The 71510-nt window shown below is 47.0% G+C and overlaps 2 protein-coding genes across 10 annotated transcripts in view; one reads left to right on the top strand and one right to left on the bottom strand.

The window, feature by feature from the left end:
- Window positions 1-10280, top strand: part of LEF1 (lymphoid enhancer binding factor 1) — a 119145-nt gene extending 108865 nt beyond the window's left edge. For all 8 annotated transcript variants that reach the window (XM_073892093.1, XM_073892094.1, XM_025873690.2 and 5 more), the window contains one exon: window positions 9093-10280. In XM_073892093.1, coding sequence (XP_073748194.1) covers window positions 9093-9172 — 80 coding nt within the window. In that variant the 3' untranslated portion in view covers window positions 9173-10280. The remainder of the gene's footprint in view (window positions 1-9092) is intronic.
- Window positions 10281-20965: 10685 nt separating this feature from the next.
- HADH (hydroxyacyl-CoA dehydrogenase) lies at window positions 20966-65073 on the bottom strand. 2 transcript variants are annotated; one of them, XM_025873603.2, is made up of 8 exons: window positions 64841-65073; window positions 42464-42592; window positions 38950-39107; window positions 35226-35352; window positions 31735-31824; window positions 28088-28160; window positions 22736-22852; window positions 20966-21810 (listed from the first exon to the last, which is right to left on the bottom strand). In XM_025873603.2, the coding sequence occupies exons 1-8, from the start codon at window positions 64970-64972 to the stop codon at window positions 21692-21694; spliced, it is 945 nt and encodes a 314-aa protein (XP_025729388.1). In that variant the 5' UTR covers window positions 64973-65073; the 3' UTR covers window positions 20966-21691. The 2 variants fall into 2 exon arrangements, with proteins under 2 accessions (XP_025729388.1, XP_073748193.1); XM_073892092.1 differs by lacking the exon at window positions 64841-65073 and adding an exon at window positions 64062-64084.
- Between the last annotated feature and the right edge of the window lie 6437 nt (window positions 65074-71510).

Here is a 71510-nt window from a genome sequence, read left to right as displayed (position 1 = left end):
TGTTTGATTAGAGCTGATCCTGCCAACAACGGGGACTGGTTTCAGTTCTGGAGGGAAGTTGCTAAGTATTAGCTAAATCCCTCCCGATCTCCTCCTCCGTAAGGTAGAGTTAATGGAACCTCATGCCCAGGAGGGGAGGATACCGTGACTCCAACACGAAGAGACTTGTGAGAGGGTTTACTTCTCTGTGTACACCATGAAACGGAGCACCATCTCGGGGTCCTAAAAGTCAAGTCCTGTTACATTAGCTCTTTGAGCTCAGATGGCCACGCATGTAGCACAAAAGCTAGAGAATTCTCATTCCTCTGAACTAGTGTAGGACTAGTCACCATAAGGAAAATACCCCCACTTAATAAGGAAAGGCTGTCCTCAGTGAACAAAAAGCCCTCTAAAAACTTGTATTTCTGCTCCTTAAAAGATACATGTGTCATCTAATGCTCTCATTTTTTTGGTGGGAAATAACATTGCAGGTGCCTCATGCAGCCCAACGTAGAAACCAGCCTGTTCACAGTTCCTCATACACCCAGGAGTGTTCCCGCCTTTCCATGTTTCTATTTCCGTGCTTTATAAACATAACCCACTCTGGTGAAACCCGGTTGAAACAAATGAGCATTAACCTAGTCTCAGCACTCTGCAACAACTTTTGGATAATCAGAAATGGGCTCCATAAAAGACATTCTTTCAGGTTAGAGGTTAGAGATTCCGAAGCTGGGCAGTCTTTCAAGAAAGCCAAATTCAGGGCGCCTGGGTGGCTCAGTTGGTTAAGCGACTGCCTTCGGCTCAGGTCATGATCCTGGAGTCCCGGGATCGAGTCCCACATCGGGCTCCCTGCTCAGCAGGGAGTCTGCTTCTCCCTCTGACCCTCTTCCCTCTCGTGCTCTCTCTCTCTCTCATTCTCTCTCTCTCAAATAAATAAATAAAATCTTTAAAAAAAAAAAAAAAGAAAGAAAGCCAAATTCATCCTTAGCTTTTAGGACTAACTTGTCACATGTCGGAATGCTGGAAGCCCAGGGCCCTGGGGAATGATCTGCACACATTTTCTGTGTCCACCTGGAAGGCCACTGTTGTAAATGCTAATCATTTCTTTATCCGTTTTTCAAACATCCGTGAGGACCACTTGCAGGTCAGGAACTGAACTGCACTAGGTAGTGGGGGTACTTGCTAAACGGACTCTGTCCATGGACTCTTCCTGGAGGAGCTTTCAATTTAAGAAGATAAAGACATAAAAATAGGTAATTATAAAATAATACATTTTATGCTATAAACAGAAAGGGACGCATTATGTTAAAATAGAATAAGAAGTATCTAAATCAGAGTGAGATCAAGGAAGGCTTCCTGGAGTAAGTAACACTTGAGCTGTCTAGTCATGTGGGGAATTCTTGGGTTTGATAGAACAGTGATCGAGTTGCTGGGAGTTTCCAGTGTTTGAGTACAAGTTTATTTGGAATATGTAACCTCTCAAAAGTTTGTCAGAAGTCCAAGATCATCATCAAATACTGAACTTCCCTTTCTTCCTGACTTAATCAAGATTCGTAAGGTGTTAAAGAAGCAAAGAATTAGAATTTTTGAAAAGCTGAAGAGAATTTTCACTCCCAAGTTTACTAACTTAAAAACATAACTGGCTTATTAGTATTTACTTTAACAAAACAAATACAAAAATCCCATCTTAAAATTACATAGACTGAAAAGATATTTTTATGATATCTCAACATAGTTCTTTTGATTGTATAACATTGAGCTAGTTTAAAAGAAAGAATGAGCTATCTAAAATACAAACTTTGGTTATACACACAGGCACCCACATACAAACATACTTGCAAAAACAGGTTTTTGACTTTGGTGTAAACTCTACCTTGTCTACTTGATAAACTGAGAAAAATGTGTTTTTTTACTTCAGGCTTTATTTCCCTGGGGCCAAGAGGTGTGTGGGAGAGGTAATTTCTAGTGCAGTATAGAATGCAATAGTTAATTGTGCAGTGCTTGGACTTACATCTTCTAAAAAACTATGTCTAACTTTCCATTAGAGGGTGATGTTGGGGAGCCTGATGAGCTATTAACTAAGGGCTGGGGGCCTGGGGCCCCTGAGGATTATGCAGCCTCCCTACAGAGCTTCAGAGTGGGGCTGGAGCCACTTTCAGGACTGGCCATGGGACTGAGACCTGAGGAAGGTCTTCCAGAACCCGTGCCCTCTTGGAGTCAGGGAGCAGTCTGCGTTCAGTGGTCACATTGAGAAAAACGTTTCATACAGTTTTTGATGCTCACCCTGGTGAGTTTGCCACTTCTGCTTCATCTTTGCTCTGAATTCTGTGCCCCAAGAGCGGATGTAGTCATTAGGCGTCAATAAGCCTCAGGTATTTGCTTCTGGTTGACCCGTCAGTTAGAAAGCAAAGCCAGGCTCTTACAAAATAATAAGGTCAGAAACAAGAATCTTAGCCTTGTCCAAAATCTCAAAGTAAAAATTAAGGCTTTGAAAATGGGAAAGTGAAAAAAATGACATCCTGCTTTCCATTTTTCATCTTTTTTGCCAAGCAGCCACTGATGTTGACATTTGTCTTGTCAGGGTCGGCAGGTTGCTCTCCTAGGAGATGGGAGATCTTGGTGGCCTGGAGAGGCTCCCGCACGGCACCTTCTCTGTCTGAGGCAGTGGCCTTCTCGTGACTTCCTTCCTTGTATGTTTGTCCACAGATTCCTGCTAAACTTGTCACAGATCCGTAGAAACCTTGTAGAGGATTCACAGGGCAATGACACTTGATTACAATGTCTCTTACCAGGAACTCCATAGTAAGAACGTTCAGGAAGGAAAATCCAGACATCTGGCAGGAAGGGCAGGCTTGGGCACATTGTCCTGAAGAGAGAGATGGCTGCATAATGACACTGTGTGGCTAGACTAAGTGGTGTGTGGAATGCAGGTTTTAAAATTCTGACCATTATCCAGGACACTTTACGCTGACTCATATGACAGGAGCCTTTGATGGCAAGAAGAGACAGCCCATGTTGGAGTAAGGAGAATGGGGAAGTCCATTTTAAGGATGCAGGAGCATCTTACGGGAGCCAAAGACAACAGTGCACATGGCCCAAGGAGAGGACTGGAAGATGGCCTGTTCTTACATCTGTCCCCCAAGATTGCTTCCTCCTCCCTTCTGTAGATGAACTTTCTCAGTTCTTTGGTCCACATGTCCAGAACTCTCAAGCTTACACATTTTTAGTGTCAGTGTCCCAAAGACGTGATTCAAATTCCAGGGAAGGGACTCCGGTCAGCCCAGCATGAGTCACACTTCGGCCTTAGCCCATAATCAGCTGTGGCCACAGGGGATGGTCACACTGTACAGAATCGCCATTGGGGCACATCGCACTCACTGTGGGTGTTGGAGTTGGGACAGTCAAGAGCAGAGCTAGGAAGCAACCCAACAGGTGTCTGCTTCCGCTCACCAGGAAGCAGCTGGCTGGAGTCTGCTAGGTCAGACGGGTTAAGTGTCTCTAGCCAGCTGTGCCTTAGCGAAGACACAGGCAAAAGCTTTTAAAATCTCTCCTGTGCTGCAATGTCCCTTCTGTCAATTCCTTTCCCCTCTTTAATGATCAGAAGAACTAGAATTGTGTTTAAGTCAGCTTGGGAAACTGAAACAGGGAACCGGACCCTTGGCTACCAAGGTTGATCACGTGCCATTAACAAATAATAGGAGCCGGGGAGGCTCATTTACACCCTCTTGAGACATGTAATATTTAGTATTATTCATGAAAGAGCATAAAATTGAATTAAGATCAATGCACTTAAGAACAGTTTATAGAATAAAATTATTTTGGACAAATTTGGTTTAAAAAGAATGTTTTTCTCAATGAGCCATCTGGAACTGTTGAGGAAATGAGCCCTTCTGGATAATGGTTTCCCAGAGAACTCTAGGTTTACTTCTTTAAGTATGAAAACAAGTAATTTGTTTAACTCTTGAGTGCAACCTCTATCTCTTTCAACAGAGTACATGGAAATTAAGTATTTCTTAATACTTCATGCTGTTACTCTACAGAGCATATAGTATATGCTAACAAGGGATGGGGGCTGTTTGCCACTATTAAATGACCGCAAGTAATGTAGGATTTTAAGAAATCTGCTCTTTATAATTTTTGTGTCTTCCTTAGTTGTCAGGGACTCTGACCCTCCCCTAAAGTAATGTTTCTCTGGTTTGTTGTGTAGATTCAGGAAGCTTATTTGAACAATTTGTGAGTTAAAAGTAAATGGGCTCTGAGTTGGTATATGGAGGGTGCTCTTGTAAGGAAGGGTAAAATGTGCTGGTTTGGTGCATGAATTTCTTGATAGCACTGTGATAGCTTGAGACAGCTGTCTTCTTTAGAACTGAGGCTGCCAGCTAACTGAGATCCAGATGAGTGAGGTGATCCTGCTTAAAACCATCCGTAAGCTTTGTTCTTTTTGGCAGAATGAGTGGAAAATGAGAGCATTTCAGTGGGACAGTGCTGCACACCTTTGTGCTTACGTTTTAATTCATACTAACCTGAAACTTTCTAAAATTTTAGGTATGTTCTTCGAGAATATAACAAACTTTTGCTGCCCTTTTGGGATTACTTTTCTCAATTATTGGGTTGCTGGAGATACTGTTTCATAAGAGATATTTTATATTTCATAAGAGGGATTTTGCAGAATTCTCTACTGGTCTTAACTTTCTACCAGAAGTTCTATAAATAGCATGAATCTTACTGACTACCTCAAACACGTTGAGGTTGGAGCAGCAGAGATAGAATGGACATTTCTGGACCACATGCTGTGTCCGGCGTGCTCCAAGAGATGCCTCTGCTTGGGGTACCTCGTGCCGCTCTTGGGGCAGCCCTGGGCAGGGGAGACCTCTGGCCTGTAGGACAGATGAGAAAACATTGGGAACTTGTCCAGGGCTACGTGGCTGCTATGCAGCAGAGTCGGGTTCGAGCCTGGGTCAGTCTGTCTGTCTGTACCTCCCAGTCTCCATCTGCTGCAGTAACCTTCATTTCATGATGCCCTTCAAATGCCAGATACTTGCCCACTCACCACGCACATGATCTCCTTTTTTCCCCTCAACACACTTTATGAAAGGTGGGAACTTATTATTTCCGTTTTGCAGATAAGGAAACTGGGGTTTGGTAGATTCAAGTAATTTGCCCAAGAGGACCTGGTAGTATGCTGGAGCCCGTGTTCAGACCAGCCCAGGGCTGTCCTCGGAGCTCTGCTCTGAGTCCACAACACACTGTGCCTCCCCACGCCCCCTGTGCGGAGACACCTAGACACACGCACACAGGTGTTTAACGGGGGCTTCAGGTCTAGAAGGTGAAGTTAGCATCTTTGGTGTGGGAAAACGCACAGAGAAATGTGAATTAGATAAAGAATTTGGAGATGGATGGATAAGGTGGGTCTACATAGTTATTGTCTTCCTCAAGCACTTCAATTTATAGAACTAAGATGAAGTTTTGAGGCTCTCTTACTCCACCCTTTCTTCGAGAATATTTCTGTATTGTTTCCAGAAGTAGCAAGGCTCTGGTGGACCTGCCCTGGGAGGCGTAGCTCACTGATGTGATCTATGTGCCCACAGAGGAGGCACAAAGGGAAACCGGTCACAGCAGCTAGAGACCAGAAATCCCCCTAGAGCAAGTCAGTAACGGTTCCGGGCCTGCCTCAGAGTCACCTCAAAATTGCAAAGTCTGCTTTCACGGAGAACTCCCTTTGAAGAACCCAGGGGAGGCAACCGCATGGATTCATGCCTCCGTCTGTAGAACCCGGATCCAAGCACGGGGCCAAAGACCCATCCCTTGCACCGATCCCTTCCTCCAACCCCTTCCTCCAGGTTCCGGGAACCGGCCTGCTTCAGAGCTTCCAGCCAGCAGACTGACTGGTCTCCTCGGGCTGACCTCAACTACAGAAAGGGGGCTCGGTGCCAGCCTTCCCCGCCATGCATGATCGTTCCCCTTTCCAAAACCCGGGCATGCTCACTTACGAGCAGTTGGCTTTTGTGGGTTATACTTTCCATCTTAGAGGAGATTTAAATTTCAGAGTTAACTTCTTATGCCTTTTGTTCTCTTTAGTATCCTGCCTTCTAGCAGAGCATCTTAGGGTGGGCAGTGGGTCGTGGTGTAGACCACCTCTGCAGTGCTGTGGACTGGGGATGGAGGGATGGTTGGAAGGTAGGCAGGAGAGAAGAAAGTGAATGACAGTTTAGCTCCAGGATATGGTGCAGAAGACATATGGTTAGTGCTCAAAAGCGAATCCTGCCACCCACAGGTTGGGTGACGTTAGGCCCGTTGTTTAACCTCACACCGCCCCCAAGTTCCTTATGTGTAAACAGGCAGGAATTCAGGGAGCTGTTGTGGTGATGGGACACTGTGCGCACAGGGTGCGTGCCCCAGTGCCTGGCGCGGCCGTGCTCAGCAGCCGTTGTTTTTCTTCCTTCTCCCTCACCGGCTTGCAGACAAGGTCACCTCCAGGTCACAGGGAAAGTCATGAGGCTGTGACCCCCGTGGAGGCAGGGGGCATGGATATGCTCTAGGGGCCGCCTCGGGCCGATCATGTAACGACCACAGGCCTCCGTGTTCTCTGCTATGCCAGGGCCAGTCAAGCTAGGCCGTGCTGGCACCCCCCGCTCTAGCCATCTGCACCTCTCCTTCGTAGACACGACCTTGTGCAACAGCAGAGGTCACACCCTGCAGTACCAGGCCTCTGTCAGTTTGCCCCTGGGCCAGGCAGCTGGCAGGAGGTGTGTGGCGTGCTGCTCGAAGGCAGTTTTGGCAATTAAAATCTGCCTCGGTTCACCTCTTGCAAAACTTATCTCTGATATTCTCTCCTCAAATTTCATGTAATAACTAGAAACATTTTAAAGTTCTTGCTCGTTACTAGTAACATTTGGGAGAGGGAGGAAAGAAGGATCCATAATTCCAGCCCACCTTTTTGGGGTCCTCAGCATTTCTGAACAAGGAAATGATATTACCTGATACAGGGAGGGGAGCAGGGGGTCTTCCCCTGTTCCTGCAAGCCAGCTCTGCTGCCCCCAGCTTGGCCCCGACAGCTTGAGCGGACTCTGCTCTCCTCCACCTCAGCCTTCCCAAAGGGCTTGTTTCCTTGGCCCCTCCTGCGGGGAGACAGCCTGAGGCAGGGGGCTGGGCTCTGGACCCCAAGGACGGGGCTGGTGAAGCACGCAGCTTCCAATAGCGTCTTACATTGGAGCTTACAGAGAAGGAATCTCCCTCCTGCCCTTCCTGCACTACTTTTGCATCAAGGCCTAGACCTTCCTAATGCTTCGGAGTGTTTATCTCCCAGAAACAGATCCACTCGTGAAGTCGTCTTCAGCTTCCCCTCGACTACTTGGGCTCTTCATATGTGACTCGGCCCATTTGAGTTCCAGGGTCCATTTGGTTGGTGGAATATTTTTGTCAAGATTGGAATTTGACCCAAGAGAACTTCACAGGTTTCAGCTGGCTGGTGGGGGCAGATGGCAGAGGAGGGTGTCTTATGCCGCCTCCAAACCCACTGTACCACTGGCCCACGCAGTGACTCTGGGCAGAGGGAGCCCAAGCCTTAACATCTGTGAGCTGGGCCTTGCTGCACCGCCTTTGAAGCGGAGCAGTAATTGTGGGCTTTGATTGCACCGACTTCACTGGTGGGTCGGGCTGCGCTAGGGCTCGCCTGGCCCGGCCCAGCCACAGCCCCCCAGTGAAGCCTTAGATGTGGGAAGGCTCTAGTCTCCGGAGCCTCATGCCTGTGGTTTCTTGAAAAGAATCTTGATTTGACCTGTTTTATATCTATAAAGCAACTCTGTAAGGCTCCCATTTCTCCCATTTGAAGGTAAGACTTGGTCTGCCCTGATGGTCCTGTATTTTAAAGAAGCAACCACGTCTGGTCTGTTTTGTTTGATAGCAAGACAAATTCTTGGCCACTTTAAGACTAGTTATGCCATTGGGAGGATTTGTAAAAAGGACACTGAAATAATGCAATAACAGTGGGAAGATGGGAGGCTGTAAAAAGAAATGGCTTTATTAGGAGATGGTAAGATTCTTTCCAGGGAAGCACATGGTATCCGTGTAGTAAATGGCTACTCTGGACAGCCCAGTTTGTTCTAGTAGTCTTGTGACTGTGCTCAGCTCAAGAAAGTGGGGGGAAGGCCAGGACGGCTTGGGGAGCCAGAAGTGCGCGGTGCTGCCCCAGAAGGCGCTGGCCTGCTAGAGCATGGGGGCCACGGTCCTCCGCTCACGACTGGAGGGTCAGCCCACAGCTGGGGCAGGGCTGCATCCCAGCAGAGGGACATTCTGTCTCCTTCAGCGAGCAGCCCGTTCTGATCACAGCACTTGTCTCCAGCTGCTGGGAGCTCCTAGCCCAGGCCTGCAAGGCCATTCCTCGTCTGGAAGAGCAGCCTGAACCAAACCTTTGAAAATCTGTGCTGCAAAAGTACATGTAAATAGGGATCTGCGGGGTGCCTTCCCCACGGGTCCAGGCTTTGCTCCTTTGTCTTTGGAAAGGTAGGGTCCTTCTTGGCTCTTTGATTCTCCTGTGTGAAGGCTCTGTACCCTGCTGAAATTTCAGACAGCACAGTGCTGTAGCAGGTGTTTGCCTGCTAACCAGGGAAAGGTTAGTTTGACAGGAGAATGGGAACTGAATGGACATTGCAGGCCTCCTCAGTCGACAGCATTCTGTGGCTGATTTGCTCCTGTTTTGTTTTTGTCAGTAGCAGCCTACGTGCATAGATCATTTCTTCACGGTTCCCATCATTCCTCTTGAGGGACAGTGTTGATAGTAGTTGCATTAATGATAAGAGCAGCTACCAGGTCGCTAGAGTGCACACGGCCCTAATACTGCTCAGCACGCACCATGCACTTTTCTCAGCACCCGAGGTATGAAATGCAGTCCTCGTCGCTGTGCGCACGTGTACGTGTACATGGAAGCAATAAGATTTATTCTCTAACGTAGTCCGAAGATTTGGGGCTACCGTAGGGCTAACCGTTTTAGCCATCACCAAATCGATAAAGTGGACTATTAACTGCAGAGATCTTAAGACACATGCTGCATGCCATAGAGGCTAAAGGACTGTGACAAATGCACATTAACAACATTTCATTTGTTCCTTCTTGAGGTGGAAAACGAAGCTCATTCCCAACGTGCAAGTCCAAGGCAGCGACCCCGGGACCTCTTCTGGAGATGGAAGCTTGTTGAAAACCCAGACTGTCTCCAGGGCTTGCCCAGTCGACCCCAATGGAGAATTGACACCACCTTCACCCTGAGGTCAATGCTAGAGACGCTGATCCATAAAGACAATCACTGCCAAACCCCCTTTCATCTACTGCAAGAGCCAAGTTCCAAAATAAAGCATAAAAGGTTTCCTAAATGAGAAATACAAAGCCCCTGAGATTGCTAGCAGGCCGAGCAGCTGCCCTTCCTCCTCTCCACGTGCACTTCCCAGAGCGTCTTGCGTCCATACCTGTAACCCTTTGGCAAGGACAGTAACTTGGCTACATTCGCCTGCCAGGAGCGACTGGAGCCGGCAGCACATCCATCATCAGCATCCCGGTGGGGGACTTTGTGGAAGAGTTCCCACTTTGTTTCGGTCTTCATTTTTTTTTTTTTCCTCCTTTCTCCGAAAGCTTTTATTTAACAGTGCAAAAGGATCAATCTTGTGTTTGCTTTTTTTTTAAACTTGAATTTTTTTTTAATTTTCACTTTTTAGTTTTAACTTTCTTGTATATTTTGCTAGCTATGAGCTTTTGAGTAAAATTCAAAGATCTGGAAAAGTTTGAAATAAAAAATGAAAAGAAGCTGCCCTTTTTTGAGCGGTATCTTGTCAGACAAGTGGCTTCTCTGTGAATTACTTGTAACAAATAGTGGCCTCTCTGTCTTGGTAAGGTGTTGGATAGAGCTAAATAAATGGGACAGCCAGACCCACCCTCTTGGGAGCAGTTGGCCATCCTATTTCATTTTATTTTTCTTCTGATCTCCTTTGTTTAATGGTAAACCTTAACCGATACTTTCAGCAGGCCGGTTTGCAGTGAATTTTCATTTCTTTCCTTTTCACCCCTTTATTGTAAAAAGCCCAGCACTTGAATTGTTATTACTTTAAATGTTCTGTATTTGTATCTGTTTTTATTAGCCAATTAGTGGGATTTTATGCCAGTTGTTAAAATGAGCATTGATGTACCCATCTTTTTTTTTAAATAACAAGGCACAGCCTTTGCCCCAAACTGCCATCTAACGTTTGTCATTCCAGTTTGAGTTAACGTGCTGAGCATTTTTTAAAAGAAGCTTTGTAATAAAACATTTTAAAACAGCGTGTCCTTTCTTTAAAGAGTGACATTCCCGATACCCCTGAGCTGGCAGTGGCCCGAGCTGGCTTGTCCACATCGGAGGGGTGCTGCCACCTGCGGTAGAAGGGTGCCTTCCCCGGTCTCCAGGACATGCAGTCCTCAAAGGTGTAGACATACACAGGGGCCAGTGGGAAGAAGACGGTCACCAGGATTCAGATAGGGCCGATTCTCTTTCTCCCCAAACACCGCAGACCAGCCTCATGGGCTCCAGCCGTCAGCCAAGTGTGCAGGCCATTTTCCATCCTCTGAGCTCGTCCACTCTCAACAAGGGGCTCCCCAAAGCAAAGTGTCCCTGTGCTGAAGGTAGGTTTTAACTCTCACTGATCTCCAAAAAGTCAACGTTTTCCCCAATTTTCAGTTTACATTCCATCATTTTCTCTTAAGTTTTTATGGGTTTCCAGCTCTTGAACTAGTTTGAGAACCATTGATAGCCCTAGTCTGACTTAAATCCCCTCCTGAATTGTAGCCAGTTTCCCTTTCCCAGTCCCCAGTACAGCTGGGGGACAGCTGGCTGCCATACTTGTAATAACCCTCCACCGACTGTACTTGAAGACTGCCATTAAATCGCCCCTCCAATTTCTCTTCTCTAGGCTAAGTGATCCCAACTCCTTGAACCTTTCATCATCAGTCCTTTAATCATTTTCATTACTATCCTCTGGAACCTCTCCAATTCCTCATCATTTAGTCCTAAACTTGAACCAGGGAAAACTCCATTATGCTCAGTAGACCTACTTGTTAGAAAGGTTTCATATTCATTTGAAAATCATCTGACTTTTGTTAACGTACATGAACCCAGCGGCCTAATGCTGCCATTCAAGCTCTGGGAGTTAACTAGAAAATCTAAACAGAATGGCATAGGAGGGGAAGTTAAGTTTTTACTTTGGGGGGGTGGGGGTGGGGAAAAAAACTTGGACCCACACAGTGATTGGCTCCCCCTGGATCTTAGAAGGAAACGGATTAATAATAGTCTCTTTAAAAAAATAATAGTCTGTTCACCAAGTATGAGCAAGGACACGAAGCTGAGGATGGAATGCCACCGAAGCCCACTCAAGCCCTCTCCTTCAGTGGTTCGTCTACATTTTTATGACATAAAACATGAGTAAACAATGTTGAAGAAATGGATTATTGGGTCCTCTGAGCCAGTCATTCCTTCCACCAACTTGGTTCCCTTCTAGTTTTCTATGCTCCGTCTAGAATACCCTGTTTCTCCCACATATCTGAGATGTCACAGCTCGGTGCTCATTCCTGGCCCACTTTACCAAGACCCGGCTTCCTGCAGGCAGCGGGGTGGGCAAGGACAGGTGAGAGTCTCGGGTACGGCTCAAGGGAAGTCAGCCCGGGGCATCTGTGTGCAGAGGGACGTGCCTCTGGCTCTGCCTCTGATCTGGGAGTGATGTGGCTCCGTTCCCTGCAAGCTCAGAGCTGAACCGTGTGCCCGGAGGAGGATGGGTCGGCCTCTCTGGGAGCCCAGCCTTCCTCTGAGGTCAGAGCTGGCATGCTGGTCCTTACGAAAGGGTGGTTTCCTCCTGGTTTTAGTTTGTGTTGTTGCTAAGGTTGCTGGCAACTACCTGTTGACCCATTCAGAGGGGCCTTTGAACTCCTTCATGACTACAGCTGTCCTAAGTACAATAATTTTTTCCTCCAGAGTTTGGTCTCAGGCTGTGACAACATGGAAACCTCTAATCAAGGGCCTGTGAGCAATAACAAGATGTCTGTGTGGCTTTCCTTTTAAAGGAGAAAAATCCTGAGGGAGTAATGCATGGTTCTGACAGAAAAGAAACTTAAATGTTCCACATGACATAGTAGTTGTTCTACAAATTACATTTACTACTTCTGCCACAGGATATCTTTCATACATAAAAACCCAGGGAATGTCAAGAGCTGCCCTGTGAAACCTAACTTCTGAGTTTTTATAAAGGGTTAATATCCAAACTATATAAAGAACTCATACAACTCCATAGGAAAAAAAAAAAAAAAAAGACCCACTCTAATTAAAAAACAGGCAGAGGGGCGCCTGGGGGCTCAGTTGGTTAAGCGACTGCCTTCAGCTCAGGTCATGATCCTGGAGTCCCGGGATCGAGTCCTACATTGGGCTTCCCACTGCGAGGAGTCTGCTTCTCCCTCTGACCCTCCCCTCTCTCATGCGCGCTCTCTCTCAAATAAATAAATAAAAATTTTTTTAATTAAAAAAAAAAACAGAGTATCTGAATAGGCATTTTCCAAAGAAGACATACAAATGGCCAACAGGTCCATGAAAAGATGCTCTATATCATTAATCATCAGGGAAATGCAAATCAAACCTCAAAGATACCACCTCACACCCGTGAAAATGGCTAGTATCAAAAGGACAAGAAATCACATGTTGGTAAGGCTGTGGCGCCCTCGTGCACTGTTAGTGTAAATTGGTGCAGACACTGTGGAAAACAGTGTGGAAGTTCCTCAAAAAATTAAAAGAAGAACTACCATACTGGATCCAGCAGTTCCATTTCTGGGTATTTATCTAAAGACCACAAAAACACTAATTCAAAAAAATACATGCACCCCCATATTCATTGCTGCACTATTTACAGTAACCAAGATATGAAAGCAACCAGAGTACCCATTGATGGAGAAGTGCCTAAAGAAAATATGGTATAATATACACGATGGAATACTATTCAACCCTAAGAAAAAATGAAATCCTAACATTTGCAACAACTTGGATAGAACCTGTGAGGGCGTTATGCTAACTGAAATAAGTCAAACAGAGACAAATGCTGCATGATCTCACTTAGATATGGGCTCTAAAACAAAACCAAGAAGAGCTCACAGATACAGAGAACAGATACAGACTGGTGGTTGCCTGAGGATGGGGAGGCGGGTGGGGTGGGATGGTGGCAAGCATGGGTGAAGAGGGTCAAAAGGTACAAACTTCCAGTTACAAAATAAGTCCTGGGGGGAGGGGCGGGGCGCCTGGGTGGCTCAGTTAAGCGTCTGCTTTCAGCTCAGGTCATGATCCCGGGGATAGAGTCCCCGCATCAGGCTTCCTGCTCAGTGGGGAGTCTGCTGCTCCCTCTCCTTCTGCCCCTCCCCTGCTTATGCTCTCTCTCTAATAAATAAAATCTTTAAAAAAATAAGTCCTGGGGATGCAATGTACAGTATGGTGACTACAGTTAATAGCACTGCAGTGCATATCTGAAAGTTGCTAAGAGAATCCTAAAAGTTCCCATGAAAGAAAAAAACTTTTGTAACGATGGGGATGGTGATGTGAACTAGGCTTGTGGTGATCATTTCACAATATATACAAATATCAAATCATTATACACACACCAATAATTTGTTTTATATTAATTGTACTTCAAAAAAAACCCACCTTAAGTTCTAGGGATACATACATACATACACAAAAATCTGAACTGCTTTTTAGTAGAAACTGAACAGTTTGACTACAGCTGAGCATCTTAATATGAATAGAAAGACGTGATTCTAAATGTATTGTGGGCAGAAGAAGATCCTTGGCGGGTGGGCCAAGGATCTTCCATTTCTTGGCGGGTGGAAGCGACTGTTCCAAACCCGCCCAGCCCGCTACTGGGGAAACCTGCACGACCTGGCTCTGCAGCCAGGAGTCGTTCAGACAGAGAGCAGAAGGAAAGGCGTGCAAGAGCTGCTAGTTGAGATAAACATGAGATAAACATGGCTGGCACGAATCAACCTCAGGAAAACTTGATACGTGCTATGTAATACAGAATTAATTTTTATTCAAACCTGAAGAACTCGGGTGAAAACTGGCCGTTGACTTGCTCTTGAAATAATGGTAATGGTGGGGATCGTCAGCGAGCCTGTGGGCAGCAGTAATAACCTGGTATGAAAAAGAAATGACCGATATGCCCCCCGAAATACGTCCTTCCTGAGCACCTGCCGATGGGCGAGACCCTACAACAAAGGTTTTCCACTGTGTCAGGTCGTTCAGCATCTGCACGTGTTCTCCTGTTCTCATTCATGTACAAGCATCCTCGCCCTGAGTGGTAATTTGGACTTTAAAAAACAAGTTTGTTTGTTTTTGTTTTTGTTTTTCCTTTCGTTTATTCTCAGATGTGAACCCGCACGGATATATGTAATAATTTATCTCAGTGTCTGGTTCACTCATCTTAACCTTCCTCAGGAGTTAATGAAGGAAAAGAAATGGAGGACATGGTGACCGTCAGGGGCGCCCCTCAGGCAAAACACGTAGGTGGCCTCTCAGAGGCTGCCCTGAGAAGGGGTGTTTTAAATCAGGAAAGTCCCTGTTGACAACTGCCAAGGGTTCTAGCAGCTCCAGCAGGTCAGATGGGGTTGCACCCAGGGCAGGGAATCAGGCTCTTCCATTAGGCCGGAGGCAGCCCGGCGGGGAAAGCCCGGGCTTGGAGTCACCCGGAGGGGAAGGGCGTCCCCTTCCAGCGCTGCTGGGCGCTGTGCGCTTAACCCCTGTGAGCGCGCTTCCTCCTGGGCTGAGCAAAGAGGTCACGGACCTCCACAGGCTCTGGGGAGCCGGAAATGAGAGCGCCACCTGGCCTGCACACAGGAAGTGACTCACAAACGCACTTCCCTTTGAATGGGCTTAGAATTTGCTATTAAACGTGTTTTGTCCGGTATGAAGTATGTGGTTTTCGGATCACCTGTAGCCATAGAGCATATAAGCATTATTTCTTCTGTCCCCGGAAGCAGCTGGTAACCAGGACTAACCAATCTGTTTTGGACCAAAGATCAAGAAAATACTTCGATCCAACACTGGATCGTATTGGGTCATCTGCACTGATGTGTTCATGCAACATTTCTCTTAATCTATCATAGCTACATTAAGTTTCTGCTCTCCATTCAGCGTATGGAGGAAATTGGTAGGGAATGTATGATTTGCCAGATGGAATGAGAACACTGCATCCAAGGGGCAGACTTAATCTCACGACTGTTTTTTGCTTTGTGGTCACAGTGGAATTCGTAGATGAGTCACTTTTCTCCATCTTCAGCTTGTCTCAGTATTTTTACTGGGGAATAACTGAATTATGGAATCACTGAATTATGTCCTACGCTGGAATATTTTCTCCCATAGAAAGAAGGCATGAGGCAACCAAAGTAAAATGGAGTCCTACAAATTGGCCCTTTTGTTGTTACAGTTTGTTTGTTTTTTTTTTAAGATTTATTTGAGAGAGAGAGAGCAGAGAGCACAGAGAGAGAGCGAGCGAGCGCAGAAGTGGCGGGCAGAGGGAGAGGGAGAAGCAGGCTCCCCACTGAGCAGGGAGCCCGATGCGGGGCTCCATCCCAGGACCCTGGGACCATGACCTGAGCCGAAGGCAGACGCTTAACCGGCTGAGCCACACAGGCGCCCCCGGTCTTTTTTTTTTTTTTTTTTAAGATTTTATTTTTAAGTAATCTCTACACCGAACGTGGGGCTCAAACTCACAACCCGGAGACCAAGAGTAACACACTCCATGAACTGAACCAACCAGGCACCCCTGTTGTTACAGGTCTTTTCAGTTAGCCCAGATACACGTGCTCAATCGGAGAAGGGGTAACCCAGTTTTAAAAATCTAGCCTGTCCTCCACGCTCAGCTCTGGAGAGGCCCCTCAGTGCTCACCCAGGGGCAGACAAAAGCCCAGAAGGGCCTGAACAGTCCCATCCCTTTCCGACATGCCAGTATCTGGCACAGGCCGTGCCTGCTCCAGTTCCAAGACTCCAATGAGCTAGGACTCTTCTCCCCGCCGGTGCCTAGTCCAAGGGAACACAAACCCTTCAGGCAGCCCTTGCAAAAGTGGGCCCGTTTCCATGAGCTTTCATCCTGAGTTCCACCCACAATATCATGGCCACTCTGACTTTATTGAGACTTTAGGATGATGGTCTCTATTCTCTCCTGCAGGCTGTCCACCCTACACCAGCATCTTGGTCAGCAGGCTGGAGATTTCAAGGGGGTAATCAGAGACCCTGGAACACAGAGGCCCAAGGAGGCTGCGGTTCACTGGGGAGAGGGTAGGGGGGGGCCTGCAAACTGCAAGTCTCGGGAGGGCGGCGTGCTGTCCCTCACTGGCCTCCCAGCATTTGGGATTAGCCGTGATTTTCATAAAAGGACACTATAAACTAGCTCTCTCTCCCAGCAAAAGACAACCCCCAGCACACACAAGACTTAACAAGAAAGTGAGGACAACAGAGAAAATTGAGATGCAAGCATGAATGACCTGTCATAGGCCTAGGACTCAGGAGTGTGGTGCCAGCTACTGGCAGAATCTACCCTGAGCCAGGGCGCCGAGAGGGAACAGGTGTCCCCTGGGCCTGCCCAGCCCCGTTGGCTCTCGGCCTAGGCCGTGTGGGTGGATGAGCTCAAGCTTCTGCCAGCCACGAGGCCTTCAACGGGCAGGGCCAGCCTTCTGCTGTTTCCCTCCCCTGCGCGTCACATCCCCGCCTGACACCAGTTACGCAAGAGCGTCTCGCGTGTTGGAGCCGCGGAGGGTAGGTGGCCTGTCCCCCAGGGCTCGAACCACAGGGGGACTGGGGCGGCACCGGACCGTGGCTTCCCGCTCTACCTGCCTAGCCCACACGGGTCCATGCGGAGGAGGGCACGCTTGCTCTGCACCCTCACCCTTCTCTAGAACTTTAACACTGAGGCTAAAAGGCTCTGGAAATCTACCTTCCCACAAGTATATGCCAAAAACCTCCACGCAACTCCAGAAGGAGGCATTTAGGGCTCAGTCCTTCAAACTGCCCCAAGCAGCTACTTCGGTCACACACGGTCGTCCTCCCCCCAGTACTGGTTTTGGAGACTTCTGTGTTTCCTAGTATCTACACCTGGGATGTCTGAGTCCAGCGGCTGTTTCCAAGGAGGGAGCAGGAAGCACTTCTTATTCTGGGCTTTCCTTCCTAATACCCACCTGCTCAAGAACAGCCATTTTCCAGTGGAATATTCCAGTGAGTGCATCTACAGAAATGAGGCTGAGGTACACCCAGAAAATACCCACCACACTCAGGTTACAGAAGTACAGTGGAGCTGAGCACCAGCACCCAAGGCTGCTTAATCCCCAAACCCAGGGTATTCATCATTTATACGGATGCACGGTGCAAGCCATACGGGTGGGGAGACCCACAGTCAGAGGCAGCAGCCTCTCGCTTCCGGACAGCCGGCCTCATTACTCTGGCCTGCAAAGGGGCTCTGCCTGGAAAAACCACATTATGATAAAATGCAGTTTAAGATTTCTCCTGTTCATACACCACTACTTCTCTACTGCGTGTGTTCAGAGAACCTTGGGCACGTCTCTTCTGTGCACTTGCCTTTTTTCCGGGGTCTTAAGTCATTGGCAGTCTATCGCTTATACGATAAAACGGAACTTACCTGAGCGGGAGCCGTCTCCCCCAGTTCGCTGGACGCTCCCCCCACACGCTCCTGCCTCCCGAGCAGCGGGGACCAGCACCTCTCCCAGGGCCTGGAAAGGCCTCGTGGAGTGGTTGAGGGCGGAGGGGAGGGGGCTCTGGCCCTCGTCTTTTTACCTGGGTGGCCCAGCAGCTTAACTGCCAAGGCTCTTTTATAAGACTGGGGCCTGTTCTCAGTCTTCAGCCCTCTCCCCGCAGGTGTAAAATGTTCAGGACTCTGTAAGCCAATAGGTTTTCAGGAACTTTCCCTTCCAAATGGGTCAGAGAGGAGGGAGATGGGTCACAATTAGCCTAATCTGCCAGGCAGAGTGCTCGACATTTGCAATCCATCATCCCGTTTGGTCCTCAACAACCCTCTGAGGCGGGTTCCATTACTTTGCCCATCCTACCAGATAGACCCAGGAGACAAACACCTCCCCCCACCGCCGGGTTACACAGGTAAAGCAGGGTGGGGCTCAGCACTAGAACCCACGTCTGTTTAACTCCAAGGCCCATGCTAGTCATCATTTATACCGATTAATTCTGCAACAGATACGGTTGGTGATTTTAAATAAAACACTCAGGGGGCACCTGGGTGGCTCAGATGGTTGAGCATCTGCCTTCGGCTCGGGTCGTGATCCCGGGGTCCTGGGATAGAGCCCCAGGACTGGCTCTTGGCTCAGCGGGGAGCCTGCCTCTCCCTCTGCCTCTCCCCCTGCTTGTGCTATCTCTGTGTCTCGAATGAATAAATAAAATCTTTTAAAAAATTTAAATAAAACACTCAATGGGACACCTGGGTGGCTCAGTCCTTAAGCGTCTGCCTTCGGCTCCGGTCATGATCCCAGGGTCCTGGGATCGAGCCCCACATCGGGCTCCCTGCTCTGCGGGAAGTCTGCTTCTCCCCCTCCCGCTCCCCCTGCCTGTGTTCCCTCTCTCGCTGTGTCTCTCTCTGTCAAATAAATAAATAAAATCTTAAAACAACAACAACAACAAAACAAAACAACTCAGTAGAATTAGTATCCGTGATGGGATTTTTCTTTCAGGAGTTGAAATTTGTTCTGCCACTGACCGATATTAAAAATGGAATTTACATGACCAAATGCATTGAGAGCACAGCAATGCTTCCACTGTTCGAAGCATTTCTTAGATTACTATTTATGTAGCATCAATGCCTATTTCCAAGAAAATGAGCCCCACAAAACTACAGCCGCATCTTGTACTTCCGGTAGGCTTAATTGGTTTCTTAGGTTGAAATGTCATGGGGATTAAAACTGAGGTGAGACAAGACAAAAGCTTGTTTTCCAACGTGTGAAAAGTATACCTCGCAAACCAAGAGAGAAAGCATACTCGGCACGCGTTGTCCGAGTCGGGCCTTTGCTGAGTAGTGCAACCCTCTCCCACGGTGGGTGGCTGAGCCTCCAGTGAGCTTCCGGAAGCTGACATGTGACAGAGCCAGAGAACTCACTGTAGCACAGCACCCACGGGACCCTCAATTTGTACCGCCGGGATAAAGTACAGAAGTGTCTCAGTTCCCAGATCTGGTCCCATCTTACCCCCATGCCTCGCCACGTCACAGTCCCAGACGGGAAATACAACTCAGGGTGGATGTCAAAAGGAGGGAGCCAGCCGTGTTCCCCCCTCACCACCACCCCCAAGAGATGAACAGTGACTCTTACGGACATTAAGGGCCATGGCTTTGACTTTACAAAGGCCTCTTCAATAAGCACGGGAACTGTGCTTCAGAGAACCCCATCCTGCTGAACAGGAACTGCAGGCCAGGCTGACGGCTCAGCTCAGCTCCGAGGCTGTTCTCGGTGTGCTGTTTCATCCACCGTGTGGCTTTCTCACCTCAGATGTGCACTTCTATTCTAGGAATAAAGACATCACGAGGAGGGAGTACAGGAGAGAGGAGGAACCAAGCACCCTCTTGACCTAAAACCTGGGCGCTCCTTTCTGGATCCCTTCAAAGGTCCCGGCTTGCTGCGTGGGGGGAGGTCCAGGCCCGGGAGGGGCAGCAGTGGGGCCGTGAGGCCAGGCCCTCCCTGCGCTCCGCCCGGACTCGCCCCCTCTCCCACACCAGGGCCACCAAGCAGCCCCCCCGCCCTCCCCCACACCAAGGCCCGGTCTGTAAGCACGGCCTGTACGCGGCGGGTGCACACCGGGAGGCTGAGGCCCGAGCAGGTCTGGCTGGGCAGCGGGGGGCCGCAGGGAACCTACGAGGCGCACCCGACTGAGGCAACGGCCCCACCTACCACGGGCGACAGATGTTCACATCTCCTGCTGGGCCCCAGACGTGATGGAGGCGGCGGAGGCCAGGCCTGCGGACTTTCTGGATGAGGCCAGAATGCGCTTAAACACCTGGGTTGGGAAAAGACATCGCGGCAGGGCGGCGGTTGCACCCCGGGGCTCCCCCTCCCCTGGAGTTCCATGGCCCAGAGCCGTGCGGCCTCGGGGACAAGGGCCCCAGGGCTCCGGGCACTGCAGTGCAGTGGGAGCGGGAGGGAGGTGAAGCGGCCTCCTCAGCCCAGGGCTCCGGGCCCAGGTCAAGCGGCAGCCTGAGAGGAGCAGGGCCCGCGCGACCACAAGGGGACTTGGGAAATGCAAGTGGTGGTGGCGTCGCAGGTGCTTCCTTTCTTTCGTTAGGAAATGTTTTAGAATAACCTACAAGTTTTCTAAGCCAGGTTCTATGTGGAGTAGAAATGTATATACCGTATTTACTTATTTTCCCATGATGCTATAGTTAGGGTCAGGACAAAGGTTAACCAGCTCCCTTTTATCAACAACGACGTGAGGGGGGAGGATCTCTCAACCACTGAAACAGTGACCCAGGACACCAAACTATGAGGGCGGCCGTGCTGGGGACAGTCCTGTGTGAAAGTCTGGATCTGAGGTTTTCAGACGCGCTCTTTTGCTCTGACCCAGTTCTGCGACCTCGCACGCATCACGTAAGCGCTCTGTGACCGAGGCCGCCGGACGTGAGGGCCTCCGACGTCTTTCCCGCTTCAAAATTCTATCTTGGAAGACACTTTCTCAAGCCCTTGATTAAAAGAAGCTTATGTTACACTATTTCTCTTTGTTGGCAAAGAAGAAACAGATGTTCCTTAGAAATCGTTTTCTGGCGCCCTACGGCTGCTTTACTGGTAGGAAGTCTCCGGAGTGACTGCGGCCGGCCGGCTCTACGGCAACGCCTGCCGCCGTGGCCGCCTTCCCAAGTAACAGCAGGCCAAAGACGACGGGCCAAGGCTTTTGCCTAAATTACCAACCTTAACTTCCGCAACCATCCAAGCATGCCCCAAGTTTAAATTATACACGTTTATTTCAATTCAAATTTTCACAGATTAAAAGATTGCATTTTATTAGAATCAATTTACAGGCAGTCTGCAGCAATGATTTCTCGTGGGAAAAAAAAGAGAGACAGACGGACTTCACTGAGTTTCTGGATGTGAATGGAACCTCTTCCCGCAAACCAAGCACACGGAGATAGGCCCACCAGCAGCCGGAGCTGAGTGAAGACATGACGTCTCGGGTCGCGCCCCACATGCAGGGTAAGGCTTGAGGCTGCAGGGAGCAGCTGTTCTCGGCAAGGCAGGACGCGGGGGCTGCTCACGCAGCACCTTCCAGACGCGCCACCGACGTGTCCGACGGCTCGCCACGCTCCCGTGTGCCAACGGTGAGCACAGCGGCGCGCAGGGCAAGTGCCCCTTCACAAGGGAACGAATCCAGGCAATTCTTTATGAAAAGGTAAGGTTCAGAAGAAATGTTTGCTCCAAGGCACCAAGGGTGTAAAGCTTTTGAGAGAATACACAGAAATGAACAGACTGAAAAAGGGAAATTAGTTCTCAATGGAGAAATCTGCCATTACGATAACTAGCGTAAATAATTACTTCAGACAGGTCACAAAACGCACAGCGAACAGACTGTGCTGTGAGAGGGAACATCTGACCAGAGAACGTTCCCGTGGCACTTGGGGGAGCTGCTGGTACGTGCTTACGGGGTTCCTCCCGGAGCCGGAGCAGCTGTGCCTCACTTGTACTTGTAATATCCTTCTCCAGTCTTCTTGCCCAGCTTGTTCTCTGCTACCAGCTTATTCAAGGACGGGATGGGCTGAAACAAGGGGTTCTTTGCATCCATTTCATACCACCCTATTGAGAGGAGGAAAGAGGTTGAGGACGAAGCGCGGGGATTATTCGGACACCTCAGCACCCCCAGGGCAAGGCTGGGGGCACAGCTCAGGAGAAGGGTCCCCACTCTGACGTGGCAGAGGCAGGAGGCAGCTGAGCCGGCACAGCCGGACGGGCCCCGAAGCACCCGGCGGCGCTGCTCGCGGCCCGGCTCCGCCACGGCCCGGCCACTCACGCAGTGTCCTCCCGGAAACACGGAACCAGCTCATCTGCCGCCTGGACCCCTCAGTGGCACCGTGCAACAACTTTTGGGACACACGTTAAAAATCTGAACTTGCCGCCACTGGTAGTCTGCAGCCTCACAAAATACAAAGGTTCATGCTTCATTCAGAACCCTCCTTGCTCCCCACAAATACCTAGGTGTTCTTTGTGAAACGTGGGGGCCTGAGCTACACTCAACTTCAGGAGTCCACTTTTCATTATCATCTTTACTGTTAACTTTAGAGCCACTATAGTAAAGGGATACATTATTATCCTTAAAGGGGTGCAGATCTCCACGGAAGTGGAGGTTACACAAATCAGCATTTATGGCGGAATGACATGGTACCAATGTCTGCTTCCGACGTGTTCCTGTCCTGCGGAGCCGTCGGGGAAACCGGGTAAGGGGTACCCGGGACCCGGGACCACTCTGCTATCTTTGAAACTTCCTGTGAATCTATAATTGTTTCAAAAAGAAAAGTTTTAAAAACAAGTTACCCTGTGGAGAGACACTAGGCAAGCACATTTTTCCTTTTTCTGCCACCTTTTAACTTGAATCTTTAAGCTGGTGGGGCAGAACTCTGGAAGGCCTACGAAGACCCCCTGAAATTTCAAGTTACAAGCATTGTACTATGAAAGAAACGACCTCGATTCCACTACAGAAAAAACAGGGAAGTCCAATTCCTACCGTCCATGATGAACTTCGTAGTATCCAGCCCCACGTAATCTAGAAGCTCAAATGGGCCCATGGGGTACCCAGCCCCCAGCTTCATGGCAGTGTCGATGTCCTCCTTGGATGCATCACCTGAAGACAAGAGGGCAGCACTGAGCCATCACCATCTTTCCCGCGGTTCTCCTTGTCATACTGTTGGTCCCAGAATTGAGTTTTACAAGTTTGCACATGCAAAAAACATCCAGAGTCAGGAATTCTGGCTATGGTACGATTTCATCTCAGAGGTACACGCCAAATAGACCACAAGATTTTCAAAGCTATTCCACCAAGCTATTCTGTGAGGTGAATTCTAGAGCACTGCTCCGGTGTTCACGCAGAGAGAAGGCTCCGGTGGCCTGGAAACATTAGTCATTGTTAATGGATTGGGATTTTCCAACTCTGGAATAACTTATTACAACATCACTTAAAGCTAGAGCACGTTTTTATTGATAAACAGGGACTTTTTTAAAACAAAAAAAGAACTAAGCTTTGTGTTTTTGTATGTATGGTATGCATATTTTTCCTTTCCAGCTTTCTTGGTTTTACATATTCCTCTGGAATTACCACTCACATCACCCCTTTAGTCAAGATAAAGTTTAAAAAGAAGCCCAAATCTGATTTAAAATTGCCACTCAAATTTGAAAGTGTGTTTATTAGATTAAGACACGAGCCGATGTGCTTTTTTTCCTGGAATTTTACCCTTCACTATTATGGTCCTTGGGCCCACAAGAAGTCTTTCAGAGAACCTGTTCCCTTTTTCCAAAATCAGGAATGGAAATGGTCTATAACAAGTGATCATCTAGAAATTTTGTTCCAAAGTATAAAGAAATGGTCGGTTACACCAAAGCTAAATAAAAGGAGAAAAAAGTTCAAATCCTCAAAGAGAACTTTATACCTAAACACGTTTCAGATTTTTAGGCATGCACCAGAGCCTGAGAATGAGACAGAGAAAAACCAGACAAGCCCCCAAGTACTCATGCTATAGTGGGAGGACTCGGATGTGTCCAGCCACTGCTGAAGATTCATGAAGACTGACACGCCTCTGTGTGGGCAAAGGTGGAGAGATTTGCTCAAAGGGCTAACATTTCACCAAAACCCACCCACTGAGGCCCAGGTCCTGAAGGATGAAGAGCATCCCAAGGGATGAGAGGGCAGGAAGAGCATGCCAGGCAGAGGGGACAGCATGTGCAAAGGAGAAATGAGCAGGAACACGGCAGCTGATAAATGGATTCTGCTCCGAGGCCTTCATCTGACCCCGAGGCTTCTATGGTGTTAGAGCCCAGATGCTAAATGACACCTCGCTTACCGCTCTCCTTGGTCAGCACCTGCTGCTCCCTGGGCCTGGTGCCGTCCCGCCTCCAACATTCGACATTTGCTTCCCGCAGGCCTCTCTGCTCAGATGTCCCTTCATCAGAGCACCCTGCTCCCTCCCTGCATATACACTGGCAACTGTAAGAACTCCAGGCGAGGCCTCCCACCATCCTCTTCACTTTATCTTTCTCCGGATTACTGGTCACAACCTAACGTGGCATCTACTGGTTCATTCACTGTGGACAACCTCTCTTCGTCAGAATATCAGCTCCTGGGGACAGAAATCTCACGGTGTAACGGTTCCAACTTACCTAAAGCCATTTAATCAAATCTCTACTCAAGGGCAAATAATGAACCCTAGGGGCAATTCTGTAATTCCAGATTCAGCGACTCACTTGAAGACTATTTTATTTCAAAAAATATGAAGATAAAGCATATCAAAGAAAAGAAATCTAAGCAGTGTTACAAAGTCAGCAACTCTAAAAATTCTCGGTAATACAGAGCAAAAGAGACAAGAAGAGGGAGAAATAAAGCACACAGATTGGTGCGCCACATGGGAGTTAAATATGGAACTGTGCTTTAGACCACTAATTCCTAAACTTGTACAGAGTCAAGCACTTCACTGAGAATAGAACACCTGCCTCAAATAAACTGCACACACAAAACTTCAGGAGATTCATGGGGCCTCCCACCTCTCCCCAGTTAAGAGCCCCCAACTCTAGACAACAAGGAAAAGCTTCCTCCTGCACGGTGGGGACCTGGGAGCGGTGGGGGCCTGGGAGCAGCCGGACTTGTTTCTTAGGCTGGCTCATCAGCACCACCTACCCACCATTCTTGGCATTAATAACAGGCCCCGGCGGCAGCCCCTACTCCCTCCTTCATCAACAGCTCCCTAAGTGCCTATCCTGTAGGAGCACTCTGGGGAAGATGCAGAGGAGACCCTTCCCAGGCGCCGCAAGGGAAACAGTATCCGGCAACAGAAAGACGCCCTGCCACGGGGAGGAGAGCGGCAACCACCCTGAGGGAGAGCCAAAGCGTACAGAGAGTTACAATAACACAGATGGCGACCAGCTGGGAACACTGGGGACATCAGACAGGGCCTTGTAAGAGCGGGGGGGAGTGAGGTCCGTGGTGACGGCAGCAGGGGCGGAGGGGAAGGTGAGAGCAGCTTCTCTGGGAAGGGAACTGTATTCGGTAGTCTACAACAGAAACACCGAAGAGGTCCTGGGCAGAGGAATGACAGGGCGCAGGATGTCACACAGTGACTGCGGGGCAGGGACACTCCCAGGGCCTGCCACCAGCCCAGCCCTCCCAGAAGAGCTGCCTGGGACCTGTCAGGAAGGGACATCCAACAGGTGTGGCGGTCTGCTGCCGGGCGCCAGCCTGCTCAAAGATCTGGACAGAAAGCCGCAGGGATGAGGGGGACCAACTGCACCAACCAGGCCCCTGTTAGAGCACGAACACACGGGAGCCGCACAGAGCGAGGACAGAAGCTGGAGGACTGAGAAGGCAGGCCCAAGGAAGAAGCCACGAGGCCCAGGGCATCAGAGAGCAGTGGCCAGGGGACGCTGCAGTGCCACCAGACGCCCCAGGGCGCTGGCAAGAAGCACTGGCGCAGGGCCCCCAGGCAGCCGGGGCCCCGAGCGGTGGTGACGGAGGTGACTCTGCTCTAATGCCAACACGTCCATCCGCCCGTGGGCCTCCCCCACGCAGAGGGGCGCTTCGCCGCGCACACCCCGGGCTGACAGGGTTTGCCAGAGACCGAGTGTGTGTGTCCCCAGAATTCATGTTCACACCCTGCCCCCCGACGTGGAGGCTTCGATGAGATCATGAGGGTGGAGCCCCTGAGGGGACAAGGGACCTGCAGAGAGTCAGAGAGCTTCTTGTGTCCTCTCTCCGCTCCCCGCCACGCGGAAATGCGCCGCGAAGTCAGCCGTGCGCCTCCCGGAAGAGGCCCTCCCCGGAATCCCGCCATCTGGCACCGCGGCCTTGGACTTCCGCCTCCAGAACTGGGGGAAATACACCCAGTCTGCGGGGCTTGTGTTATGGGAGCCCACGCGGCCCACGATGGTGGGCAGAGACGTTCTCCCCGGAGAAGGAAGAGGCTGGGCAAAACAAAGTCTCAGAGTGTCTTCACTGCACCACTCTGCCGCCGCCGTGGCGGGCAGCGGGCAGCGTCTCCTCACCCTCCGGGACAAGAGGACGAGCGAACAGACAGGGCAGGCAAGGGAGAACGAATCCAAAATAGCTCCAGGTTTCAAAGGAGAAGCCAGCTGCTGAGAGCAGGCACCCTGCCTCCCAGCGGGCCAGAACGGGGGGGGGGCAGCGGTGATGGGGCAAAGGGACGTGGGAAGAAGCCCGAGGTAGGACGTGTGGGGTCCAGTCCCCAGTGTGCTTGCTGGGCCACAACACCCACCCCAGACACGACTCCAGCCGCTCCCCGAGCTGACGCTGCAGCTCACAGGCCCCGAGCAGCGGTGGGCAAAGAGGCAGAGGGGCGAGCCGGGCTGTGCTGTCCTGGGCGGCAGCGTGCGCAGTGTCTAAGAACACGGCCCCTGGGGCTCGGACCCCCTCTCCGGCCTCACCTCCCGGGGGGGGGGGGGACGACGGGGAGGGTCAAAGGGCCCACTGCCTGGGGGAGGGGAGCAAAAGACAAGAAAACGCCTTTCCACTTACAATCAGATACAAGGTACATCTGAAAGTATATCAAAGTGACAGTATGTTTCAGTGAGGGGAAAAAATACATTAAGGGGTGGATTACCCACGTGCTACATTCTAAAACATTACATTAAAAAAAAAAAAACCTGCCTTTCAAAGTAGGGTAAAACGCTTCACGCATTCTTTGAGGTGTAATTAGGCATATTTGCTGATAGATAAACACAGAAGTGTTGGTTTGATCTTGGAGCAAAAGTGTGGCAAATGCTTCCATAAAACAGAGAGAAGTTTTAATATTTAAAGCAGATTTTGAGGAAGCAAATGTGCTTTCATCTCTCTGGAAGAGCTGGTGTAAATATTTTGTTTAAAAAATGACATTCTCAGGAGCGACCATTTGTGAATGAAGTAATTGAAAACAATTACACTTGCTTTTTATCCAGTCCTATTAAGGCCTATTTGCCTTTGAAGCAGACATGATAGTTACCTTTCCAGAAATGTGGTAGGGAAAGGAGGCAGGAAGATACATGCCATTTTATAACCTTGGACCATGTCCCAAGTTTTATAATTTTACAACAGGGGAAATCATTCTCTGGAAATCAACAAGTATTGACAAAAGCATGAGACCATTCTTAAGGTTAAAAAAAAAAAAAAAAAAAACAAAAAACAGGGTGCCTGGGTGGCTCAGATGGTTAAGCGTCTGCCTTCGGCTCAGGTCATGATCCTGGGGTCCTGGGATCGAGTCCCGCATCAGGCTCCTTGCTCCTTGGGCGCCTGCTTCTCCCTCTGCCTCTCTCTCTCTCTCTCTCTCTCCCCCACCTGTCTCTCATGCATAAATAAAAATCTTTAAAAAACAAAACAAAACAAAACACCATGGCCTCATTTAGTAAGGACAGGGAAGGCTCTTAGAAATAGTCATCGTCCCTTATCAGCCTTGTCACTTACTTCCCATCACCTGTCACAGAGTCACGAATTTTAGAACTTTAAGGAACTTTCAAGGTCCCTTAGTCCAGTGATTTTTACATTATTATTTTTTTAAACAGGAAACCTTTTCATCAAAAACAGAGATTTAGGATATAAATCTGGGCTGGCCATGCGATGGCTCTGGCTGAGACTGTAATTGGGTGTGGGGGGGTAGGTTCCAGAGCCACATCTCAGAGGCCCCACAGGGAACTCAGGGGGACCAGAGCACCCAATGACAAAGGTCCTGAGGTCCAGGGTGAGGCTGATTCACAGAGCTAAACGATCCGAAGCCCCTCCCGTACTCTGCATGGCCTAGCCATTCCTACAGGGCCTGCTCAAGAACCAGGGAGCAGTGCTGAGAGCCTAAGACCCGCCGCTCCCAGCCCGGCTCAGGACAGCTACCTCGTTCGTACAGCCTGACCGCTTCCATGAGGTACGGCACCAGGAGACGGTTCACAATAAACCCCGGAGTGTCCTGTTGGAGGAGAGAAAAATAAAAGGCAAGTGAATTTTCACTGACCTTTATCTTCTGCCAAGTCACTAGACTGCCCCTTCTCACTCTGCATCTTATTACCCACACTTACCAAGCTTGGCATTTTCAAGATTTCTTTTGAAGTACCAGCACAGCCCTACTTCTGTGGTATGTGACAATTTACCCAACTGTAATACTTAAAAAAAAAAAATCAAATCAAATCAAACCTAGATGCCCCCACTGCAGGAATCCTGAAATAAAGGCAGATCAAGGCAGAGAGGTCACTGGAAAGAACACAGCTTTGAGGGCAGGCCATCTGGGCTTCAGAGTCTAATAGTTGCTGACACTGGGACATCCTGAAATCAGGTTCATCATTGGTGAATCAGAGTAATAATTTCCACAAGTTGTGAAGATAACTCAGAAAACACCCAACACGCTGCGTGTAAGGCCCGATACTCAAATGGTAGCCCCTTTACTCCTCTCCTGGCCCCACATCCCTCTCAGGAATCTGGAAAAAGTACGCTCCACCTTGAACAAGGTTCACAGGAGCGCCACCGCCTGGGCTCCCCGGAGCCATCTCTGGGCTACCTGAGATGTTCTCACGCTCCAGTGTGCAGTGCAGGGTGGTCCAACTGGGTACAGGTGCCAGAGCAGACAAACCCCTGCACCCCGCATGACCCCCCTGTACCGCACACCCCTTTCATCGATTTCCTCCTCATTACTACGCTTAATCGTCTGTCCTGGAGGCCTCCTGTGGGATTTGGATTCTACTGACTGGTCTCTCCGGGGAAATTTGTGGGGCAGGTTGGGTTGGTAATTTTTTGGTGGTATTTATGTGAAACCAATTTTCACTAAGTAAATGGTGTAAATTTTAACAAAGGGCTACGATGTTCCTGCAGAGAGAACTCCTCACTCTTACCCTGGGCCCTGTGTTCTCTTTCTAGCACACACCAGGCCCTCCATAAATGCACAAATGAAAGCTGGCCTGCCCCGTGCATTACTCTTACAGCTAACCCGACTGCACGCTGGGTAAACTAGGCAATAGAGCCACAGGATCGGTACCTCCTTCAAGTCTGGACAAGCAGAAACTATGTTCTACTCCTAGCCCCACAGGAACACAGAGATGAGCAAAATAGCTTTATCAGCTTCACCACAACTGTATTAATGAAATGACGTCCACTTTATATCTAGGGCAAAAGTGCTTTTCAACCTCAAAAAGTTTATCGCAGAAACTCAGGACAGGGTAGATGACGCACACATATACAAGGTTAGAGGTCAGAAAGTACTCTGGGGAAAATGTTTGCTCCAATCAGAATACGTGGAGTTTTATACAGTCGGTATCATCCATAGAGCTCAATAACGAAAAAGTGCTCAAACTCACAAAATATTCAAACTCACCAGTAATCAGAGAAGTACTCATTAGAATAAAATAGCATTTTGCCAGTAAGATTAGTGGCAAAAGGGTTTTTTCCCCATTATGCTAATATTCAATGCCACTGATGAGTCAGAGACGCATATACTCTCATGGTACTGGTATGTAAACTGTAAAGAAACATAGTCCCTTGATAAAGCAATTTAATATTATGTAATCATATACCTTATATTTTTATACTCATTTGTTTATTAAATATACTTTATTTACTGTACCGTGTGCCAAGCACTGTTCTATGTCCTTTACGAATATTAATCCATTTACTCCTTACGATAACCCTGTGAGACAAGCACTATTATTACCCTTACAGGGGGGAGAGGACACTGAGGCCCAGAGAGATTGAGTAACTTGCCCAAGATCACACAGCTAACAGGTGCCAGAGCCAGGATGTGATCCCAGTCACACTGGCTCCAGAGTCCAGGGTCTCACCCTTTTCACACCACGCTCTCCTCAAGAAGTCTCACTATGAAGACAGACACGTTCCGGGTGCACCGTCATCTGCTATGTTGCGTGTTGGTCCATTGCGATCCCGCAGGCCCAAATCCAGCCCCGGCCTGCTTCTGTACCATTCCACCACCGTGGCGGAGCCACGGGCTCTACGTGGACCATCTATGCTGCACATCGCCCCCAACAGCAGAGCCGAGTAGTTAGAGCAGAGACCGTATACCCAAAAATGTTGACTATCTGGCCCTCTACAGGAAAGCGTGCTGACCCTTGTTCTTTGTGCTTGCCTTCCATTGTCTGGATCCTTCACGGAGAGCCTGAATAACTAACCCAGAGAGCTTGAAGGTATCACCCAGGAAAGAGTTCTGAAATGATGTAAAACAAGGCAGTTTTATGAGACCAGGGAGTTCCCATTCCTGCATCTGCTGGGGCCACTCCAGTGGAACTCTCTATGAATGAATGATTATGCTGCTAAAGACAATCACTGCCTGTCCCCCACATTTCCACTTTCTTATCTAGCTTTCGATTCACTACACACTGATGCTCTTTCTCATACCATTACTACTTTCTGCCACGAACAAAGCATAACCCAGTGAGAAAGTGCAACATCTGGTTATTAATGTGACTTTTTAAAAAATCCAATTTAAAACCACTAAACAAAGAAAGAATGAGTGCTACAACACGAGCCTCCCTAACACCGCTACCCTCCTCGACCGGGGGGGACAGGCACGTGAGTCTGCTCTCTCAAGCTACGGGGGCCACGCCGACAGATGACTCAGTCAGAGGATTCATGAGCAATAGGCCTTTCCCCAGGTTACTACAATACTGTGAGTTCAAGGTGGAGAACATTTTAGAAAGCAAAAGCATTCTGTAAGAAGAACCACAATGACAGAAAAGATTATGGTCAAAAAGGTAGATGCACACATATAAAAATTTCTAACGGTATGGCACAACTGCCCTTCTGAAAAAACTGCCAAGTCATGCAGAGGAGTAGTCCTGAGTCTTGGGAGGACTAAAGAGGAGCTGTGGCCAACAGAGACGGGAGGAGAGCACCACTGCAGGTGACAGCAGCTGGGGGCATTTCCCATATACTAATGGAGTACGGCAAGAAGGGAAGGTGGGAGGCACGCTGCCCACTGGGCCTTGCTTCTTAGTGGAAAAACAAGACACAAAAGCACAATGCCGCACTCCCTGAGAAACAGCTTCATTAGTCCCACCTGGGGAAGTGGGCACTTCCTCTCTCTCATCATTTCCTTAGCCACCTGTCGTGCCCTTTCCCAAAGTGCGGCGCTGGTTTTCAGTTCGGGACGCACGTGTCTACCACGCTGTTGCTGACATGCAGGCTCCCAGGCTCCCCCAGGCCCAGCAGAGGCTAAAGCCAATGGGGTCACAAAAACCATTTATGGAAACACAGCAGCCCAACAACAGACAAAAGCCAAGACCCGGGGAGAAGTTTTCTACTCAGCTGAAGCTCTGGCTCTCTTCAGATCTCAAAGGGTCCACCCGATGGCCTTGGGCAAGGGTTAGGGTCTGGCTCCCCTGCTGGCAAACTAGAAAAGAGGCCCCACGTGCTCTTCCCAGCCCCCAGACAGGCCTGAGGTGAGAGTGCCTCATCTCTCACATCTTTCTATAGAAGAATTCTACCCCAAATAAGTCAGTTCTAAGGAAAACCACCCCCTTCCCAAGGTACCTATACTCTACCTTACAAGAAACAGGATGCTTTCCCAGGGCTCTGGTGAAGTCTATCAGAGATTCGTAAGTCTTCTGGCTGGTCATTGGTGTTTTAATGACCTGAAAATGCAAAGCAGAGAATTATGACCAAAGAGTCAACAAACAACTGAAACAGAACGATTCCAGAAAACATTCAAGATGTAAAGTGTCTACACAGAAGGTGGCAAAAATAGTTTTAGTTCCAGAATACAAGGATCTCAAAGCCAGAAACAAAGAGTTTACGAAAACGTCCACTTTAAGACAGTGAAGTACTAGGGGCGCCTGGGTGGCTCAGTGGGTTAAGCGTCTGCCTTCGGCTCAGGTCATGATCCCGGAGTCCTGGAATGGAATCCCGCACTGGGCTCTCTGTTCAGCAGGAAGCCTGCTTCTCCCTCTCCCTTTGCCCCTGCTCGTGTGCTCTGTCTCTCACTCACTCTCTAATAAATAAATAAAATCTTAAAAAAAAAAAGAGACAATAAAGTACTACAGAATGTAAAAATCAAGGCTTAAAATATAAATGTGTATATGTGTAGAAGAGTTTTACAGACTTTCTTCCCAAAACAGACCTGGGTTCGAATGCCCATCACACCACTTACTGGCTCTGTGACCCTGGGCAAGCTTCTTGAAATTGAAATGACACTGAATTCACTCTCCCCACCTCAAGCAGCTGAGGTGAGGTGACAACGGATTAGATCAGGAGGTAAAGCATCAAATGCAGCTGCTAGGAGGTATAAAGTGCTCAGGAAATGCTAGCTTTTGTTACCGTGTTACTTGCTACCGTAACTGGAAGTAACTGGATGTCTACTGAGTACGACAACGGCCCTTAAAGTGCTCTGCCTGGAGGACCATCTTCTCCTAGTCTAAAGGAGGAAAACAGAACGATCTGCCCAAGTCACAGGTCTCTTGGACACTGAGACGAGTATCCCCCAATACTCTAAGCTCTCCCACGCAGATGCCCCTAAGCCCACTGACTCCTTCACATCAGAACAGGCTCATCCCACAGAGGAAGGTTTTCATTTCCAGCACACAGGGGCCCCAGGCTAGGCCTACCACCTGCCGGGCACCTGGGGAAGGCTCCTGGCAGCCCCTTGGACCCACGAGGTGCGTGCAAGCAAGAAAGCAAGCAAGCAAGCAAGCAAGGGCTGCCCCGCTCCCAGAGGCCTGCTGCCACTCCAGGAGGTCACACCAAGCACGTCGCCTGGCAGTCAGCCCGCAGGACATGGAGAGCTCACCTGTCAGGAACTAGATTTTGGCAAATGGAGAGAGACCCAGGTGAATTTAAACTTAAATAGATATATAATTGAAATGCCAGTTAAGGAACTTCAATGAGGGTCAAAGCAAACAGGCTTGGCTTCTACATCAGACCCTTTATATGAGGTGAGACAACTCAGTCAACCCCCGTGCCTCACCCCTCTACTCTGAAATGGGGATAATGATACTTGCCACGTCCTCCATCTTGCAAGAGGGCTGTGTGGCTTAATGAGCTAGTGTCTGTGCAGGATGAAAGGTGCTCTATAAATGAAGAGACTTACCATCATCCATCTTTATTGTGATCACAGTTTGGGGTGTGGTGGTATGTTATGACACTAAGGGAAGTGAATGAGTAGCACGGACAGAAGCACCCGGAAGATGCGGATGAGGAATGGGAGGAGATGGACCAGAAACTGCTCTGCAAACCCCATAAATCAAACAGCAATCCAAGAGTTATTCAAAAGGAAGTGTGAAAGGGACTCCAGCAGAACCCCACAGATGGAACTAGGACAAAGGTTGCTAATTATAGAGTTTCAAATATAATTTCTTGATTTAAAGGAGTCAATAGTGAAGATTTTTTAACAGGAGGATGCCTCTTTATCCATCCATTCAACAAACAGCAATGTGCTACAGATATTCTGTTTATAGCTCCAATACAGTCTGAGACAATACATACACACGTACGTGTGCATCCCGTCCCGAGTAAAGGACAACTGCTCAACTTAAGATACGATTCACGTTCGTGCTCACCACCAGCGACACATATGTGACCACCCAAGAATAAAAACTGAATAAAGAGCACTTTTAGAAGACATTTTCTAGAAAATGGTAACATTTGCTAAGCACTAGCTGTTACCGACCAACGGGCCACTTTCTCAAAGACATAGACCAACACTATTACATAAAAGCAGTGGAAAACAGCACTGGAGTTTGAAGTAAATGTATCCAGCGTGTCTTTATCTGCAAACACACGTACCTGACACAGTAACTAAGGAAAGTGATTAGTCCCTAAGCACTGAAATGTTGACAATTCCATCCCGCTTCTTTGCCTTTCTCTGCGTAAGGATAAGTGCAGTTTCTTTCATTCCCCCCAGCTGTCCCCTTTACTCCTCAACTTCCTCAAAACATCCTTAGGAAGTGAGAGCATATTGCAGGAAGCTGAGGAGCAGTGTTAGCAGACCAGATAAATTCCTATCGCAGGTCAGAGCTGTCTTTGAGAGAAAACTAAGGAAATACAGTCACCATTAAACCAGAGGCGAATGCTTATGCGGGGGGCGGTACGGGGGTAAGGGCATGAGAGAGGAAGGACAGAAAGGGCTGACAGAGGCACCAGCTGGAGAAAGCAAAGCCCGAGACTCTCCCAGGGAGCCCTGGCCAACCCCCGGAGGTCTGCCTGGCCCCGCGTCCCCCACACTTCGCACGGCAATAACTCTTCAAGCCCAGAACAAATGCTACTTTAACAGCGGCTGTTCCTCAGACCCTGTCATTAGCCCCCTGTAAAAGGCGAGTTGCCACATTCCAGGTGCAAACTGTCTATTGTGACTCGTCTCCCCGTACCCAAGTCTCCAAGCAAGCAAGCGGAAGCAACCCAAACAGGATCACTGGGGGCCCCACTCCCCTCCATCTCAGAGGTCTGCGCTCAGGAGGTTCAGGCTACAGGGAGCTGCTTTAATAGCTGGCATCAAAATACACGGGCGATGCGCCCCAGCTGGGGACAATACCTGGGCCAGAATTCACCCTGGCGACGGTGGACAGGGGGTACGGTGGTTCCTGTGTAAGAGCAGGCTGATAAGATCCCACTTACAGCCTGGGGCACACTGACCTCACTGAGACCGTATCGACACGTGTGGCTCTGGCCTCTGCGGTCTCAGCGAGCCAGGCGTCTGCACTGCTGTCTTCCCAGTCCAGTCAGACACTCTCCCTACACCGCCCGCCCCATATGGCACAAATAAGTGAATGACATTCCAGAGTTAGCAGCCCTCCTGGCCATCACTGGTCAGACCACTGGGCTGCGAAAAAACAAAGCACAGAGGCCTCCCTAGATATCAGGGGCTCTTTCTTCTCCTGGCTCCGGAAGGACAGTGTGGCCCGAGAAACCTTCCACCCTCCCGTTAAAATCCGCCCGGCGCCACCGCCCCCCCCCCGCCAATGGCAGAAGGGGCATGAGTCAGAGAGCAGGCCTGGCAGAGCTGGCCGGGCAAGCAGACACACAAGAGCACATGCCCACTGACCTCCACCAGCTTCATCAAGGGCACCGGGTTGAAGAAGTGGAGGCCGGCGAATCGGTCCTGTCTCATGGTGGCGTTGGCTATGTTTGTGATCTGCAGAGAGGAAGTGTTGCTGGCAAAGATCGTGTGTCTGTGGAGAGAAAGATGCTGGAGTATCAGGATGAGTCCCCTCTTCGGAAACAAACAGGACTACCCTCGATGCAATGCACAAGGCCACTGCCCACTGCCCAGATCTATTGTCCTGACCCCTGGAGGAAGTCAGGGAAGAGAACTTCACAAAGAAGCTGAAATCAAGTGACCAGTTTCAAGTTTGAATCTTTAAATTAGATAATTTAAACTTACCTGTTTCAAAGGTGTATTTAATCTTTACCAATCTTTCATTTACTTTCAGGAGCTACATTTCTCTACTTATATTTGTTAATTTTCATGGTATGTGGGGGAAAACTGAGGTTAAGTAGCAGCCTCCGTCACAAAATGAAACCCTAAGTGAGCACAGACTAATGACGGAAAGGATATGCCACAGACCCTCAAAGTCAACAAAAAACTGTGAAGAACTAAGATCTTTTCCCCTCAAGTGAAAAGCTTTAATCTTCTACTGAATGGGAATTAAAATGAAAACAGAAGAAAACCAACACGGTCCAAAAACAGTTTTAAGGTTACACAGGTAGATCTGGGGAAGGAAGGATACATGTACATCTACGATAAATGTAGTTCAAGGTATTCTGCTTATAAAATCTTCTTAAGCAGGGGCACGGGGCGCCTGGGTGGCTCAGTTAGTTGGGCGACTGCCTTCGGCTCAGGTCATGATCCTGGAGTCCCGGGATCGAGTCCCACATCGGGCTCCCTACTCAGCGGGGACTCTGCTTCTCCCTCTGACCCTCCTTCTGCTCGTGTTCTCTCTCATTCTCTCTCTCTCAAATAAATAAGATCTTAAAAAAAAAAAATCTCCTAAAAAAAGCAGTACCATCTTTGTGTGTGTGTGTGTAAAATATTATTTAAAAACACATATTAACTTTATCCAAATTCAATTTTTAAAGACCACCACAAAGTGGGGTGCCAAAGGCATTACCGGCAAATCTTTAAACAAAGACAAGCAAGACTTAGGCTGTCCTATAGCGCCACCTTGTGGGTACACATACATAAAACAGCCTAACGCTAAGGAGACCCATCATGGCCCGGTCAGTGCAGGAAGTGGAGTGATCCCTTACTGACCAGATGTGGGAGTTCTAGCCTACCCAAAAGGCAATGCGACAATCTGCCTGAAATCAGAGGTGAGCGGGGGAGGAGGGGTCGGGAGAAGAAACATGAGTGTGGCTGACACAAGCACCGTGAGGCTGCACACCATGAACCCCAGCAGCCGGGCCACGGCGCCCCAGCGCTGTGCTGGCAGGGGCTGCTACACGCACAATGTGGCACCGTTTTATAGGACAATGAAAGGGCAACTTGCCTGCAGGGAGGACAGATGTGGAGGCACACTGGAGAGCACATTTTGTTAAAAGGTGATGTTACATCAGAGCCCAGTCCCGGGTGTGTCCAGTCCAAGATGCTCCCAGCGAACATTTTACCAGCAGGGGAGAGATGCCTCTTGCTCACAGACCTCTACCTCCCCCTCTCCCAATCAGCTGGGCTGGCTCTGCTCCTGACAGCTCTCACACTGGCGTCTTTCTACACAAACACAATGTGCCAACATCCTCAACTTACAGGGCTGCCTTGTCTTCCACAGAGAAGTACACCCTCACGTTCTCCTTGGGACACTGGACTCTTGGACGGTCTGGTTTTTCCCTCTCTGACACTCAGGGACCCACAACACTACCATCCTCTTAGATGTACTAACAGAAAATCAATAGCACAAACATGATGATCCTTGGCCACACCCGCAAGCCTCAGTGCGGAGAAGACAAGAGGGGGTGGTGGGGACTGTGGTGGATGGGACTCAGCTGGGGCTCTCTGTGAGCCATGGCACCCCCCTTCATCTGCACTGCTTGTAACCGCAGCCAGGGAAGTCGTGTTCTTTTCCAGGGCACATCAGGGGCGCTGCTGGGAACTTCACCACTAGAACACATTCCCCTTCCCTGTTACAGGAGTCGCTGTAGAACTTAACAGTCAAGGATATCTCACTCAAGCTACTTACAAAAACAAGCCACAAAACTTAGCAGGGGTTCAATAATGGTGGTGATCTAAGGTGAAAACAAGAGTGTAGCGAAGGGCAGCTGATGGTCAGAAGCAAGGTCACATCCACGGTGTGCCTCCTCTGGTGTGCCCTTTCATGTGTCTCAGCTGTGTGACATGAACCTAAGTGAAAGAGCCTAGCACAGTGCCTGACACACAGGAGGCACTCGGGAAATTGAGCCAAGTTAAATTAATATCCTAAACAACTCTGTGCAATAAGTACCGCTACCTCTATTTTGCAGATTACTAGGGAAACTAGTCTTCAGAGAGTTAGAACTGGGAAGGTCTTGGAAATGACTTACTCCTAACCCCCCAGTCAAATTACAGATGATAAAAACTGAGGATCAGAAAGGCTTCATGACTGTCCATGGACAGAGAGAGAGGGAAGAGGTGGGGCCACCTGGCTTTCCCCTAACAGTCCTTCCGTTACTCACGCAGACATGAGAGGGCAGTCAGACCTGTCACTGTCACTCAGGAAAGACCAACATTTCAATAAAGGCCAAACTACCCGGGGTAGCGGGGGGGTTATTTTAGAGGGCTCCCTGCTCACCTGGGAGCCAATACCTGTACCATAGAGTCTTCTGTTTCTGCAGGCCCTAAACGTCGGCATAAAGACCATGAGCACACCCATCAGCAGAGTGACATGGAGGTGACAGAGGGGCAGGACTTCTCAGACACCAGGCCATACAGCTATGAGGGCTGACATTCCAGCAGGCTGGTATGTGAGTATCCCTCTTCAGCCACTGCTCACTGGCTGAGAATTACTTCTGTCCTATAATCTTAGTCTGACTTTCAGTTCTAACTAGGAGGGTGAAGTGAGCCCCAGGGAGAGCAGAAATAAATCAGCCGTGTGTCACAATTGCCAAAAGCCGAAAGTCAAACACAAACGAAGGCTCCAGATTCTGAGAAAGGGAGCAGCCTGTGTGCAAAAGCTTACTGACGCTTGTTGGCACCGCCGGTCCCGAGTTCCAGGCACCCATATGCCTGACCTGCGTGGGGTTGACTCTCCCCTCCCACCCTGTGCCAGGAAGCCTGGTAAGAACTCAGTGCTCCTGAAATGCTCCCAAGTGTTGTGACTTAATCCAGATAAAGCTCAAAACAGGAAAGCCCAGGGAACTTTGGGTAGACAGACAGGCACTCCCTTCAACTGCACCACTCTGTAGCTTCCACTCAAAAATGGGGACACACAAATGACTCTGAGGTTCCTCAGCAGACATCTGAGGACGTGCCCAAGCCTCTTCATCCTCTGGCCCGGGAGGGCCTGTGGCCCAGATACTGCGAGAGACACAGGACTGTCCCTGAAAGGACCCCCCACTTTACTGTGGGAAATCCCACCTCCTTTGGGGACAATGATCAGATGAAGGCAGCCCAAGCCTTGGGAAGCAGCCTGGGAGTGGGAGGAGGGAGGACAGAGGAAACAGTGTCAGTCTTCTGGAAACAGCTTTGGGGTAGCAGAAAGAGAAGTGGGCTTGGTGTCAAAACACTCCCTCCTGGGAGGAGAGCCCGAGCCCGGGGAGGGAGCCCTCAGACCCAACAAGAACGCTCAAGGGTCACGTACTCAGAGGCAAACTTGTCCAGCCTCTTGAAGAGCTCGTTCTTCACCTTCAGATTCTCCACGATGGCCTCCACCACCAGGTCCGTGCTGTGGACTACAGATGCTGCGTCCGTGCTGGTTGATATGCTGCTCAGGGTCTTCTCCACAAATTCATCACCTGCCTGAGAGTGGAAGGAAGGGGAAGAGAGCATTCACTGGACCCACCGGAAAACGGTGTGTGATCTGATGCTAAGGCAGAAGGAGAGAGGGGGGTGAGGAGAGGCGAACTTGCAACTCGGATGCGCCCGGGAATTCTAAGCACTGAAACTCCCTACATGTCTGCTTCTCAGGACCTTCTAGACACCAGGGCAAGAATCAGCTTGTGAACATGCCAACTGCTGGTCAGAGATCACTGTGGCATCCGGGCCGTACCCCTTGACACTGTTCGTCAGCTCTGCTCAGCTACCACGAGGTCCTCTTGCAGAACCTGTCTGGCCGGCTAGCTCTCCGTTCTCACTGTGAACACACTGCCACGCGCTGTGGCAGGAGACAGGTCCCGAAATAGGACCTTCCAGAAACGAGGACAAGCTCAGCTCAGCACCACTCGTTAGTCCAAGAGGAGGTGCTGACTGTTCATCGCTAAGAGAGGCAAAGAAGGGGCGCCTGGGTGGCTCAGTCGGTTGAGCGACTGCCTTCGGCTCAGGTCACGATCCTGGAGTCCCGGGATCGAGTCCCACATCGGGCTCCCTGCTCAGCGGGGAGTCTGCTTCTCCCTCTGACCCTCTTCCCTCTCGTGCTCTCTATCTCTCATTCTGTCTCAAATAAATAAATAAAATCTTTAAAAAAAAAAAAGAGAGGCAAAGAAGAGCTGAGCATGGGCAAGAGAGGACGCGCGCCCGACTTAGCAGTCATTCCGCAGGTAATCACCGCCTGTCACAGGCTAGCTCCGGGGCTTGCAAAAACTCGCCAGACATAGCCTCTGCTGCAAAGGGCTCGAAGTCCCACCTTTGCCTCATCTGTGACTCCAGGATTCCACAAACAGACCTCAGTTAGGGCCGAAGACAGCACCTCTATCAACTGCCATTTTTATCTCAAGATGGACTCTGTCCATTGTCAGCAAAGGCATCAAAAACTACTGCGGAATAAAACAACTCTCAGAGCTGTTCCACAGAAATATACCGTGAGGGCATAGGTGATTTTCAATTTTCTACTGGCTGCAGTATAAAAAGTGAACAGGTAAAGTTAATTGTTTAACCCAATCCATCTGAGGTATTATCATCTCAACATGTAATCAATACAAAAAGCACTGAGATGTTTTATATTCTTTTCTCCTAGTAAGTCTTTGAATTCCGAGGTCTGTCCCACACCTGTGCCCAGCGGCCGCTGTGCTGGTCGGTGCGAACCAGGCACGTCCCTCCTCCACGCACACGCCAGGCGGAGATGAGCAAGGCCGAGAGAAGAGGCTCCTGAGGACTCACTCATCAGGAGCTGTGCATCTTGAGCACAAGCACCTCGTGTGTTTGTTTGTTTTAAACCCTCTGAGTGGGGCCCAGGGCCTGTGCCCAAAGGGGCAGAAGTTTGCAGAGTAAACACGTGAAAAATGCAGATTACCTGGGTTGAGACTCACTCTGTCCTCGACTCCAACCTCCAGCCCAGGGCTCTTAAAAATCCCACCTGCCTGGACCCTCTTCACAACATGCCCTATCTCAGGTCCCCCTGTCGTGAAGAATATGGACAGGTGACAGAGATGTTAATCTGCCTGTGACATTTCGTGTCTGGATTTCTTCAGGGAGAGGGTAAAAATTAACTCTACTCCTGCCCCTCTGATTTTTGAAAGGTGACTACATATTAAGAAAATGCAAACCAAAACCATCGCAAGATACCACTTCACACCTCCTCTGATGGCTATGATGAAAAAAATGGAAAACAAGTGTTGGCCAGGATGTGGAGAAACTGGAACCTTCACATACTCCTTGTAGGAATGTAAAATGGTTTAGCCACTATGGAAAATAGTTTGATGGTTCCTCAAAAAGCCAAATACAAGACTGTCATATGACCCAGCAATTCTCCTTCCAGTACATACATGAAAGAACTGAAGAAGGACCTGGGCAGACAGTATATCAACGTTCAGTACAGCATTATTCACAATGACCAAGAGGTGCAATCCACCCAAGTGTCACTGACACAAATGGCTAAACAAAATGTAGTCTATACACACAATGGAATATTATTCAATCAGGAAAAAGAATGAGGTTCTGACATACGCTACAACCCGGATGAACCTTGGAGACAGTACCACATGACATTCATTAGTCACAAAAGGACAAATATCCTGATTCCAGTTATACAAGGTCCCTAGAAGAGGCAAATTCAGAGAGACAGAAAGTAGATTCGAGGTTACCAGGGGTTGGGAGGAGGAGAGAATGAGGCATTATTGCTTAATGGGTATAGAGTTTCTCTTTGGAAAGATGAAAATGTTTTGTGAAGAGTGGTTATGGTGGGGCGCCTGGGTGGCTCAGTCGTTAAAGCGCCTGCCTTTGCCTCAGGTCATGATCTTGGGGTCCTGGGATCCAGGCCTGCATCGGGCTCCCTGCTCCCTGGGGAGTCTGCTTCTCCCTCTCCTGCTCCCCCTGCTTGTGCTCTCTCTCTCTCTCTGACAAATAAAATCTTTAAAAAAAAAAAAAAAAGTGGTGATGACTACACAATAGCATCAACGTAATTAGTCACCAAACTGTACCCTTAAAAACAGTTAAAATGGCAAATTTTACATTACATATATTTCACAACACAAAATTTCAAAACAGAAGAGCCACACTGCTATAGATACCCGAGGTGACCAACACAACAAAAGCCCCCCCTTGCCCTCTTCTCTGCCTGTATACGAAGTGAAATTCCATCCAAGCCCCAAGGAGATCAATCTTTACGCAACTTTAAGAAGGTGGCAAAGGTAAGCAAAAATTCACTTGGGTGATTTCCGCAGTATTTCTAATTAAACGTGAAGGTCCAATGAGAAAGGGTCAGTAAACCAGAGTTGCCGGCCTTCTGGGAGTTCCTCGAGCTCCCCTACCCCCTCTGCTGCTGGGAGTGAGAACGACACTCTGTATTTCCCTCTCCCATAACTACAATATAAATGCGTGTAAGATATGACCCAAGCAATCAAGATTTTCTATCTAAATGCAATGTTTGTTATATCATTCTCTTTTTAACTTGCAAATACCAAAATTCTCTTCCTGTTTCACTCTCTTCCACCCATATGACAAAATAGGTGTTCTTCAACCCCAAATTCTCCATGGACAGAATGAGTTCACTACCTGCAGAAACCTTCTCCCCTACCTCAAAACCCACCCAACAATGGGGCTGTTTACTTCTCCTGTTTTGTACTCAGTCCTCACAGAATGTTCAGTGATTATGTTATTCATGCTGGTCTAAAGTTATGGGAAAATGAGCTTTACTCAACAAACTGAAAAAGCAAGCAAAGGCCACTAAATGTGTTATGTTCAGAGGATGGGTCTTGAGGTCATGTAAAACAAAACATTACCTTGGGGTTTTCTGCAAACTTCTTCTTGGCCACTTTCCTGAGGCTTTCCTCAATCCCCTTTTTAGATTTTGCCAGTATGTCCTCTGTCTGGTCCACCAACACTACTGTGTGACCAGCTGCTCCAGCAACCTGGGGCAAAGAAAGAAAGAAAGGGAACGTACAAGTTAAAAAAAATAGTAGAGTTTCATATCCCATATGAACTCTGCCACCATTCTCTTCCAAATACCGAGGAAACACCACAATAAGGCAACCTCAACTAAGCACACACTTCTTGCCAGCCACACACGGACGACGAATTCTCAGAAGCACCTTACAATAAAGGTTAAGAAGTATGTGCACCATCACATAACAGGTAGGCAGCGGAGCCGGGATGTGAATCAAGGCTCTGAAAGCCACAGAACTGCTTCCCAACTGTCCCACAAGGGAGCCACCAGCCACATGTGACTACTTACATAAACTGAAATCGAATAAAATGAAAAAATCAGTTCCTCAGGTGCACTAGCCATAGTCCAAGTGCTCAACAGTGCATTTACTTCCCACCCACCATCTTTTTTCCTAAAAATTGGAGCATCCTATGCAGCTCGACTGCTTAGCTCATCTCTTCTGTAGTCCTTAAATCAGCAACAGGTAAGACTTTCATAATGGTGCCAAAAAGATTCCAAGGGCCGGGACACCTGGGGGGCTCAGTCGGTTAGGTGTTGGACTCCTGGCTGGGTGAAGTCATGATCTCAGGGTCGTGAAATCGAGCCCAGTGTAGGGCTTCACGTGGAGTCTGCCTGAGATTCTTTCTCTCTCCCTCTGCCCCTCCCCCCACTCATGCGCATGCTTGTTCTCGCTCTCTCAAATAAATTAATTAAAAAAAAAAAAAAAGAAGACGATCCCAAGGACTACTTAGTGGCATGGCTCCCATGAAAGTAGGTCTCTGGTGACCAGCCAATTAGGAGGGCAGTTCCCCATCCCGCCTTGGCTAAAATTCGGAGGGTATACATAGTGCCGCTGCCCCAAAGTTCACCTGGAGCCAGCTCAGTTTAGCCACATTCAGCGACAAGCCAATCCCTTTTTCATCACAATTTGCCAATAGCTTTTGCAAGGACTGTGGAACAGGTAGTGTGGCTAAAAGTAGGTCACCAGGTCACATTACAGGTAGGCACTGGACTCAGTTCAAGCCGCACGCAAGAGGACATGCGGCCCACCACAAACACAAGTGATCCGGGATGCCAGCACGACTGAGATGCCCCTCGGGGTCTGAGAAGGCCCCCGCAGAACCACCCCTCTGGAAACATCTGTGGATCAACCGTGTGTAGGAGAGGGAAAGCTTAGCTGAAGTGAACCTGCCCAGAGAGGACAGCAAGAAACCGTTCTAACCCACCGTCGTGACGCAAGGCTGTTGAAAGTGGGCGACTCAGATTCCAAACTGAAAACCGGAGAGGAAACGTAACACAAGAGCAAAGCTCAAAGGCAAAGAGGTCCAAATCCCTGAGCCAAGATTTCCAAAGAATACTTAAAAAAATTGTAAGACGGGTTTGAACTGGAAGTTAAGTACAAGAGCACCTATGGCTTCTCCCTGAGCAATCTTCCCTAGAGAGGCTGCAAGTCTGAGCCTGTGGGACCTGTGGGCAGGGGAGCCAGGCTGCCGGTGCCCCAGAGCCCATCTGGGGACCAGCACAGGAAGGTCTGCTCCGGCCAGCTGGGTAACAGCTGTAACGAGAGTTATCCTGCCAAAAGGACAGAGGCAGTGAACTTGCCCTGTTGGCAGAAACACAGGCTGCAGGCAGGCAGCGCAGCCCACATAAAACACCCATCCACCCAGAGCAGGCTCTCTCCCTGAGGAGCAACAGACCGAGGCCCAGCTTGCCAACACCTCAAGCACGTGACACGAACTGGCCCCCCCCACGCATTCCGAGTAAAACAAGCATGAGCACGTTTAGAAACCGTGCGCAGAAGGTGACACAGTAGGCCCGAGACTGTTATCTTTAGAAAGGCCCTTGGCGGGGCCCCGGAAACTCAGACTGGGAGAGAGTTCCCATCCTTTCCCAAGAGGAATGGCTCGCTGTGCCTAAACCACTCGTGCGCTGTGGCCTCTGCCGCACACCTGCTTTCCCTCCAGGGCTCAGGAATTGGGGAGTGTGCCAGGCAGAGGGTACCTGTGTGACCAGCCCCAATAAAAACCCAGGGCCCTGGGTCTCCAGTGAGTGTCCCTGGTAGACACTCCACATGTGCCATCACAACCTGTAGCTGGAGGCGCTGTGTGTGTCCTGTGTGACTGCACAGGGAGAAGACTCTGGAAGTGGCCCGACTCTCCTCCAGACTTTGCCCCTTGCACCTTTCCCTCTGTTGTTTTTGTTTTGTAGCCTTTTGCTGAACTAAACTGTAGCCATGAGTATCATTATATGCTGGGTCCCGTAACTAAATCACCAAACCTGGAGGGGGCGGGGGGGATTTGGTGGGTAATCCTGACACAGAAACTAAGAAAACAAATCTCAAATTCCAGATGCAGTTTAGTTGAAATTAAAATTATTTTGAGGTGGGGTTGCCTGGGTGGCTCAGTGGTTAAGCATCTGCCTTTGGCTCAGGTCCTGTGCCCGGCGGGAAGCCTGCTTCTCCCTCTCCCACTCCCCCTGCTCGTGTTCCCTCTCTTGCTGTGTCTCTCTCTGTCAAATAAATAAATAAAATCTTTTTTAAAAAAATAAATAAATAAAAATTACTTTGAGGCAGGCACCCTGGGGAGCAACAGCTGAAGGGAGGTGTGACTGATGACCACTGATGGGGCACCTTGCCTGCAAGGTAGGGGCGAGCAGAGGTGCTAGCTTTAGGGACCTTCCGTTTTTGTTCTGGCTCCTCTGAGAGGCGTCTGGAATGACACAAGTGATTTTCATTTAGTCCCTCTTAACCTCTGACCTAGATTATCCTCTGAATAAGCCAGAAAGGACTCCCCAGATTTCTACCTGACTAGGTCCCGATCCACTTTCCCCTTTTCTTCTAGCAGGCATCACTCGGATTTTTTTTGCTCCTCAAGGAGTTGGAGAAGAAAATTCAAGTACATTTGGCACAAGAGAATACCAAAGCTGAAGGGAACAGAGATAAAGAAAGAAAATGAGGGCAGTGTCCTTTTGCTTAGGGACTTTATAATCACACTGAGAATACCGGGGTGGGGGGAGAAAACTAAGTATATAAGGCTCCATTATGTGGGAAGTCAAATAAAATAAAAACTGCCATCGTGAAGAATCCTGTCAGGCAGCTGAACTCAGAAGGCTCGTTGAAAGGAGGACATGTGGAATGGGCCAACTTCCCAAGGAATAAAGGATTAACCATAAAGAAGTGAGGGGTGGGGGACAAGTGAGGGGTGATTTCACACCTTTTCTCTAGAAACCCACTTTCAAAGCTATAGCCATGTTTGATTATGACAGTCATGGGACATTTTAGTTACATAACAGATAAGCCACAAGGCTTTCCTTAGACAGCTGACCCCTAAACAACTTGGGGCTAGGGGTGCTGACGCCCCCCCCCGCACTGCTGAAAATCCACATACAACTTTTGACTCCCCCAAAACTTAACTATTAATAGCCTACTGTTGACCACAGGCCTTACCAATAACAATCAGTTCACACATATTTTGCATGCTTCATGTATTATATACTGTATTCTTACAATAAAGCAAGCTAAAGAAGATGTTAAGAAAATCATAAGGAAAATATATTTACAATACTGTAAAAAACAGGGGCACCTGGCTCAGTCAGTTAAGTGTCCGACTCTTGATTTCAGGTCAGGTCGTGGGGTCGAGCCCCACATCTGGCTCCGTGCTCAGCATGGAGTCTGCTGAAGATTCTCTCACTCTCCCTCTGCCCCTCCCCCTGCTTACTCTCTCTCTCTCTCACAATAAAATCTTTAAAAAAAAATATTGTAAAAAAAAATCCATGACTAAGTGGGTCCCCACAGTTCAAACCCATGTTGTTCAAGGATCAACTATAACTGCTTTTTTTAAACTGTAAGCAGATCCAAACCTAGAGGGGAAGTGCCCCGAAATAGTCAAGTAAACCAGAGGCACGTGCATTACAAAAGCACTAAAATTCAACCAGGAAAAACCATGGCCAGAAAAGCATTTACAGCCTTCATGCTAACCTTCTTCTCTTAATCCAAAGTCCTCTGATAAACTCCCCCAGCCACTCCCTGCCCCCCTTGCAAGAAGACACTGGGCAATCCGGTCCCTGCCTTGCTTCATCCGGGTTTCTGGCCGAGCACACTGGAAACAACATGTGTGTAGACACTGGCCAAAACCAGCTGCCAAAACAAGGCTCTCCGGACAACGTTCCAGGAGAGCAAAGTGCGCATGTCAAATGACCATGTCAAAGTGACCGAGTGTGTAACATTTAGTTTCTCTCTCACCCAGAAGATGCAAGAGGTACAAGGAGGAGCCAAACCTGACAGAGAGGAAGAAGACAGATCTTTCCCAGTGCGTTACTGATCACATTCTTGCTCTGCAAAATTTCCCTTAGCTCCACCTTGCCTCACTGGTCTCAAAAAGCTCAATGTTCTCTCTCTTCCTCAAGTGACTGGAGCATTTTTTATGCTCCAAAATGCCTCTACTGGTATTTCTGGTCCAGTGAGAAGGCAACAATTGTATACTCTGAACACAGTTACACCCAGCAGTCTTGTTTTTGTAAATAATTTCTGCTTCAGCTTTTCTTTGATTAATTCATAAAACCTCAGGAAAATATGAAGGAAATCTTATGGTAGAGACACAGGTAGAAAGGACATTCCTATTTAAACCCGAAGTGGATATGGTTAGGTCTGAATAAAGAAAAAAACAGGCAAAAAAGAGAAAATTAAATTCTCCTTGAAATATTTTCCATTTTGGGAAGAAGCTCTTTAGTTCAGGTCACAATTTATTTGCATAGAAACAAATGACCATTACAATATTACCTCAGGTGATTTCAAGTTAAAGCAACATTTTCATCCTACCCACCTGCAGAGAGCAACCCATCCTAATGTTCTAGTTCCTTGCAATCATTTCTTGCAGAAATACCCTAGGGACACCAGGTCAGCACTATCTTGAGGGCAACTTCAAGCACTATTTGTCTCTGCAACTCTAAGTGCCTGGCCCACAGCCAGCACCCAACGTTTACTTGTTAAATAAATGAACAAAACACAATATTAGATACTTAATAAAGTTTCCACAGGATGAGTCCGGTGTTTTTTGACTGTATTAATCTGCTCCTACTGTTGTGTGTCTCAACTGTCCAGCACTGAGACAGACTCAGGATGCAAGCAGTCTGTCCCTTGCCCCCATGCATTCCATGTCAGACTCTCATCCCAGATTGGCTCAATAAGCTGAGGCAGTCTTAAGCATGGCTAAACAGTCACAGGCCACTAATAAACACCAGCTTGCTTCTTTCTAAGTTATTAATGCACTTGTCTTATTTCTCCTATGAGATCCCTGAGACCTGGGAGAGCTTACAAAAGTAACAGTCTCTACACACAATTATCAGAACACAAGCCCTTAAAAAAAAAAAAGCCAAATGCAGCAAAGAGATGCAATGTACTGAGCATTTACTATGTGCCAGGCACATACTTTGCATTTTCCAAGACTATTTCCGATCAATCCAACAGCCTTGCAGAAGTAGACAGCATCCCTGTTTTGCAAAAAAAGGAATGAAAGAAGTTGAGTCACTCGGCCCAGTATCACTCAGCTGCAAAGCTGTGAAGCCAGAGTTCAAATTCCAAGGCTGCCTGGCTCCAGAACTTTTCTTGTAATCTAGTTAGAGGAGTACAAAGAATGCTGTCTTATTTGCTGAGACAACCAGCTTTCAAGATACAGTAAATAATAAAATACTATTTTACAAAAATGTCATGCTACTGACTTCTTTGTTATTCTCTTTCCCACATGCCTTCCCTAGTAACTATTATGGACTTGGTGACATCTGTAAAAATTCCCCTTAACACGTCCGTTCTTCTCTGAACTGGAGCCCTAAAACACGTCCACAGCCCCTATGAGATTGGCAGCACCATTTCATTTTGTAGATGAGGAAAACTGGGCCTGAAAGAGGTCCCGTACCTTGTACACGGCCCCACGGGGAGGGTTAGCAAGTGGCGAAACAACACACAGAAGGAGCCTTCGGTTCAATCGAATCACAGTCACGTTCACAGCAAATGTGACTTGATAACCAAGAACATCTACCCAGACAAATGACATCTGCCATGTGAGCCTCAAAAGACACCTAAAACACCCTATGGTTCTAGGACAGCAGTTCTCAAAGTGTGGGTACCGGACCACAGCATCACCCTCATCTGGAGACTTGTTAGAAACGCAAATCATCAAACTCCACTCCCAGCCCAATAAATCAGAAACTACGGGTTGGGGGCAGAATTTTAACAAAGCCTTCCTGGTGATTCTGATGTTCTACGATCTGTGCTCAAATCTGGTTGCAGGTTAGAATCAGCTGAGAAACATTTAAACCAACTATCGTCCAAACCTCATCTATAGATACTGATTTATTTAGTCTGAAGGCACTGGCATTTTAAAAACCCAAGATGATTTTTTTTTTAGATTTACTTATTTATTTGAGAGAGAAAGAGAGGGAAGGAGCAGAAGGAGAGCAGAGAAACAGTCTTCAACAGACTCCCTGCTGAGTGCAGAGCCCTACAAGGAGCTCGATCTCACGACCCTGAGATCATGACCTGAGCTGAAACCAAGAGTCAGACACTTAACTGACTGAGCCACCCAGGTACCCCTCCTTTTTAAGATTTTAGAGAGAGAAAGTGTGAGCACACGAGAGAAATCCCAGATGATTCTAATGTGCAGCCCAAATACTCAAGAATCACTCAAAAATAAAGAACCTGTCTGCCCTGATTCCTATCCCCATCCACCCCAGCCCTTCTCTGTTGCCAATTATCTCCTCAAACCAGAGAGGCCAGCAAACCTCTGTCCCAATATCAGTAGGGGTTTCTATGTCTTCCTGCTGCCCTGTGTCCATGAGAAAGTTCTAGACATTATCCAGAAGATACTATCTGGAAGACTCCTCTCCTCTAACTTCTCCCCAAATTCCTCAAGGAAATGTCAGGTCCCATCAAGCCCCTACTTCTGCCCAGACCTCTTGAACATCAGTGTCTTGCTCATCTCCCCTAAAGAGAACTTGTTTCTTAATTCCTTTCTTTAAGGTCAGGCCCTGCACACGTGTTTCCCAATTATGTTCCAGTCCCTTCCCTTGAAATGGCGGTCTTCTGGCCTTGATCTCTGACTGTTTACAGCTGGCTCCTGGCTAACCCCTAACAGCCCTAAGCTAGCCACTCCCTTTCTTTCTTCTCCACAGGCCATAATGCCAGGAAAAATCCTAAGCTCCCTAGAAAGAAATCCCTTGAAAAACTCCAAAACAAACCCAAACCCGAGTCCACAGAGGTTTGCTATCCCTAGTAACAACTACAGTTTAGAGTACTTCCTATGTGCCAGACATCAGGCCTATCCTATCTCATTTAATCTTATTTAACCAATTCTCAAGGATTATCAAATGCCAATTTTAATGAGGTGTCACTTTACAGTTCTGTAGTTTATTCTCTTGAAGACAATGATGAGATTAAAACCTGTAATAAAAGAGCATATAATATGATTATTTTTGACATCTGAAACAGGAAAATTCATTCTGCAGTTACCACTACTCCCACAGCTAATTACTGATCCCAAGGCAGGATCCATGGAATACAGGTATTTATACCATGAGCATTATGCTCACCACTGGGAGGCTCGTCGGTTCTTCAGCATTCAGAGCTCTTACATTTTTTACCAAGTGCCAGTAACTGTTCTATTCTCCCTCTTTTCTTTCTTCAATTTACAGCAAAAGGTTCTTGGAGGAGGTACTGTGTCTTCCCTTGGCACAAATAATACTATGAACATAAATGTACATACTGGCACTGAATGCCTCAGATCTCATCGGTGATACAATAAAAACACTCACATCATCCAGAAGATGCTTAAAATCTCAGGATCAATGAAAGGAAAACACATAATTTTTTAAATTTCTTAAGAACTCTCAGAGCCTCAAAATCCTCTTCTCAAAAAGACTTTAGTTTGAAAAACAATGACCTCATCTAACCTTTCTGGTAACCATAAGATCAAGTGTTAAGAAAGAAGGGGTGTATGCTGAATTACAAGTATCCAAAAAAAAAAAAAAAAAAAGCCACACACTTAAACTGAAACACAGTGTTGACACTTAGTTCAACAGCATTCCTCTTTGAGTCCCACATAGTAACACACTAGCGTAGGGGCACATAATTCAACAGCAAAAGCCTCCCACTTGAGTTTCCCCACTTTAAGCTCATCTCTCCCAACCTTAACAGATGTTTGTTTCATCTTCTTAAAGTGCAAGTCAGAAGTCTCCATGGATTCACATTCCTTCCTCCACTAACCCCCCAGGTCTAAAAGTGTCAAACTCATAACTCCTAAGGCCATCCTACACAGTTCCTTCAGCTGCTTTTTGACCTTAAAATCTCTTTCCCATCTAATCTCTTCACTCTTTCTTGTAAGAATCATACCTAACTGCTGCTGAGGCCTACTTCTCTCCTATGATAGAGACGGTGGTTCACAGTTACGGCTTTCCGGTGACTCCTCCCCAGTGAAATCCAGAGTCCTTCAAGTGGTTAGGTCTTCATTCCTGGCTTTCAGTTACGCTCTGGTTTGAAGGCTAAGAGCAGAACAAGACTGTTGTGTTGTTCTTGGAAGCCAAATAATTGTACTGGGGTACACACACAATCTGGACAGTGGGGAAGCCTTTGAGAACAGTCTGGGTAGAAAATGCTTTCAACAAACGATCAAAGTCACAGACAAAAAGCCTGGCTTCTTAGAAGTGAGCATTCTTGGTCCCCTCCCCAACACCTGTGCGCCCCTGTGAATGGAGGGGAACTACCAGTTAGAGTATCATGCTGGCCACATCTCTACATTCATTCCTTCAACTACTGCCTACCACTAACTCAACACCTATGTTGTTCATGCCTCTTCCAGGCTCTGGGATGAGGCAGTGAACAAAACAAATCCCCTGCTTTCAGAGAACTTTCATTCCTCCTAAATTACCCAATTTCATCTTCATAATAGCCTTTGGGGGAGGCACTGTAACAATGAGCAATCTGAAGGTCTGGAGAGGACTGGGATTTGAAGGTAGGGCTGTCTGCATCTGGAGCTCATGTGCTGGCTATTCTTGACCCAAAAGGCATGGCAGTCAAGACCATTCTGTCTCGGTATCTTTTTCTTCTGCAATATCAATCATTCTCTTAATTCCAACTGTGCCTAAAACTAACATATTCTGTCCTCAGTCACCATCTTGATGTCCTACAGTCATTATCTTGACCCTAAAACCAGTTTTCTTTGAACTCCATTAATGGTACCACTATTATGACGGTCACAATTTGCCACACAACACTTTTTTCTTAATCTCAACCCTTAAGTACTGTCCAAAAAAATCCTACCCACCATCCAAGACCCACTTCAAATGCTACCCTCTCCATGAAGCCTTTTACCAAATGAATGTGCTCTTTTCTCTGTTTTGAAACCTCAGAGCTAGATTTTTACTGGTCTTACTCTGCTACTGCATACCAAAGAAACTGTGTCATTTGGATCTTTGTCTAGCAATCTCCGCTCCCGGATTTAAATTCCTTATGGCATAAACTGATTTGATCTTTCTATCTTCTGGTACTTACCACATGCCTTGCACACAGTGGCTGTCCCATAAGTAATTAAAGACTAAATGCTTTGTAGCACAGTAACCTGAACCTGTACTCTTCTCCAGCCACACCCCACTTCCTCCTCCTCCATACTACTTCACAGCTTCACACCCCAGCCCAGGTGGTTCCCTCTACCAGGAAGCCCCTTCTCCCTCACTGCTACCTGGGGGACTCCAATCATCTTTTAGAATTCAACACAGAGGCTATTTCTCCTTTAGGGAAACCTCTCCCAACCTTTAACAGAGGTGGTCACTTCTTGGCACCTCTACAGATTTACAGATACAAAAAATCTTTCATATAAGATTCCAAATACTGACAGAAAAAGCATAGCGCTGGTGTGAGCCACCAGCTATCAATGGCTGCTCCATTATGTAATGGTAGTGCAATCACCAGGATATGGTAGTGCAAACACCAACTTTGAATGATGAACTCAAGATAACACCTAGAGACCTTTTCAAAAGAGCTGCTGCATCATCCACTTCGGAGTCTGAATTTGCTGTTACCACAAATACCAATACAGGGTGGATCTGGCACACTCCTATTTGCAGTCCAAGCAGAATTTCCAGTAGGGACACTGGGGTGGCTCAGTCGGTTAAGTGCCTGACTCTTGATTTCGGCTCAGGTCGTAATCTCAGGGTCTTGAGCATGCCCCAGGTCAGGATCCGTGCTCAGGGTGGAGTCTGCTTGAGAGTCTCTCTCTCTCTCCCCCTCCCCGCTTGCTCTCGAAATAAATAAATAAATAAATAAATAAATAAATAAATAAATAAAGTCTTTGAAAAAAACTTCCAGGAAATATAAATTTCATATACATATATGCAGTATAATTTGTGCATATGCCTTTTTTTTTTTTTAAGAGAGAGAGAGTGTGTGCAAGTGGAGGGCAGGAAGGAGCAGAGGAAGAGAGACTCTTAAGCAGGCTCCACGCCCAGCACAGAGCATGACTCAGGGCTCCATCTCAACACCGTGAGATCATGACCTGAGCCAAAATCAAGAATCAGACACTTAACTGACTGAGCCACCTAGGCGCCCCTATACATATGCCTTTTTACATATACTTTTTAAATGTCCCTTTTTCCTTACCAGAGAAGATGTATCATATAGATCAGATCAGATCTTTTTTTTTTTTAAAGATTTTATTTATTTGACAGAGAGAGACACAGCAAGAGAAGGAACACAAGCAAGGAAGTGGGAGAAGCAGGCTCCCCGCGGAGCAGGACCCTGGGATCATGACCCGAGCCGAAGGTAGACACTTAACGACTGAGCCACCCAGGCACCCCTATATCAGATCTTATGTATTTAAAAGTCTTACCTTAAGGTATTTATTTTTTTTGAAGATTTACTTATTTATTTCAGAGAGAGAGAGAGAGCTTGCGCATGAGCAAGCATGAGTGGGGAGAGGGGCAGAGGGAGAAGCAGACTCCCAGCTGAGCATGGACGCCCCCCCCCCGCAACGTGCAGCCTGACCCCAGGACCCCGAGATCATGACCTGAGCCAAAACCAAGAGTCAGACGCTTAACCAACAGAGCCACCCAGGTGCCCCTGACCTTAAGATATTCAAACTACCAAAACTTTCATCTGTATCAGGTCACATCCCAGATATGACAGATAGGCAATCTATCTCCCTTTATTAGTTAGTTGTTCATGCTTGTATTTCCTTCTCTGGACCATGAACTCCTCAAGAGCAGCAACCACATACTACCTTTTACCCACCCCAATACCCAGCACATGCAAGACACTTAATATTTGTGAAAAGAACACATGAATAATAGATTTCTAAAAAGCCTTAGTTTGTAAGTTATTTTTAGACAAGTTCTCAAGAAGTCATGACTATACAGAATGGCTAAAATTAACAACACAGGAAACAACAGATGTTGGCAAGGATGCAGAGAAAGGGGAACCCTCTTACACTGTTGGTGGGAATGCAAACTGGTGCAGCCACTCTGGAGAACAGTATGGATGTTCCTCAAAAAGTTAACAACAGAACTACTCCACGATCCAGCAACTGTACTACTAGGTATTTACCCAAAGGACACAAAAATATAGATTCAAAGGGATATACGCACGCCGATGTTTACAGCAGCATTATCAACAATAGCCAAACTATGGAAGAGACCAAACGTCCACTGACTGATGAACAGATAAAGATGTGGTATACATCTACAATGGAATATTATTCAGCCATAAAAAAGGAATGAAATCTTGCCATTTGCAATGACATGGATGGAGCTAGAGGGTATTATAATAAGCAAAATAAGTCTGAGAAAGACAAATACCATATGATTTCACTCATATGTGGAATTTAAGAAACAAAACACATCAACATGGGGTGGGGGGAGAGAGGCAAACTAGGACACAGACTCTTAATTATAGAGAACTGAGAGTTGCTGGGGGGAGGTGGGTGGGGGTGGGAAGATGGGTGATGGGCATTAAGGAGGGCACTTGTGATGAGCACTGGGTGTTATATGCAACTGATGAATCACTAAATTCTACACCTGAAAGTTAACACTGTATGTTAACTGGAATTCAATAAAAACTTGAAAAAAAAAATCATGACTGTAACTTGAAACTATAACAAATTTTACGTAACTTTCAAGTTATTTTAGAATTATAAAAAAAATCACATTACTTTTTTTTTAAGATTTTATTTTTTTATTTTTTGACAGAGAGCACAAGCAGGGGGAGCATAAGCAGAGGGAGAGGGAGAAGCAGGTCCCCTGCTGAGCAGGGAGCCAGATGTGGGACTCGATCCCAGGACCCTGGGCTCATGACCTGAGCCGAAGGCAGATGCTTAACCAACTGAACCACCCAGGCGCCACATTACTTTGAAAAGTACAGTAACAACAACAACAAAAAGAGCTAATAAGCACAGTCCTTTAGTCAATTGTGAAGGGGGAAAGAATGCTACAAGAGCAAGCAGAGTAACTGTTTTCTGGCACTGGTGGTTAAGATGCCAGGCAAAAGGGGAAGTGAAGGACAACTGCTGTGCAGTCTGGTCTGAGCACCCTGTGATTTCAAAAATGAACTTATGCTTAATTTCCTCCAGCATGTGAACAGGTCTTGTACCCTTCTATCAATGGGGCTGCCGACAAGGCTAGAGGCATGCAAACCCTGTATTTGTGACCATCTGTGAGGGGCACATGTGTGAGCCAGGTCAAGGATGGCCACAGACACACACGCTCAGTCCCTCCAACACAGGTTTCTTCTCTATCACACTGGGGAAATGAAGGCACCTTAGCTTCGCAACTACTGCAAAGTCAGAGATCAGGAAAAGCATTTATTGTTTATGCTTATTAGCCACAAATAATTAGCTACAAGATCACTGATTTTTAGAGCAGAAAGATACCCTACAGATCATTCAGTGTGGTGGCTTTCAAACTTTTTTAACCATAAAAATCCTTCTTTATAGGAATGCATACAGAAGAGCAATATGTAAAACAGAGGTCAGGGTAGGGAGGTTTGGGATTCATAGAGCCCTTAAAGTCCATCAGAGCTTTAGTGTAAAAATCTCTCATCTAGTCACATCCATTAGGATGGCTATGATAAAAACAAACAAACAAACAACAGAAAATAAGTGCTGGCAAAGATATGGACAAATGGGCACCTTTGCACACTGCTGATGAAAATGTAAAATGTTGCCGCTGCCATGGAATACATTATAGCAATTCCTCAAAAATGTAAAAATAATTACATATTATCCGGCACTTCTACTTCTAGGTATATACCCAGAAGAACTGAAAGCAAGGACTCTAAATAGTCCTTGTTGGTCCTATGTATACCCATATTCACAGCAACATTATTCACAGTAACCAAAAACTGGAAGCAACCCGAGTGTCCCAAGACAGATAAATAGATAGACAGAATGTGGTATATACATTACTCCATTAAAAATATTCCAGTGAACTATTATTCTTTAAAAAGGAAGGAAACTCGGACACATGGTACAACATGAATGAACCTTGAAGATATAATATTAAGGAAAATAAGCTAGTCACAAAAGGAAGAATACTGTAGGATTCCACTTAGGTACCTAGAACAGTCACATTCAGAGACAGGAAGTAGAACGCTGGCTTCTAAGGGCGGGGGTGGGATGGGGGAAGTTATCATTCACTGGGTACAGAACTTCAGTTTTGCAGGATGCAGAGTTCTGGAGATAGATGATGGTGAGGGTTTGGCAACAATGTGTATACACTTAAATGCCACCGCACTGCATACAGGCTCCCTCCACTATGTGGCAGTAGAACACTCCAATGAAAACATTCATAAGCCAAAATGGTATAAAGAAAAGACGCAATTACCATTAATTTATATGGAAAAATTATGAACCTCCTCAGACCCCAAAAATAACCTCTCTTAGGCTTTTCTGATACCTTTGGACACATCTTGCCAATGGATACACAAAAATAAATTGAGATAAAGCACAGGCACACACAGACACAGTTCAAAGCCATGGTGGCTGGATGCTGAGCGTCATTCCCAGGGAAGGAGCCACTCAGGGTGTGCGAGGTCTCTGAAACGGCTTGCTGCCAAACAAGTGCTGAATGCTATTTTGGCTTTTCACCTGTTTTCACAAAAGCAAAAATCCTCCAGGGGTTTCTTTCAGTTACCAAAAACAGAGACTAATGTAGATCTTTCATATAAGCAAAATGGCATAATGCAAGCTCTTGGAAAGTGGGGGACACCTGCATTTAAAAATGGCTAAAATGATCAATTTTATGTTATGCATATTTTACCACAATTAAAAAAAACCCAAACCTCTGTTCTAATCCAACACAGCACTTTCATTTTACTGAGGAAAGAAACAGAACTAAGAGAAAAACTACTCACTTAAGATCACATACAGGCAGTACTGTAAAATGTGATTGCATAAAAGGTACTTCTGTCTATAGTACTTACTCCATCAATCTCTTCAATGGCCCCCAGTGACCAAAGAATAAACCTTCAGTTCCCACATATGGCACGCAAAGCCTTCCTGGATGGAGACTCACCTCCTTTCCAAACACACTGCTTACTGACACCACCACCGTGAGGCCCACAGCCTCCACATCTACTTCTCCACGCCTTCTCCCCAACTCCCCCTCACTAAGCCTCAGCATCACACATCCTAAGTAAGATCACTTCCAGACCTTACACCCCAAGATCTTCTTAGCCCCAGGCTAGGTATCCCTCCTGTGCTCCTGTAATAGCCCTGTGCCCACCACACTGCTATGACCATGTTTCAGCCTTGTCTTCCCTACTTCCCTACTGCAGGCTCCTGACAAAATGTCATTCATCTCTGGCCACCGAGCACCGAGACCCAACCTGGCTGCAGGGCCCCCAGACAATGCTGGCTGAACACATACAGTTGTTAAGAAGGCCAAGACGAGATCAGATCTTCCAAAGGTCCAGGGTTCTTTTCATCGGTGTAGCTGAGCCGCCGCCCAACAATGTGAAAATAATTATATTACTGAAGGCTCTTACTTAGAAAAGAATTTCACACGTCGCAGATGCAAAGAAACCCCACTCATTCTTCTTGAATTATGCAACACTACCCCCCCCCCAAGTTATTCCCAACTTTCTGAGAAGGAGACGGTAGGGGAGAAATGGAACACAAAAAGAAAGGCCTTCTGTTCCCCCTCCCATAGACATCTGTTGGTTTTACAATAAAGAGGGCTCTTCCTGGTACTTTAACTTGAGTGACCATAATTTAAGTCAACCCATTAAGAACTCTTATTTTATATTACAGTACCTACCCACTGTAAGACCTTGAGGACAAGCAATCTGTAATGGAAACAAATTTATTTGAAGGCTATGTTCTCATAGCTCCATGACCTCCCTAGCCTTGGTGGAAGGCAGGCTTAGCCAGAGAGAAATATTTTTAGACCCGGGTGCTTGAGAGCTGTAAAAATAGGCCAGGTGAAGAGCACACTTGTCAAAGCCCCTGAGTACTCCAGCCACGGGGCCAAGGAAACACTCCAAGCAGAAGCATGCTGGCTTTATATATTTTTGCAAACATATCACCAGCTTTGAAGCAGCTTAACCTGAATGGTAAACGTGTGAGAACTCTGTACAGAGACCTGTCCCGTGTGCCCCTACACGACAGGAGGACCGCACGGCATCAGCATTACACTCCCTCAGAAAACTATTTTGCCTTCCTTCCAATTCCCAGAATAAGTGCACTGAGCGCTCATGATGCTGACTGTCCCCCAGACGCTGCTGTTCCTCTGCATCAAGGCCTGCCCTTGAGCGCGTGACTGGATCCAGGGAGGGAAAAAGGCATAAATCAGATGCGTCTCTCAGAGCTGGCAATTCTGGGTTTATGATTATCTCCGATTGTGCAATTCAACTCTGCCACCAGCATGGGTTGTCTTTACTAACTTCGACAATCAAAAAAAACGGCATTCCATCGAGGCTTTCAACCACCCCCACCCGCTACCATAACCAGCTGGTTTATTCTTACGACAGTTTAATTCACTAGCTGGCTTTGTGGGTTTTTTTTTTTTTTTTTTTTTTTTTTTGTTTTTTTTTTTTCAAAAAGTATTTTTAAAAAGCCAAAGAAATGTGTCTCCATTTTCAGATGAGAAGTACATATTTTTTTGAAAATTCAATAAGCATCTGGATTTGGTAATGTAGAGAAAAGTAACTCCTCTCCCAGGACTCTCTCCTCCCATCTCCCACCAATTCCAGGAAGAAGAAGGGGTAACTGGACATGTCACTAGCATCAACAAACTCTTGGTTATATTGACCTATCTCTCCAAGATGCTGCCATGATGAATACTTTCTGAGTAAAAGAGACAGTTACAAATCCAAACTTCTCTCTAGGAAGATTAGTATGGCAAAGGCTGCTAGAATGAGTGGGGTTTTGCTGAAAAGGACCAATTAAAAGGCTCCTACAACAATTCAAGTATCAATGCCTGATCCAGGAATTACAATGGGGAGCTCAAGGGAAAGAATGCTCCTCACAGAGAAAAGCCTCAGAGTTTTTGCAGCACAGAGAAGACTCTGACCATGACCCCAGCTTCAGAGTGTATGTGGCTGGAAGAACAAGAGCGGTAATGGCAGAGGGAGGAAAGTCACAGGGAAAGCTGGAGGGGGCAAAGGAAGGGAACATGATGAATAACTAAGTCTTGGCAAGGGAGTCTGAGTCTATTCCTGGCAGAAAGAGGGCATCAGAGCAGCCAAACAGAAATCACCAGTGAGTGATTCTAACTTTGAGTCTAGAGCTAAGGAGAGGTCAAGCTGTTAATCTGTCGATTCCATACCCACAAAAGATCCCCTTGCCCATGGAGACCACACTTGTCTCCACAACACAGCAGAGGCCAGAGGTGCAGGCAGAACTGTGCTTATCTCGGCTTCAGGGGTCAAACATCTTCAAAGACAGTTAAGAGGATTTAGAATTAGAGAAGTCATCACCAGATTGATCTCACAAATCTACCAGAAAGCAACATTCACGAAACAGTTACCACTGAACACGCCAGTGAAGTCTCTTCAGCTCTTTGAGCGGTTAGCTCTAACAGCACGGTTAGCTCTCACAGCACCGTGAGGCAAGTGTCCTTGTTTGCAGATAAGGGAAGAGGCAGAGAGGGGTTAAGTGACTCACCTAAGGTTCCTACAGCAAGGACAGGCAGGGCTGGGTGCCAGGCTCTGCCATACTCTGCTCACTTTCAAGTGTTAGACCACCACTCACCAGAAACTATTGCATTGTTCATATACCCCAGGCAGACCCAGGATAGAGAGCCACAGTATAATCTCCTGTGGGCCCAAGAGAGCTGGCAGTGAGGGGTGTGCCTGAGGCAGACATGGGGAGAAGACAGAAGTGGGAAGAACGGAAGTTAGAAACACAAGCAACGGGCAGGTAACAGTGAGGCTGGATCCAGGACATGGTGGAGAAAACCCAAAACCTGACTGAGGTGCCATTTCTGCTCTACAACGTCCAAACGTATTCTTTGGCATTCTTTTTTTTGCCTGTTAGCCCCCCGCTTCTCCAGTCTCCAGCCCCACCCCAAGTCCAATGACTAATATGCCGACAAGGGCTGGTTTTGCTGTCCCTAGTATATCATGAAGATCAGACAAGAGCCCACTAAAGAAATGAGCAACAATGCAAGAAAGGAGGGAAGAGCTTCATGACAAATGCATCCCATACCCTTAAGGAGGGAGTTAACAATGGAATAAAAACATTCCGTCCATAAGGAACACTCAAAAGGAGAGCTTATAGCCAGGTAACTGTGCCAGTCTCCAGCAATCCTGAAACTTTTCCCAGGCCACTGCACTGTTCAACTGAGACATATTCACTGTAGCAGAAAAAAAAAATAATAATAAAGTTAAACAATACAGAGCAATTGTGACCACTCTCCTTTTCAGCATCATTTGGGGGCAGAGAGATGGATGACCAAATTCAGTGGCTAGGGAGGAAAAAAGCTCTCGGGTCCACTTGTGTCCTTATCAAGCATCACAAAGCAACACAGATGTTGAGGAAACATTCATCTGTAGCTTAGAATGCTCTCCCCTGCCATTCCCCAACTCTGTTTTAATAGTCTAAGGAGCCCTCCCCAGAAGAAATGTGTACTTTTTGTTTTTTAACAAGGGGGAAAAAAAAAGCTTTGGGTGAGAAGAATCAGGCCCCCAGCCCCTTCCGAACTTTCTCAGCTCCTCAAAGACGTATAGTGCACTAAAAGGAAGGTTGTACCAGGAGCCCTGAGGAATCCAGCTTCTGAAATGTACATTTCCAGGGAGCCCACTGGCTCCCCCACCCCCGCCCAGTAACATAAGGAAAGCTATGAGCTCTCTGGGTTCCTCAGATGAAAAAAGGCAACAAACAAGGGAAGCTGAGAAAGGACTCATTCAATAAACTGAAGAAATGCACAGCTAGTAGCTTTCTTCCTTTTCTCCCCTCCTTTACAGAACAAAAAACAACCTGCCCCTCACTCAAGGGTCATTTAACACTATAAGCTTCTTTGCTGGCCTAAGTATTCGGCTAAAGCTAAACTGGTGACCAGAACCATGTCAGAAGCCTGTAATGGACAAACACACAAGTTAACCTTATTAAATATTAACCTGCAGCCTAAGGGATTTTTTTTTTAATTTAAAACAAACAAAAAAATGACAGGCAAAGTAGATGCTCTAGGAGAATACACATGTACAAATGGCCTATGCTCTGATCAAATATAATGAAGCACAAACTTCACTTACCTGAAACCGCTAAATTGCTTGAGAAACATGTTAGGCTCCCACAAAACCTATTCAAAAAACTTTTTTTATCCTACTCAGCATGAAGTGGAACACATGGCAAAATGATACATTTTACCAAAAAATTAAAATTGTAAATAGAACTACTTCAGAAAGAGTTCAGGGAAATGCAAATAAACACATAGCTTAGATGCCAGTTTGTGCTTGTGTCTGTAAGGCTTCACTGAGGATCTACCACGGGTGGGAGGGAGGGTAAAAAGCGCCTTCCCTCTTTTCAGAGGTCCATAACAAACCAAGCACAGAATCAACTGGCATTTGTGTTCAAGATTAAGCAAGTTGGAACAGAATCATGACCAATATTCTTCATCTAAATAATACAGTCCTACCTCCGCAGCAACAGAGTTGGGACTAGATATGAGGCAAAAAGGTCAAATGGACAAGGATTACTTCAATGAAGATAATAACTGTAAAGGCAGCTAACATTTTGTGAGCTCCTATTAGGTGCCAGACACTGTGCTAAGTGCTTGACATATGCTAATTAATTCAATCCTCTCCATACTCCTGCCAGGCTAGTATTAGTATTAGTCCTACTTTATTTTTTTTCTAAAGATTTTATTTATTTATTTGAGAGAGAGAATGAGAGAGAGAGAGCGCGCGCACACGCGCACATGAGGGGGGAGGGGCAGAGGGAGAAGCGGGCTCCCCGCCGAGCAGGGAGCCCGATGCGGGACTCGATCCCAGGACCTGGGATCATGACCTGAGCCGAAGGCAGTCGCTTAACCAACTGAGCCACCCAGGCGCCCAGTCCTACTTTAAGAAATAAGTAAACTGAGGCCAGAGGCTGAGTAAGTTTCCCATGTTAACACAGCCAGCATGTGAAGCCACGCCAGCATAAAAATCATCCAACTCCCCATACTGAACTGGACCCATTCTATATTCAAAACACATCATCTAATTCTTCAGTGGCACTCAATCAGCAAAACGGATTTACCCAGAGCCAAAAACCAAAGGTCAAGGAGCATCAAGAACGAGGTGATACACTGCCTGGAACTGCATGCTGCAGGGCAGAATGCAAAAACAGATGAGCTAAACCACCCAAAACATCAGCGAAACCAACCAGCGGCACCCAGAGATGTTCTGCAGGAAAGCGTGGTTTCCCCCACAGGATTACAGTTGTCACCTGAAGTGGGTGAGGCTCTTTTTAAACTTTGTTATATAAGAATGGAACTATGTTCCTTATGAATATCCACTACTTAGACTTCTGGTATTTTTTTTCTGATCCCCACACCCAACATGGGGCTCAAACTCACGACCCCGAGATCAAGAGTCCTGCTCCGCTGCCGGAGCCAGCCAGGCACCCCTAGACTTTTGGTGTTTATCAACGTTCAGAATGACAATTCCATTATGTTTCCAACTAGTGCGGTAAATAACATTTTTCCCCCTTAACTCTGAAAAGGCGCTCCTTGCTCCAACTACTCAAGGATTTGACCCACAAGTATGTGTTCCCACCAATGTCAGTCATTTCTCCCCACGCCTTTCTCAAGTGAATGCTCCATCACCATACCCACAATTTTAGGTACTACCTCTGTGCCTTTTCATGCAAGATAACACCCTTTTTCATGGTATCCAATAATGGATGCAGCATCCCAAGAACTGAGCAATCCCATTTTGTACAAAAGTTGAGGTGATGCTTCCTACATAGTTTCTTCTAATCCTCTTCCACTGATGTCTTCAAGGTACTGTCCGTTTCCCATACTGTTACTGGAGGCTAAAGCCTTAATAACTTGTCACCAAGACGCTCTTTAAGTGTTTTTAAGCTAATACATTATTTTACACCTGCCCACAAGAAATCTCACTCTCATAGCCTTGGGAGATTCTGGTGGAGCAGGAAGAATGTAAGCGCGCTCAAGCTAAGCTCTGAGTATCATGTAGTATAACGTGTGGAACTTTCAGTTTTGTTTTTTTTTGGGGGGGGGAACTTTTAGGTTAAAGGGACTTACTCCTCCTCACATGTAACAGATTACGGGAACACCATAACCTAGCAGCCAGGGTATCCGTACAACAAAAAGGGCAATGTATGTCCAAAAACATGATCTCAGAAGAAAAATATGAGAGACTGTAAGAAGTCAGATGGATAAAAACATTTAAAAAAAAATACTGATTTTAAGAGAAAATGCAATTAAATATGCGACAAAAAAAATCTGCAGGGAGGGAGAATTTAGATATATAGTAATAACAAAGGATTTTTTTTAGAGAGGGAAGAGAAAGGGGGGGGAGGGGCAAGGGGAGAGGGAGAAAGAATCCTAAACTGGCTCCTCCACACTCAAGCGCCAGGCAGGGCTTGATCCCACAACCCTGAGATCATAACCTGAGACGAAATCAAGAGTCAAAATCAAGAGTCTGACTCAACCGCCTGAACCACCCAGGCGCCCGGAAAGATTTTTTTAAAAAAGCAAGCATGGAAGTGTGGACTTGGTTGCAGATAGACGCTGAAAAAATTAAACCTTATTGACTGTAGCCACCGCACTCCAGTACTCCCTTAAGAAAAACTTGGTAACTGCCTCCGTCCTCAACAATCCAAGTTGCAAAGGGCTGGAAAGCTAAGAATAAAGTCAGCTAAGAAAATCACAGTTCTCCAATATGAGCTGGAATGTAACCGCTAAAAATAAATACATACATACATGCAAGTATCACAGTATCCAGGTAATCAGTTACACAACTGAGTCCGTACCATAGCTCAGGTGGAACAGGGCAGAGTCCTGAAGATGAACAATGAGATTAGAGACTCTTCCTGGGCCCTCAGCCACTCTACTCCCACTCTCCCCAGACCCTAAACCGCGCTGAAACCGCGCTGTTCTCTGCAAAAAAGGGTAATAGGTCAAAGCTGCCTAGCCAACACGCTTGCAGTTGGAGGCGTCCCAGAGCCTCACGAGCTACGATTAAGTAACCTTACAAAGTGCTACCAAAACGATGACTAATTATTCTTTGTAACCCACAAAGGAAACACAAGTCGAGGGCGGGGAACAGAGATCATTTAGAAGAGCAGAAAACGGCTTTGACAAAGACTGTATAATTATTAAGAAACTGATTACAAACAAAACTGATCGCAGTCCAGGTCTCTGGAAGCAAATTCGGTTTAAGCCCAGCAGCAAGCGCACATGTTATTCCTCAATATTGTGCACATATAATACTATACTCTCTGCACGGCCCAATTCCAAACTCCATTCAGAAACACTTTCCACGGAGCCTTCATCGGACCCTGCGGGAGACTGGAATTTAGAACCTCAGGCTCAATCCAAAGACATTCGTTTTTCGGAGGAGTGGAGGAGAGTCAGGCCCAGACTCAACACTCTTCAACTGCACGGGTGAGGGGCGGGGCGGCATTCGCCCCGGTTTCCCGCGGACCCTGGCCTCCCGGCGGGACACCCACTCCGGTCTCGGCTGGCCAGCGCCTGCATGGAAGCGTGCGCAGCAAATCGAGCGGGGTACGCTGCCCGCCCGGCGGCTCACCTGGGCGATGCCGGCGCCCATCAGCCCGCCGCCGATAACCGTCACGTGCTTGACGATGATTTTCTTCGCCGAGGCCGAGGCAGTGGACGAGGAGGACACAGAGCGCACGAACTGCCGGGTTACGAAAGCCATGCTGCGGAGACAAAAGCGGCGACAGCGATAAGACCTGGCGAAGTTACCCGCGGCGCAGAGACTAGCAGCGAGCTGACCTCTGGGGGCGGAGGCCTAGGCCGCCCCTCCGCCCCGCCCGCCCTCGAGTTCAGTGACGTCCTCGACGGCGGGGGTGGAGACTCGAGGTGCGCCCCGCCCATTGGCCCACGCCGGCCGGGGACCGCGTTCGAACGGCCTAGCGCGTCTTCCGGGCTCACGTGGGCAGGCGCGGCTACGGCCTACAGGCGGGGAAGGGGGCGTGGTCGCGGCGGCGTGGGGGCGAGGGGAGGTGGGCTCACAGCGGTCGGGGGGTGGGGCCTGGGCCCTTCAGCCGCGCAAGGCTCTCTTCAGAAAGGGCACCAGTCACTCGTGAGGTGAAGTACCCGCCGTTGTCTTGTTAAATCCTCATCCTTGATGCTTGCGCGTATTTCGGCGCCGAATACGTACATGCTCTTTGGCTGTGGTGATTATTTTAATGCGGTGGATATTGATTGTTTCTGCTGAAACGGAAGGAAGCAAACTGCTCACACCCAAAACAAATGGCTAAGGACCCACGAGTTCCAGTGTAGCGAACAGGCCCACGGGAGGGAAAGGGGGTTGACTTTTAGTTACCCATTTCAGCGTCAGGCATCGATCAGTGCAGGGAAAGTGGACGGTTGAAGGTCAAAAAGCAACCATTGTGAAGTAACACCTAGAAAGCATGGGAAAAGAATGTCTTTCCAAATAATGGAAGATTTGGATACCAATTAGGTCAATCTTCTCATTCATGTGAATAATTTCTGGTTACTATACTTCAGTAATATAGAATCTTTATTATTTTTGGATACACAGTAAGAACCCACAAACACACCATCCAAACAAAAGTCAGCCTCTCCTATCAGAAGTAACCCACACAGCGAATCCTGTGTTTACCATTCCTTTGCTGTGATCTCATTTTTATATCTAATTCTGTAAAATTATGGGAGAAGTGCAGTTACCCAGCGCTCTGTTAGGATTGGAACAATGCTAGGATCACTGCTGGTTGAGGAGACAGTGTTAAATCCAAGTAACTAAGGTCCATTGAGTGCCAGAATGTAACAAATGCAAAAGCCAATGGGACTAGAAATGGAAAAGAAAGATTACACAGAGAAACCTAGTAGAACAATGAGGAAGAGAGAATTCTAGGCAGAGGTAGCAGCACATGCTAAAGTGGAAACAGAAGAAAATATTGCCAGGGGAAAACAGAGAGGAATTAGGTGTGGCTAGAAGTGAGGGCAGGATGGTAGATTAGGAGGATGCATGGATGATTCTTGAGGTGGATTTTAACTCTTGGTTCTCATTTAACAAGTGTCTAATGCAAGGCCAGACATCCAAACATACTCTAATTAGCATTGTTACAATAAACACTTTTTAATGAAAAGCTGTGTAATGTAAAACAGTGCCCAAGGATGCTACATTTTCAGATCTGTGATCTGTTTTTCTCTGAAAAGAATAACCACTGCCATGTTTTTAGTGGCTCTCAAATCTGAGGCTGTCTGTATTATCTAAAGGTGGGATGTAAAGAAAAGAGCACAGCAGTGGACGGTGGGAGTGCTGGCTCTGTCGCCTGTGTGCGGTATGACCCTTGCAACACTTCCTCTCCCTGGGCTCCAGCGTCCTTGTCTATCAAAAGAAATGGCTGGGTACCTTTCCAGCTGTTCATGCTAAGACTCTAGCCCCAGTTCTTGACTGTGGGAAACAAAGGCAGAAGAGAAGTTATTAAATTTCCCTACTAACAGCCCATGGACAAGTCCTTGATAGAGGTAGAGTGACATTCCTCTAGGAACTCAAGTGCCTCCATGTTAATACTTTGCTCAGGGCAAAAGGCAACTTTAGCCGGACCCCCAGGGTCCTGTAAGTCTACTTTAACATATAAAAATTCTTTTAGAAATTTCCTTTATCTCTAAACCCCCCAAGATACATGTTGGCAATCGTCTCCCAAGCCTATGGCCCACCGATATGCGTCTGAAGGGTCTCATGACTAAGGTTTTATTAGATGGTTTTAAAAAATGACCTTTTCTCAACAATAGCTAGCCCCCTCAAGGTCCTGGAAACCTTGCTTCCATAGTGCCCTAGAGACTTACACTATCCCTAACCCCTCCCAACTTGAAAGTATGTAATGGGCCGCTCCTCAGGACCCCATTGCAGCCCTTTCTGCCCACGGGTCCTGTCCCCGTACTTTAGTAAAATCACCTTTTTTGCACCAAAGACGTCTCAAGAATTTTTTCTTGGCCGTCGGCTTTGAACCCTAATGGCTTTCCTACATTTTTCTGAGGCTGGAGGCCCGACCTGCCCCTCCACTCCAGCCCAGTCCTGATCAAATAACAGTTACAATAAAATCATTCTTCCCTTACCAAGACTGCAAGTCTTTTCCCAAGTGTGTGGTCTTGGCCTTTCAGGCAGCCAGCAATAGTTTCTGTGGTCCCTGACTGGCACCTTCACCCTGTTCTTGGGGTCCTGCTTCATTTCTCTCTACAGAAAGGGAGGGGGTACTGGGAAGCATGACCCTGGTCACTGAACCAACTCAGAGACAGCAAAGGGAAGGACTGCCACAGAGAATGGAGTAAATGATGACTGCTTTTACTTTTGTCTCATAAATGGATCATTGTAATACTTAAAAAATACATATCAAAGAAGCATTATTTGAAAATATACATGGTGGAGGGCCTGAAGAGTGGCAGAAGCAGGGAGTACAGTAGGTTCTTCACCTCCAACAAGGCAGCAGTAGACAAAAAATATCACAGCCTTCCGAGCTGTCCTGCTTTACAAAGTAGGTACGTGGAGAGAGAGCTGAGCTGACACTTGGTCTTCACATTGTCATACGATAGACACATTGCCCCAAGGACAGGGTGCATTAATAACCAGGAGCATTCATGGGGGCAGGATTCATGGAGTAAGTTAGACTTTTCCTTGTAATTGTGGGAAATTCATGAATTCTGGCTTACTGGGGCAAGAATGAAAAATTACAGCTGCTTCTGTTTTGTTGAGCAATTTCTAGGTTTCATATGGTTAAAAAGACCAGAACCTGTGCCTGCTTAGGGTGGCACAAGAGCAAAGCCTGGAAAGTTCAACCAAAGGTTTACCAACTGCAAAACTAATGAGGGTGCACAGTGCCACGTTTGTCAGCATGGCTTTCAAGGAAATAATCATCCGATTTGCATCATCAAGACATGGCTAGTTTAAGAAGGGAACAGTTACTTGTTTCTATATCCTGCTGAGAGATGCTCTCAGAATGACTTATAAAACATACAAGACAAATGTCTAGCAACATTGAACAAATTTACAAATAATTTTACCCTCTTGGGGCACCTGGGTGGCTCAGTCGTTAAGCGTCTGCCTTCGGCTCAGGTCACCATCCCATGATTGAGCCCCGCATCGGGCTCCCTGCTCAGCGCGGAGCCTGCTTCTCCCTCTGCCTGCCACTCCCCCTGCTTGTGTTCCTGCTCTCTCTCTCTCTCTCTCTCTCTCTCTGTCAAATAAATAAATAAAATCTTAAAAAAAATAATTTTACCCTCTTGAGATTTTAGGGGGAAGAAAGTATCATGGTAGACTTCAAATATGTGTCTTGGCTTTTACCATGCTAGCAGTCATTCATCCCAGCACAGCTGCTCTCTCCCTCTATTTCCCCCCTACTTGGAAGATTCATTAAATCCTCACAATAATCCTTTTTGGTAGGTACTAAGGGTACCCTTCCTTTAAAGATAAGGAAACCGAGGTACAGAGAGGTTTAGTAACTTAGTCAATGTCACGCAGCTAATAAATGGCACAGGGAGAATTTGAACTCATGATAGTCTGTTCTTGACCACTATGTTCTTGACCACTATGCTGTTTTGCCTCTCTTCATAACAACCCTAATTCTACCCCTGCCATCCTCCTCTAAGGCTGAAGAAGCCAAGATGCTGAACGGTCAAATTGTTTATTAAATGTAATTCTCCTAATAACAGGTCAGGCTCAGTTTTGAACGCACTCTGACCTCAAGACTCTTTTCATAATTCCATCTGTCTTAGACAGTGCCCTGATGCTAGATCACTGTACTCCCCTCCTTTTAAAAACTTTATCCACATAAAAAACAAAAACAAAAACAAAACCTTTATCCACAGGATAAAGACCAAACTTCTAAGGCCTAGCCCCAACAGTCTAAATGCATCTATTCCCTCACAAGTACCCTAAATTTGAGCCATAAAGAACCAAAGTTACTTTTCCCAACTTCTAAATTATCTCTCATAAAGATCCCAATTGCCAGTTCATTTATAAATGAGTTCAAGGCTAAAACACTTTTTTACTAACTACAATTCTAAGACATTTTCAGAGTCAGATATTTAGAGTTAACAAGGCTGACAGTGACTCCTTGTTTATCTTTAAAAGTAAAATGATTGATTTTAAAAATAACAACTAAGTTCTTCATTGCTTTATGTGATCAAGAAACATCTGATTCTAGGTGCTGGAAAAGAGGTGACTAGAATGTTGTCTCTGTCTTTCAAGAGCTCATATTATAGGAGGAGAAACAAACGTGGAAGTGAGTCATGACAGCAGGGTTGTAACTGCTCTCCCCAGGGGAATGAGAAGGACTGTGGAGGACGTTAGCTTGGGGGTGGGTAGCAAAGTGTTTGTGGGGTGTCACGGAGTACCAGCTAACATATTTAGTAAATGCTCAATTTGCTAGACTCTTCGTGAACCATGTGTTTTTGCCCTTCACCAGTGTGCTAAACAACTTCATCATGATGGAGATATTACAGCAGAGTAGTGAGGGTGAGTAGGAGGTTATCAAGCAGAAGAAGAGTTATAAGGACATTCCAGAGAGAGAAAAATGTATCTGTAGATTGTGAAGGAACACAGAAAAGAAAGTGGTCTGGAAATAAAATTAATATAGAATAACTGTAAAGATGAGGTTGGAAGGGGGCAGGGGCCAGATCAGGGTGGACCTTTTTATGAAAGTCGTGGTCACAATTACATTTAATTTTTTTTTCAATTTTTATTTAGTAATAACTGCAAACTCATAGAAAAATTGCAAGAATAAGAATAATGCAAAGAAACCCATATACCTATATTGACCTATTGTTAATATTTTATACATTTGCTTCATCATTTTTTTTTTATCGGAGAGAGAGAACAAGCAAGGGACAGACGGAGAGGGAGAGAGAGAGAGAGAGAATCCCAAGCAGGCTCCATGCTCCCCACAGAGCCCAAAGTGGGGCTCAATCCCACGACTCCGAGATCACAACCCAAGCCAAAATCAAGAGTCCCACACCCAACCGACTGAGCCACCCTGGTGCCCCTGCTTTATCATTTTTTTATCTTATCTATTTTCTATGTTTACCTCTCTACATATCTATATCTATCCATAATATTTAAGATATGTATAATATGTAGAGAGAGATATATAATATCTGAGCCATTTGTGGGTAAGTTACACATATCATGGTTCTTCATCTAGTATTTCAGTGTATATTTCCTAAGAATTGTGTGGTTCTCTTACATAACGATAGTACATTATTAACATTGGTAAATTTAATATTGTTACAACATTTCTAATTGATCACCTGTATTTCAATTTAGTTAATTGATCCAATAATATCATTCACAGATTTTTTTTTTCCTTCTAGTACTGAATCCAATCTGGGGTCAGGAATGGCATTTAGTTTCATATCTCTCTCTCTCTCTTTAAATACAGATTTATTGAGGGTTTAGTTAATTTGTTTTTATTTTTATGTTTAGGCACTGGCTTTGCCATGAACATTGTGTTTGTGTACAAGGAAACTATATAAAGGACTTAAATACCCTTTGGAGAGATCTTTCAAAAACTATAATAATGGACAACTCACCACACAGCCTTTGCATGTCAGATGGGAAGAGAGTTGCTGAACAAATTCAGACTGGAAAAAATACGAGGACAGATGCTCCCAAACAACATGATGGGAGAAGAACAGAATTTAGTGTCATCTTTTAGAATTAGAAATGCCGAATTGGTATATTCTTTGTGGAAAACTTTGTTTTAAATGAAGCACACATAGCAAGCACATAAAGAAAGTCTGAGTAGTAAGACCGAATAAGAAGAAACTATAGAATATACAACCTTCATTAACATTCTTACAGTCGTTACATTTGTAATGTAATCATAAAAACATTTGAGAATTACAAACCACGTTCTTCTAGTCTGTTTGATTTGACATTCTGAAATTCCGTAGACTATTTTGTGAATATATTTCTACCTTTGTCAATTTTTCTTTGAAATAAAACTGCAACTGGATTTGAACCATCCTCGCAAGATGTATTTTGCATTATGAATATGTTCACATGATATGTCTGAGACTTGCTTCACAATAAATCAATGCAGAACAGGGATGATGGAAAGTGGGTTGGGTGTAGATGAAACAAGATTTGTGCTTAACTTCTGTAGGTATTGTCCATAATAAATGTCCATAATACAAAAATAAAAAGAGGAAAACTGCATATGGTAATGAAATGTGTTCAATGTAGGTCACTACTTTTATTTGCTTGCATT

This window comes from Callorhinus ursinus, unplaced genomic scaffold (genome assembly GCF_003265705.2).
Source record: "Callorhinus ursinus isolate GAN/ISIS: 27379988/994484 unplaced genomic scaffold, GSC_fseal_2.0 scaffold4, whole genome shotgun sequence".
Taxonomy (NCBI): Eukaryota; Metazoa; Chordata; class Mammalia; order Carnivora; family Otariidae; genus Callorhinus; species Callorhinus ursinus.
The sequence above is the reverse complement of the archived record's forward strand: the minus strand, read 5'-3'. Positions and strand labels throughout refer to the sequence as shown.

What these genes read in the sequence shown, in the direction of transcription:
- HADH (XM_025873603.2), bottom strand. Translation starts at nt 64,972, where the DNA reads ATGGCTTTCGTAACCCGGCAGTTCGTGCGCTCTGTGTCCTCCTCGTCC. An exon ending in CTGGACAAGTTTGCCTCTGA is followed by an intron (nt 35,353 to 38,949) that starts GTACGTGACCCT and finishes TTCTCTCCACAG; the next exon opens with ACACACGATCTTTGCCAGCA. An exon ending in CCTTGATGAAGCTGGTGGAG is followed by an intron (nt 31,825 to 35,225) that starts GTCAGTGGGCAT and finishes TTGCATTTTCAG; the next exon opens with GTCATTAAAACACCAATGAC.